This window comes from Corylus avellana, chromosome 2 (assembly GCF_965113065.1).
Source record: "Corylus avellana chromosome 2, dhCorAvel1.hap1.2, whole genome shotgun sequence".
In the NCBI taxonomy this organism is placed as follows: domain Eukaryota; kingdom Viridiplantae; phylum Streptophyta; class Magnoliopsida; order Fagales; family Betulaceae; genus Corylus; species Corylus avellana.
Window position 1 is genome coordinate 31166898 of NC_142491.1, and position 63029 is coordinate 31229926.

Consider the following 63029-nt stretch of genomic DNA (forward strand, 5'->3'; position numbering starts at 1 on the left):
GCTAATCAAGTAGGTCAAGAGTATAATTTTATTTGTGTAGTTTTATTAATTGTAATTGTTTGATGGCTCACATATTAACGTAAGTTGTGTACGTAGGACTATGTTGAGCATACGAGAGACATACGAGCATTGACTAACACAGCACACTGCACCGACTCGAAGAGCTTCGCAAGGGTGTCAAATGAGGAGGTTTGTTTGTCCTTTACCCTACATATATAGATGTCATCAAGATTTTAATATATAAACCAACATATGTTTATGTTGTGAACATTTGCAGGTGCTTACTTCGGGTAGGGATCCTACGCGAGCGAAGGCTTACATCAAGACCCACAAGAAGAAAGATGGTAACTTCCTAAATAAGGAGGTCAATGAGAGAGTTGTATGCTGCTTACACCTTAAAATAGTTTTAATATTTGTGTATTAACTTATTTAGGATTAACACTTAGATAACGATAATCATGTGTAATGTAACATATAGGAAATGATGGAGGAGCTAATGGAAACTGACTCTACAGAACTGATAGATGGGCTCCAAGGGACGGTGCGGTGGGCACCGGACGACGCGTACGCCAAGGCACGCCGCAATAAGGCTGAATATGCGAGTCAGGTTCGAGGGGTTGGCGAAAATATTCTATCTATATGCGGCAGCATCCATTCCTATTATACACCGTCCCAAGCACGGTGTATAATGTTGAGCATACGAGAGACATACGAGCATTGACTAACACAGCACACTGCACAGACTCGAAGAGCTTCGCAAAGGTGTCAAATGAGGAGGTTTGTTTGTCCTTTACCCTACATATATAGATGTCATCAAGATTTTAGTATATAAACCAACATATGTTTATGTTGTGAACATTTGCAGGTACTTGCTTCGGGCAGGGATCCTACGCGAGCGAAGGCTTACATCAAGACCCACAAGAAGAAAGATGGTAACTTCCTAAATAAGGAGGTCAATGAGAGAGCTGTATGCTGCTTACACCTTAAAATAGTTTTAATATTTATGTATTAACTTATTTAGGATTAACACTTAGGCGATGTTTGGGAACGGCCTTGACCCAGACACTGTTCAGTGTCTGGGTCAAACGCCTGCGTTTTGGGGTAAAAAACAGGTCATTTTTCCCATTTTGCCCTTCTCTCTCTTCCAACATTGCAGAGGCCTTATTTTCCTCAGAAAACGCCGAACAACTCAAACAGTCCAGCGTCAAGTGAATTCCCCCTCACACGCGTCATTTGCGATTTCTCTCCCCCCCCCTGCGCTCTGTCTGATTTCTCGCCCCTCTCTCTTCCACACTTGAAACAGCGCCTTCTCCCGTGAGTTTTCCACGCTGAAAAAGGAACAAGCCGTCATCTGAACAATGCAATCCCCCTCACAGGCGTCCAAGCCATTTCTGATTTCTCTCCCCCCCCCCCCCACCCCCTGCGATTTGTCTGAAAAATTTCCCCCCCCTCACACGCGTCTGCAGCTGGGTTAGGAAATCCAGTTCTGATTTGTCGCCCCTCCCACCCCTGCGATTTGTTAACAAAGAAAAATTCCCCCCCCCTACCACGCGTCCGAAGCAGGGCAGGAAACCCAGGGATTTCTCTCGCACCCAGCCCCCCCTGTACTTTGTTTGCAGAATTTCGCCCCCTAAACACGCGTCCAGCCCAAAGAATCAGGTCCCCCCACAATGCGTGGACCTGGTCAGCCGTGTTCTTCGGCTATATTAGACGCTTTGCCCCCCAATAATCCAAAGCACCCATATAGAAACTCATCTGCCCGTGAAGCCAGGCGCCAATCTCGGTGGACAAGAGCTCTAGCCACGGCTCCACGCACACGCTCACAGTCGAAGGTATTGCATGTACAGCTGTTTGTTATGGTTTTGTTGAATGTTATTTTGTTAGTTGAGTTTTGCTTATATTGTGTAGCATTTTATTTTTTGGGTTTTCCTGTCCACTCTGTTTAATTTAATGGAGTACGTAGCTAGACACCATATTCTTCAACATGGAAAATGACCCGTGAGGCCTTGATCAGAATTTTCTTTCTCAATAGCAATGCTTCTGATAATATGGACAAATACATGCAATTAGCCTTTTTTCATGATTTGGTTAATCAAAGTTGACTTCTATAATTGATTGATTACTAATCAAAATTATCAAGCTGTTGATATCTTTACTTTGTATAATTCTCAACATGATTGCACTTAATGACCTTCTATATATGGTTAAACCAAGCACAATTTGAGAGGATTTTAACAAATTGCATAGTTGAACGTATAACGTCTTACGAAGGCATGGGAAGTGGACACTTTGAGAGGGCACATGAATAATGTTTCATGTGTTATGTTCCATGCCAAGCAGGACATAAATGAGGGAAGATTAGCTAACCATAAGCAACAAGGTTATATAGAGCTATCTGAGCAGTACTTAGGACCAAATATGAGCATCTAATGCTAGGGCATTCCATTTAAGAAGCTTTCAAGGAAGGAGCCCAGAGTGTGCTGCCCCTGAGTACCGCCCTAATCCTATTCTAGTTCTCCTAGGGAATTCTCTCCGTGGTTTGGTATTCAATGTCAAGGTGGCAATTGACCATTGATTCAGGTTATCCCTAATGAAGTGGTATAACTTCTAAGGACGGCCTTACTAGAAACTCTTGGAATTTCATGTGGCAATTTTAGTGACTGCCTCCTTTAACAGGGTAACAGACAATAATTGTAATAGAGCTCATTGCGTTGAGATAGGACTTGGCCCCAGAATTCTTTTAGCTGTAGTTGTTAAGTTCTTTCAAAGTTTTGGCTTGTATTTGAGTATTTTTAGGCTCTGTCTTGGGCAATTTAGTTTTTCCCAAGGTTTGCTATAATTTGTAAGTGCTTCCTTTTGATTGGTTAATAAAAGTGCTTATTACCCAAAAAAATAAGTAAACAAAATTGTGATCATCATGTAGACCCAATTTTCATGTAAATCATTAGATTATGGAGTTTGAATGGCAAAGCACCCATTTCTTTACAACCCTTTTCTTGTTTTGACTTCTTATGGTACTCTTACTGGAATTAAACCTCTTCAACCATTAATTTGTTCATTCATGAATGTTTTGTGTGTATGACCAGACCAACTATACTTGACTTTCCTTCACCATGCCCTCTATGGGACATTTCTTTCACTCTTGATAATGCATTTGAGTCTTATTTTATTTTTTCAAACCATTCATTACTCATTAAAAGCAAAAGCATAAAACGAACTAGAAAATGTGTTGCTAGTCATCTTTCTCCTTTGAAAGTACTTACAACTTCACAAATCCCAATCTAACTCAATGGGGCTGCACAAAATTTTCCCCAAAGTTATATTTTCCTCAAGCCTGAAATATAATGCAATTCATGGATGCAACTTAAGTTTTCCTTGCAGCTAACTTTGGTGTAGTCACGCAAGAGTAGTTTCTAGTATTGCTAATAACCACAATGGATATAAAAGAGTTTGATTAGTGAATGAATGCTTAGTAGAAACATCCCGTGGATGCTAATCTGCCCCACCACCTCCCCAAAAGAGAAGAAGAAGAAAAAAAAAGAAAAAAAAAAGAACTTTCCCCGGACTCAAAACAGACAAATATAAAAGTTACAGTTTTTCAATGACTTAAAATCACTATGTGTTTGCTCATTAATCTTTCTATTTTATTATCCTACAAAATGCTATAGCTTGGCTTTTAAACTTTCTATTCTGTGCAAAGTTCTGTTTGTATATTTTGTGATGATTGCCTATCAGAGGAGTGCCTTTAGATATCATTGTTTTAGATTTCCATCAAATACTGAATTCATCCTTTCTATAGTTACAAGTAAAGCAAGGATGAAAGTGAGATTGTACATCTTTTAAGCAATCCTTGGCTAGTTGGCTTATTCTGATTCTGCTTCTAATTTGTTTATAATCCAGTTTGTTTATATATGTATTACAAGAATTCTCGAATCATTTGTTTTTGCATAGAACTAATGTCATCAGAGCAGGGGAAAGATATATTGCTGGGTGTTTGTACAGTGGAGCATAGACATGTTTTAACTTGTTTTTTGAGAGTTGAATAAAACTGCAAATTGATCAGGTTAAAAATTGGCCAAGGGGTATTGGCATTCATATGGTTTTGCTAGTTCACCTTATTGGCCATGAAAAAATTTGCAATAATTATGCTAAATATGTGTATATGTGTGTTGTGTTTGGTAGTAGGGTATTTCATCAATTATGCTTAATATGCCACCACTTTCTGCTTAGTTTGCATTAATGTTGGCCTTGTTTAATTTTCAGTTCGGCGGGTATAACTTGCGCCACCGACAATCAACTTGCTTCAAGGTAGGTTTCTTATTTTATATCAAAGCTTGATTCATTTCCAAATTGTTTGTGCCTAACCTATTTTACTGCTTATTGTAAATATGTCATATCACATTTAACGTACTCGTATATATTAGTTCGAGTGTCTACGTAAAAGCTTAGTTTTGTGCTGACTATGGTTGGTAGATAAGTATCATACATGATTTATGCACGTTCGTTTGTTGTTTTATATACTTATGCGTAGATGTCGTTCTTTACCACTCCCCGTAAGTCCCCTCGAAAGCATGGGATGCAAACCCCGTCCCCATCCCCACCAGAAGTTCCCATCCCACTGGCATATGTGAAATGGGAAGAAAAGCACGACAATATCTTGGTGAATATCCTCTGTAACTGCCAAGATGACGGAGTTCGCCATCCCTTTGGGAAGTATATGCCAAACATCACGAAAAAATTAAACAGGCGGCTGGATGATGGCACCGCCTACACTCAAAAACAGGTGAGCGACCATATTAAGCATCTTAGGGAGCTTTGGGTGCGCTTCTCGGAATTTGTCCGAGATAAGGCCGGCACGGGCTGTGGGTGGGATGATGATTTGGGGACTGTCACGGGAACTCCGGAACAATGGGAACACATTCGACTGGTACGCCACTAATATTAAGTTTAATATTTCCTTAATTATGCGAATTGCCGTACTTACTGACATTTTGTGTTTTATCTTGTGTTTTTTTCGTTTGTTTGCTCTTCCTTCTCAGACAACGAACCTCAAGAAGTACTACAGATTCCGAAATGGCCCCCCGGTGAACTTCAAGTACCTATGCTACATCTTTAAGGGCTCAACATCCACTGGAAAGTTGAGGTATGCCAGCACACAATCACCCCCGGGCAGCGATTGTGAAGAGAATGACATCGATCTCAACAACCCCGCGGCGATCATAGACCTGACGGAGCCCCAATGTGCATCATCTCACAAGGCAAAAGGAAAAGGGAAAGGGAAGTTGAAGAGGGAAGGTTCGCACTTGCAGGGATCGAACTCTAGCAAGCGTTCATCCAGGGGTGAGCAAATTTTCTCCGAGTTGCGAAGCGAGTATGATCTCTTGCGATCCGACTATTTACAGAGGTGCAAGCTTAGCGATGGCACTTCACCCGGCGATTGTGGTTCTTATAAGCCCCCTCCCAACCAGTACCCTGAGGAAGCCATCATGGACCGTATCAATGTGTTGGCAGCTGAAATGTCATTGCCCACGAAAAAATATGTCAAAGCATGCGACAAGGTTGGCGATCTGACTAGGGCAAGGATACTGTTGAAAATGAATGACGACGGTCTACGTCAGTGGCTAAACGATATTGATCCAGACAAAGACAATTGAAGCTGATGTTTTATGTTAATATTTTATGTTGTATTTTTTGTGTTTCCATTAACTAATTTCCATTTTGTAGGGATTAAGTTAGTTTGACTGGAATATTAGAGACTCCTAAGTTATGCTATAGTATGGATGCTTATTACGGAGTAGGATAACAATTTTAACATTAATGATTAATGATATTAACCCTGTTTTACTTTCCAATATTAATTATCCGGTCGCATGTTATTAATATAGACTAAATATAGCCTGACGACGTTTACGCATGTTATGACTAGAATGTGACGTTATTCATCTCATTTAAATGTAGGCCTGTTGACATGTACGCAACCGGCTCGTCTAATGGTAACATTGGTAATGGACGTCATTGGACGGACAGTATCGATGAATTGCCCGACTCAAATGCATCCGACACAGACGACGAGGATGAGCGTAATTTTGAGGGAATACGATTCGAGCTAGAGAATTTGCTGGTGCGCATGGCAATGATCGTGGAAGAATGTTACCATCATTTTATGCACCCCGAGCGTAAGGGTTTGCATTCCACAGCGGACTTCCAAGCTGACTGGCGCAATGTGGGTACACTGGGTGCTTACCAATACGAACCCAACTACATGCTATGAGCAATTTCGTATGTTGCCCAAAACTTTCTTAAAATTGTGCAACACACTGAAACACAATGGTTTTTTACAAAGCAGCCGGTATGTAAAGATCACAGAACAAGTTGCGGCATTTTGCCTAGTGATGGCACAGTGCCACACGCAGCGGACGGTAGCGGATAGGCTACAGCGCTCATTGCACACGGTAAGCGTTTACGTTAATCGGACAGCTAAAACGCTGTGCAGGCTTGGGAAAAATATTATACGTCCAGCTGCGATGGAGTTGCCTCACCCATACGTTGCACGCAATGGCCGCTACTATCCATGGTTCGCGGTACGCCATAGCATAACATATCGCATTACTTCACAAACACCGATGTCATGTATCTATTGTCTTTTGTGTCCTATATCATTTTATGCACGCTTTCGGTAATACTGTTGTAACCAGAAATGCATTGGAGCGATTGACGGAACCCATGTTAAAGCGTGCGTTCAAGGTGAGAACATAGTGCCCTACAGAAGCAGGAAGTCCACAATAACACAGAATGTCATGTGCGTCGTTGACTTCGACCTTTGCTTCACATACGTTTATGCTGGATGGGAGGGCAGCACTCATGACTCGCGGATTTTCCAGGAGTGCATCGAGGATCCCATCGCTCTTTTCCCCATGCCGGTCGAAGGTACTGTACAGAGACATGGCTTTGTGTCAGGTTCTATTGATTTGTAATACGTTTACAGTTCCTTTGCTATGTTGGAACCCTATGTGATATAATGTTGTACCTTATTATGTTCAGATTACTTTTACTTGGTTGACTCGGCCTATGGATGCTACAAGGGATTTTTACCCCCGCATCGCAATGAGCGATACCATTTGGAAGATTTCCGCCGCGGTCGACGTCGTCCGAAGAATGCAGTAGAATTGTTTAATTATAGGCATTCCTCATTACGATCAGCTGTGGAAAGAACGTTTGGAGTTTGGAAAGCCCGATTCCCTATCTTCGACAATATGCATCCATACCCGATTGAGAACCAACGACTATTTGTGGTCGCATGTTGCGCCGTACACAACTTCATTCGCAAAGACTGTGGTGCTGATGATCCACTATTTTGTGATGCCCTAACGACGCATTATGGGCAACATTGGATCGACGTCTCACAATTGCCTACCATGACACCTGTTCCATACGTCGCGCATGGAGCACCACCAGACCGAACCCGCGAAAGCAAGGAAATGATGATTATAATCCGAGAGGCAATGACCTCTCATATGTGGGAAACCGCGAATGAAGAGTAATTAATGTTATCTTGTATGGCTTCTCCATTGTTAATAAAGAAAAAATACAAGTAATGTAAAAATTGCCATATATGACCTTTTTGAAGGAAAGGACTATCTAATCGGAATCTTAACCGATCTCGCTTATTTAATCTAAATCGATAAGCATAGGATCATATGTGTACCTCTGCATCTAAGTAGACAGTGCTATCAAAAATATATGACCTCGAGGAACTCCTATAATCCATTTGCTCTTCGGATTGTAATTCACTTCAACCATTAATGTCAAATAAATAATACAATTTTATGGGATTGAAGGAAAATATCCAAATACATGTTTTATTCTTTCAATAAACTATATTTTATAGAAATGACACCCAATTGTTCTTACCCTGAGTGAAGTGATAAATGACAGATTACAAATACATATATGATCTACATTATCTTCATTATTCCCTATAAAGGACCAGGAATGCATTGTTTACGTATCATTGGATGTGCATTAACAGCTTCTTATACTTATATTTCTTATACTTATATGTAAAAATTAATAATTTATTAATTAAATAAACTATAAATAATCTAAATTAAAATTAAAAAAGTATTTTTGGTTAATAGAGTATATTACTCTGGAAAAAAAGAGTATCTGTCACAGCTCTGCACAAATAAGGTCGATACGTTGTATATCAAGAAAAAGCGGATATAAATTACAATGATTGCGTAAAAGGAGTAGCACAATTAATACAAAACATCAAAAAATATAAGTTACAACGGTCAAGTATCTACAATTTAGTATGAAATAGTTCATTTTAACATCAACTTGCTACCACTAGATGCATTGTAACCGCCAACATAAAGGAACACTAGCAAGACAAGCAAAGCTAAGACTGCTTGATACGTCATTTGTTTAAATTGGAACTTGACTGCTCTAGACTGGTTATTCGCTACCAGAGATTTCCACATCTCATCCCTAGACTGAAACATGTTTTCTAGGTGTGTTCTATACTGTGCTTGTTCGGCAGCCAACAATTTTTCAAGTCTACCAATTTCTGCCCGGGTTTGCTCTTCTATATCCTTCAAGCGTCGCATGATTCTTTTTTCGTAAGTTGTCATCTCGTTGTCAGCCCAAAGAAAGAAGCCACAATCACCAACTTGCTACAACATACAAAATTTGGAAAAAAGTCAATAATATACCCTAAACCAAATAAAACTGGTCAAAAAATGAACTATTTCATGGAAAATAAATGTCATTCAATACCTTATACTTTTTGCACCCATACCACTTTCTGCTATAGTTATCATTTGTCCAGGAATACCTTACGAACGCTACAGCTCCACAGCGACATAATGGACGGCCACTCGATGCATCACTATTTGCAGACATACTCAACCCTGTCATATTGTGAAGAAAACAAAGATGTAACAACAGAAAAAGGATTTGGTGGTGCCAAACCAAATCACTCTGGATGCTCAACAACCTCTTAGTAGAAAACAACCATTCAGAAACAAATTCCACCCCAAGCTAACACCTTCCACAAACCAATACCACAGTCTCACAAAACATCCCCAATCACAACCTTTCGTACAAAATGATGCTGCCAATACATTAAGCTAAATTGGATCATATATGCTGCCAATACATTGCAGTCAAAATTACCAAAATAAGAAACTTAGCAATGCTATCTAACTATACTTTCCCGTTCAATTAGATTCCATATCCAATTATACAGTCATTGCAAGTGTAAAATACGACAAAGATGGGATATAATCCCTCGATTGAGTATGTACATGAAAATGAAAGATATTGGCCTTCAAAGTTTTCTTGGGCACATGTCGCACAATCTTTACAAATTTACAGCATATTTTTAATTCATCAAAATTCACTGATAACATCAATGTACACAAAGAGAAACACATGAAGATGAAGTAGAAGCATGCTAAAACTTGTATAGAAAAAAAATGGAATACAGTCATTTCCCCTTTGCCCAAAAACACATTTGTTGTTGTATTCAGGTAGGTAATCATGATGTTACAGTCATTTCCCCTTTTGCCCAAAAACATATATCCTATTAGGTTGTATTCCATTATGCATGTTATAACACAGTAAAAATGGCAAAAAAGGAGATGAAACTTATGCATCACTGTTCTTTAAAGTCTACCACCAGATTACAGATCACGCAATTTGAGAAACAAGCAAATCATTGCAGAGATAGTCTTATCTTTTTTTTGATAAGTAATATTGTATATATTAAAAAAAGTGCAATGCGCCTCTAAGTGCACAAGAAAGTATATATAGGCAGCCCAACTTAAAACCCAAAGACAAAACCCAAGAAGACCCAACCCAAAAAACCCAACAAGAGAGGTAGTCTTATTAAACTTGTTACACAATCTGAAGTCTTCCATTTAAGAAAAAGCACAAGTTTTCACTTCAGCTATTCAAAGTCAAGCATAAGGCTCCTCATTGAGATGAATTTCTAAGGGATCAGTCCTATGGGAACATCAGCTTGTACTTTTCAAGTCATACAAGTGTTCTGCCAGTTACAACTAAGAATAAAATGTATCGGCAGCAACAGTTGACACCTCAAAACTAATCTTTTTCAAATTTTCCTTTAAAAAGATGTGAACTAGTATGCTGCCAAACGTGCTATTACTTTTTTTCCCAGAAAGCAAAGACTTTCTAATGGCATCATATTATGCCACAGTTTTATCGCTTCTCGGCTCTCATTTATTTCCACTAATAGGACACCTTTCCAGCCCTTACACCATCTCTTTCAACCTCCAATTGAAATCCATACGCACAAAGACCGCCCCCACTTGATCACTATTCTCATACACAACAATCTTTCATTTGTATCCAGATGCAAGTACATTAGATCTTAAAAAAACTATCATTCTCTGACAAGGACACTAGATACGACTGTGTCTAAAACTATGAAACATTATTAAATCAAAATAACAAGAACAGTCAACTATTTTGAATCATGGGGAAGGAAATAGTGTTATTTCAGATTAACAAACTAAACAATGTTGATACCACAGTTCACATCTAGCGAATTAAACAGAACCAAATATTCAGACCCGAAGCACTTACAAAAAAAATCATTAACAGAAATGAAATAAGAGCAGACAAATAGAGAGAAATGTGATAGCAAGATCAGATATTAGCAGTATTTAACTCAAACTAATACTGCAATACACAGACAAATACGCGTTTCAGGAGACAAACAAAAAAAAAATGAAATTCATCGGGGAAAAAAAAAAATTGAGACATACCCAGATGCCGGAATGGACGAGAATCCGAGTTGCTTCGCAGAAATCGCAGGTCTTGGGAAGTTAGCTTCAGCTGCACACTCACAGGACCGAAGCTGGCACCCTAAAAAATAAGCCCTAAAATGTTGGAACACTCATTGCACACCAAACAGCCGCTGACACGCCAGAAAATGGCCCCAAATTCTGAAGAAAAACCAACCAAACCGAAAGGAAATCAACAAAGAACGACACAGGGGGAGAAAAATAAAAGGAACTTGAAGCTCTTACAGCATGGACGCGCGATTTTCCCCCTGCTCGAAACAGAGCATACGTTGAAGCCACGGTGAAAACGGGAACAACTGAGGCTGTACTTTCGGGAGCGGTGGGTGGTGAAACGGCAGCCGGTATTTTGGGAGGGGGATGGGTGATTCACGCTTTCAGGAGAAGCCAAAGAGCTTTGGGAGTGGGCTGAAGGAGTTTGCTCTGCGGAAGCTTCAACCCACGCTGATTTCGGATGGTGTCTGGGTCAACAGCTCAGCAAACGTGTAAAAGCAAGTCAGGGGCAAAAGTGTACATAAAATTTCAGAAAAAGTCAAACACAGTGTCTAGGTCTCTCCCAAAGCCGTTGCCAAACGCTACCTTAGATAACGATAATCATGTGTAATGTAACATATAGGAAATGATGGAGGAGCTAATGGAAACTGACTCTGCAGAACTGATAGATGGGCTCCAAGGGACAGTGAGGTGGGCACCGGACGACGCGTACGCCAAGGCGCGCTGCAATAAGGCTAAATATGCGAGTCAGGTTCGAGGGGTTGGCGAAAATATTCTATCTATATGCGGCAGCATCCATTCTTATTATATACCGTCCTAAGCACGGTGTATAATGTTGAGCATACGAGAGACATACGAGCATTGACTAACACAGCACACTGCACCGACTCAAAGAGCTTCGCAAGGGTGTCAAATGAGGAGGTTTGTTTGTCCTTTACCCTACATATATAGATGTCATCAAGATTTTAATATATAAACCAACATATGTTTATGTTGTGAACATTTGCAGGTACTTACTTCGGGGCAGGGATCCTACGCGAGCGAAGGCTTACATCAAGACCCACAAGAAGAAAGATGGTAACTTCCTAAATAAGGAGGTCAATGAGAGAGCTGTATGCTGCTTACACCTTAAAATAATTTTAATATTTGTGTATTAACTTATTTAGGATTAACACTTAGATAACGATAATCATGTGTAATGTAACATATAGGAAATGATGGATGAGCTAATGGAAACTGACTCTGCAGAATTGATAGATGGGCTCCAAGGGATGGTACGGTAGGCACCGGACGACGCGTACGCCAAGGCGCGCCGCAATAAGGCTGAATATGCGAGCCAGGTTCGAGGGGTTGGCGAAAATATTCTACCTATGCGCGGCAGCATCCATTCCTATTATACACCGTCCCAAGCACGGTCACAAAACCATGGAAGCTCGACGGTCTCGCAAATGATTGAAAGAAGACTTGAAGTTGAAAGGGAGCAACACAAGGCCCAATTGGCTGCACAAAAGGAGCAGATGGATGCGATGTTGGCCCAGCAGAGGGAGCAAAGTACTGCGGCAGTTACTGCGGAGGTTACCCCGTAGATGGCTGCGCAATTGGCAGCGTACGAGGCCGATTTTCGTGTGCTTGAGTGCTCGAGACATGTCAGCTCCGAGCCGGAGGTGACTAATGTTAGGGCTCCGCACGACTGAGGGTCCCTAGCCCGTGGCATTGTTAGATCCTTAGTAGATAGCTAATCAGGTAACACTATATTCTTTTTGTTTCTCTTTTAGTAACACGATCATATTCTGAAATGACTATTATTTTAACGGTTAATAATTTTGTTTGATAATCACACTTTGTGCGTATCTTAATTTCTGCCACATATGGATGTTTATTGTTAGATGTGTAGAGTACGTAAGAATAGAAGTTGAGGACGACGATCACAATGAAAGCCAACAACGGACCCCGGTTAGACAAAATTCTTGTTTATCAAGACATTGTACCCGTGGTTCAACATCCCCGTATGTATATATGTGCACCACTTACATTTGTGTTTGAGTTTTTGTATGGATTATAATTGAAACTTGGTTGGTTTGGTGGTGGCACACACGGGCCGCGATATAGCACACCCGTGTGTGAAGGGCAAGTCAACCGTTGCCAGAGACGAAGGGAGGGGGGGATCAGGGTAGGCCATGGTCCCCCCCAAAATAAGGGAAAAAAAATTATAAATAAAATAATAATAATAATAATAATAAAGTAAAGTTTTAAGTTTAGTTATTTGGCCTCCCTTCAAAAAAAAAAAAAAATTGGCCATATTTTTAAATTTTTTGGCCATATCCAATAAAAACTTTTGGCCATATTCTTAATTTTTTTGGGCCATACCCATTAAGTTTTTTTTTTTAATTTTTGATCATTACTTTCAAATGTCTATTTTTTGGCCATTACGGTAGTCTTTAGTTCATAAAAAACAACCAAAATAATTTTTTTTTTTAATAAAAAATTTCTAAAGAACCAAAAATAAAATTTTGGTTGCCCCCTCCCATAAAATTTTCTGACTCCGTCTCTAGCCGTAGCCCTATTCTGGAAAGTGTCTTCTTTTAGGGTTTTCAAGTCTTGTGCAAACTATGACTAAAAACCTACGAATTTTAGGGTTTCTAGAGTATTCCTAAGTCCTATAAATGGACCCTTAAGCCTTTAGAATAAGACACACAATTCCAAGGAGAAGAATTGGAGCTCTTCAAGTTCAAGTTTCGGGTTTATTCTTTTCCTCTTTATTTTATTTTATGAAGATGTTTAACATCAAACTCATGTGTAACTAAACTACTTAGTAGGGCTAGATTGAAACCCTAATTATGTTTATTTAATATTTCAATATTGGCGCCTTTGTGGTAATCATATTGTGATGCTTAACTTGATTAATTCCTGTTTTATTGAATTTTTCATATGTGTTTGCTTGATCAACATATGCATGTGGTATGGATTAATTAATTAAATCAATTCAGATGATCGAGCCCTAGGTTTAATAGAGTAACAAAAGAATTCCTCATGGGTTCTTGGGTTAATCAACATGGAAAACTGAGAGTATACACACATGCCCTAGATTCCGTGTATTTGTTGATTTCCATAAATTCATGCTTTCTTAAAGAACAACTTAGTATACACCCATGCTAAATCTTTTAAGAAAAAAAAGAGTTAGAGTATACATTCATATCTAACTCGTTGCTTAGGGAAATCTATAGCTTAAGGAGTATACACCCATACCCTTAGGTTGGCAAACATTAGATGTTCATAATACGATTAAAGCATTGGCATATTGTTATATTATTTAAGCATGATTAGTGGTGGATATCAAAGTCCTACCTTTATCTTTATTAACTCGAAAAATCAATCTTTGTTTCGTTTTAGCTATGGAATTTATTTTAAGCAAAATTTACAGCAATCCTCATGGGAATGATTTCGTACTTGCACCCTATACTACTATATTGATCTTGTGCATTTGCGAGTTAAACGTACATTTATTTACTTATTAATTTAGGTGGATATTTGCACAACAAGTTTATGGCACCATTGCCGGGGATTGCGTCAAATTTTGTTTAGAATTATTTTCCTGCAATTTAGTTATTTTAATTTTTAATTTTAATTCTGTTTTTATCAAAAATCAAAAATATTTTTCATTTTTATTTCTCTATTTTCTGTTCTGTTTCAGCTCTGCGGCATCCTACATTCTATTACTGCGATCGAGCGGAGACCGAGTGCGATCGAGCTTAGTAACCTGCGATCGAGCGCAGTTCCAAGGAGTATCCAAACAACAGCTCTGAAGCTGCTATAACCGTAGAGACAAATCTTCTTATGCAAGGTCGTTGATCTCAAGCCTTAACCATCTTTCTACTCGACCTAGAAATTGAGCGGACCATTCGACAAAGGCCCAGAGACAACTCCGACACGGAAGAAGAAGAAGTTGAGGAAACAATGGAAGATTTGCTAGAAAACCCGTCACCAGTGCAAAGGCCCATAAAACATTCTTTCATCTCGAAAAACCTCAACAGCCATCATGCATCGCCTATCAACTGAAGGTGGAAGGCAATTACTATATATCTCTGCAAATACTCAATGCTTTGACTCACTTCAGAGGCACAATTGGTAGACATGCAAAAAAGCCACACGTCACTATTCTAATTTCTAGTCTACCAGATTGAAGTCTATTTTCTACACGTCACTAATGGAAGGTCACTACTCCATTAGTGACATTTTTTTGCCAAAAAACGTCACCTTTGGGAAGTCACAAAAGCCCAATATTTTTGTAGTGTGGGGTATCACAGAAACAAAAGTGTTATTGCCTCTATCATTAGCTCAGGTAGTCCCCATTTTTAGTACGATAATTGTTTCCCTCTTGAATAATAGGAAATGGTCTAGTCCCATAAGATACTCATTCCTTTGTCATTGGGGCTTGGCTGTTACTTCTTGTGTAAAGCTAGAAGTGATCGGCGGAACCATGTATAAATGGTGGTGATCATGCCCTATGGCATCGCTGGTTATGTTGATCACCCTCGATCGAACTCGATTAAACGTCTAGTGGTGGTTGACTATTGTACCTCACCGGGGCACCAGTGTTATACCATATCTCTCTCGAGACGCGCAAACCTCACCATAAGAGAATAAAGGGCACAAATTGACCATATGGAGGAGTAGCTATATGGTATATAAATATATATATTTTTTATTATTATATTACATTAGCATAATTTTCTGCCTTGTTATTCTATAAGAACTCTCTTACATGATGATGTGTAAGGTTTATGTTACCTTCATAAAATAAAATAATAATAAAAAAGCCCGTCAAACTAAGAGCCATTTACAATATAGTCTTATAATGTTTAAAAAGTACTAAAGTAGCCCATCAAATATCAATGTGTGCCAAAAAGGCCACTTTGTTAGTCAGCCCCGTCAATTTAGATGGAAAACCGATCACGTGACCATTTTTCTGCGATTATTCCTAAAATGCCATTTTCTCTTAAAAAAAAAATTAAAATTCACCAAAGGGGTGGCCGAACCACCCAAAGAGGTTTAGGGGTGGCCCTCGAGCCACCACCCATAGCCTTGGGGGGTGGCTCGCGAACTATGGGGGTGGTTTGGCCACCCCCAAAATAGACATTTGGGGTGGCACATTGGGGGTGGTTTGGACACCCCTTTTTGTGTGTGTGTGTGTGTGTTTTTTTTTTTTAATTATTTTTAGTTAGTTTTTTATTATTTTTAAATAAAAGGGCATTTTAGGAAGAATCGTAGAAAAATAGTCACGTGCCCAGCACATGCTCGGTTTTCCATCCAAATTGACAGGGTTTACTAACAAAGTGGTCATTTTGGCACATGTTGGTACTTTGATGTACTATTTTAGTACATTTTGAACATTGTGAGGTTATATTGCAAAGATGTTAGTTTGAGAGGCTTATTTATATTTTTCCCTAAAAAAACATATAAAGTTCACTACATAAAATGACATGTTTCCCCCTATGCTAACTCATTAAGTCGTAGATTTATATTTTATCATTTACGCATTTAAAACATCTTCATTTTATAGTTGGTTGTACTTTAGAAGATGGTGCACGGAGGCCCAAACATGAGGATGTCATTGGATAACCTTGCTATGTTGATTTTTGAGATTGCCCCTATGTTGAAGGCCAATGGTGCAGAGTTGGGTAGGACACCCTTAGGGTTCTTATATAGGTGGTACCATTTGTTTTATTGTCCTGGAGGATTTCTTTTGGTGGACTCCATACCTTTTGTATTTGATAGTTATTGACGACAGTTTGAAGAGTCATTGATATGTAAAAAAATAAAAGTAAGAGCTGTTGGGGTATGCTGGCGGAGAATAGCTCTAATGCCTAAGTCAATAGGTGACTTGAGAGGAGAGCAAGTGAACAAGAATAGTGTTGTCAGACTACTCATACTTGATATGTACTTATTTTGAAAAGTGATATATTATTTTCCTTACATTACGGGTTCATGTAATTCTTCAACTTATTTTCTTAATAAATAAGCTCGGGAGGTTACAGTGACGCTTCTAGTTAATTACTCTTTACTTAATTTCGAGGACATTAGACCTTATAAGAGAAAACTAGCATCGAAAAAGGCCTATTTCTAACAAGAGAGAAATTTAGTAGTAGCGCCTCGGATTAATTATAAAATGCATACTTTACAATATGCAATTGAATAGTAATCATTGTGGAATTACAATGTGGAGTTCATCTTGTTAAAGCATTCTATATATTGAAAAGTTGAAGTTAATAGGTATAGAGATCCAACAAGTATATATATTCTTAATTAAACACACGTAATAATATTGGGTATCTTAATACACTTATTTTAATTTCATATTGAAAAAAATACCCTAATATCTAAAAACAATAATAAAAAATACATATACACACATGTAAGAGTCGATTAGTATCTATGGTTGATGAGAATAGTTTAAAGAAAGGCATGCAACTTTTCAGTAAATGGTAAAAGAAGTAACAATGAGATAAAAGTAATGCAAAACTTATATGGAATGTTATATATATATATATATTTTGGTTGGATCGGATTAGATATGGGTCAAGTCCGGGTTGGATCGGGCTCCATTAGACTAGATAGGCCGGCCGGGTCTTTCCCTCTTATATTCTGTTCCCCACCCCCAACACACGAGAAAGACGCACAGAACTCGCTCTCGCACCACCACAAAGCCCCAAAACCCCTCACTGATCTCACACGAGAAAGACCCACTCCGAATCTCCTCTCTCTCGCACCGAGCTCAGTCCCACTCACTCCGAATCTCCTCGCTCACAGATTCGGTAAGCTCCATTTCTTTCATACATTTGTTTATTTTATCAAAAGTGGGGAAAACAATCTGAAGAATCCTATAATTAGGCTTTTTTCTTTGTTGTGCGTAAAAATTTTCTACACCTTCTTGTAGATTCATTGAGAGAGATAAGTTCTTGGATTGATTTTCAAGAAGCACTCAGATTGGTTCTTTGTGTCAATTGGAATAGTGGGCTGTGATATATGTTCACTTTTTTGGGGTGGGTTTTTATGATCTGAGTTTCTTTAATCGATGAATTCTGAGATGGGTTTCACATTCTTTTGATGGATTACTAAGGTTTTAAAACCCCTTTATTTTGGGGGCCTTGAAGAAGCTGCTTACCATGTTTGATTATTCTTGTGGGGATTTAGTTTGAAACATTCTGGATATAGAAGAGAGAAAGTAAAAGGGGGTGTTAGAGATGGGGAAGCCTTTGTTCTATGAGATTTTGGAAAAGCCGGCCACAAGTTGTATTATAGGAATATGTTGTGCAATATGGTTTTACATACAGAAGAAAAGCATTGGGTATTCACATGTGGGTTTGAGTTATGAAACCGCCATTGAAGGGCACCATTGGAGGATAATAACTTCGGCTTTCTCCCATATAAGTATTCTTCATCTTGTTTTTAATATGAGTGCACTTTGGAGTCTGGGGGTAGTGGAACAGTTGGGGCATGTTGGCCTTGGTGTGGAATATTATCTTCAGTACACGTTGGTCTTGGTTATATTATCAGGTGTGTTAGTTTTGGGAATGTACCATATACTAATTCAAAGATTTAAGATTGAGTATTTTCGGAGAGTGACAGCTGTTGGATATTCTTGTGTTGTTTTTGGGTGGATGACAATTCTATCTATGAAGCAACCTTCTTCAAAGTTGGAACTTTTTGGATTTCTATCACTTCCGATTAGCTTCGCGCCATTTGAGTCTCTTATTTTTACTTCAATTATTGTTCCACAAGCAAGTTTTCTTGGACACTTATCAGGAATCATTGTTGGGTATGCTATTGCTTGGGGTTTAATCCATGGAATGAACAATTACTGGGCGGTTTCCATGTTGGGCTGGATTGTGCTTGTGTTTGTGTTTAGTTTGAAGCGATCCAGTGCATATGATTTCAACTTTCTTGAGATTGAATCTGTTACAGATCCTTCCTTGCCTTCTGTGCGGTTTCTTGCATCAGGTAATGGTAGAACCTTGCAGATGAGTGCTTTACCAGTTGGAGATGTGGAACTTGTGTAATTTCCAGTCAAGATTTTTTCATATAGTTGGATGTGGGCTCGACTCACTTTGGAGTTTTGTTTTTGTATGATTTTGATTTTCCAAACTAGATGATTACATGTAAAACTGTTATAAAGTTACGAGTGGTAATGCAAGTTTTTAGGTGCAACTCTTCAACTCATTTGAGTGGCATGTGCTTGCTGGTGCTATTCAATGCATTATAGAAGTTTTTTGGTTGTGGTTAGTTAGCAAAATACGTTATTGTCAATTGGATTTGTAGCTCTGCTTAGTTGAATAGCTTCTGCAGAATGTTACCATTGCTTTGTCTAAGAAATGAAAGTGAATTTGTTTATTATGATTTTGAATGTGCATCTCTGAGTTTGTTTTCTATAATAATCAACATGCCTGAAGGCCGAAACCGAGCCTTTTCTGTTCAACCGGATTATGCTTATACGTTTAGTCTAGCCTGACAAGTGATATTATATGGAGTTCTCCGGATGAATTACAACTGCAAACTGTTTACAATTAAAGCCATGTTAAATTTCCACCTCTTCTGTGGTGGGATGGCTTGTTGCTTTGACAGCCATTATAAGCTTCTAAGTTATGGCATGTTTGACTCAAATCTTTCACAGGTGCACAACCTAGGCAAGCAATTACATACAATTGACACAATTTAGGCTTTTCTTCCTTTTTGCTTTTTATTTGTTTTAGAGTGCATGCAAAGCAATTTTCGCTTCCAAGAATGTGAGAAGTGGACATGGAAGGGGTGCCTCTGCTGGTGCAGTAAACGATATTGACTGTTTTTGCTATAACTTAAAACACAAGATTCATTGGAAAAAAGGATTGTGCAAGGATAATGTGATGTTTTATAAGTTGATTTTAATGTTAAATGTAAAACTAGAACAAACATAACATAAGATAAAGCTCTTTTGAGCCGTTGCATTCATGACAAAAAGGCCAAAATTTTCTTAGCTTTCTTAGCTGTTTTCTGAGCTACTTCTGCTAACTTATGACCAATATTTCTTGGCAAGGCTCAAAGTGAACATCTACCTGAATCCTATCAAACTCTATAACCACCTTAAGCTGCCAACTTTATACATGTTATGTTATATCGAATAGAATGTAATGCATCCATCACACCCACAATAATTGATAAAAAATAGCGCTAGGTGAATGTTATTGACAAGCATAAGCGTAGACAAAATGGAGTACTCATCCCTGACCATGATAATTGATAATCTATCTATCTTCTTCTTCATTTTTTATTTTTATTTTTTTGATGAGCATGATAATCCATCTAAAGTGCATCATTTTAGGCCTATCAATTTGTACAATTTCACTTGTGATTTCAAAGATCATGGCTGACTAACTTTTTTTTTTTTTTTTACTTCGTCTTTTTGTAAGCTGTAAGAATAGTAGGAGAGTTCTAAGCTGAAAACGTAACTTACATTCATCCATAACTTTTATACAATTTATGTTCATTTGTCCCACGCTATACACATCATCAAAAATGGCTCTAAGCCAACTTGACCCAAAATGAAAATCTCCAAGTTGTGTCCTCATCCTGGGTCTTCAAAAGTTATGACTCCAAAACCCTAGGAGTCATATTGCACATACCCCTCAAAGCTCATTTGCATCCGGTGCTGCTATAGTTTTAACGCTACCAAAATTAATTAATTATGATAATTAACTCAAAGTGGTACTCATAACTAGGGGTGCAAAGGCGGTTACGGTTAGTAGTTAGTGACAATAACCGCTAACCGTAACCGCCTTAACGATTAGTTGATTTTACTAACCGCAACCGCTACCGCCTAGTGGTTAACGGTTAGCGGTTAACCGCAGGTTAGCGGTTAGCGAAATAGATAACCGCCCGCTAACCGCTTTTTTAAAATTGGGCTTTTTTTTACCCTCACTTTTTTTTCTTATATTTTTAATATCTTATAATATAAAAATATTATATTATAAGATATTTGAAAAATCAAAAATATATTATATTATATTATATTAGCCCATATTGAAAAATCAAAAATATTTGACCCAAAATTTACATTTACTTGTACTTTAAAAAAATTTCCTTAAATATTAAATCATAACCGGTTAATTATTTAAATTCTTATCATATTTACTTATAATCTTTTTTCTTTGAATTGAACTTAATATCTAATGGTAAATGGTAATGTTCAAACTCCTAAATCTTAAATTCCTAAAGTATCTAATAATGCTTTAATAAATTGTAGACTTGTAGTTATAAGTAATATATTGTTTAATTCAATTGAATCAATTGTGATTATCATTGTACATGAATCATATGATTAACTTGTAGACTTATGACTTATGAGTTATGTCATATTATATATGTATTATTTATTATTATATAATCATATGATTTAATGATCAAATCATCATGTCATATAATCATATCAATTATAGTGATAATATATAAATTACTAAAATTATAATGATAATACATTAATACTTAAATTGTGTTTATAAGTAACACATTGGTCATTGTTTAATTCAATGTCAATTACTTAATTTGATATTATATGAATCATATCATCATTATACATTAATAATATGATTCACTTGAAGTCTTGAATAAAATATTTGAATTGTCATTGAATCATATGATTAAGTATTGATATTATACATTTATATTATTCATATACATATGTAGACTTATATAGACTTATAACATATATAGACTTATAAGTTTATAACATACATTGGAAATAAGTCTCTAGATATTTAATTGTTGTATTAGTATGAATTGGTATACTTATGAGTTATGTCATATTATATATGTATAATTTGTTATTATATAATCAAATGATTTAATGATCAATCTCATATGATATAATCATATAAATTATAGTGATAATATATTAATATTCAAATTGTGATTTAATTATTTTTTTTAAAAATTGTGATTTAATGATCAAGTGATTATGTTATATCTATAAATATTTTTATAATTATAATTATAAAAATATATTATATAAAAAGGCGATTAGCGGTTAGTGGTTACGGTTAGTAGACCCAATAACCGCTAACCGCTAACCGCTAGGCGGTTATAACGGTTAGGCGGTTAGCGGTTAATGTGGTTAGACAGTTAGGCAGTTAGGCGGTTGGCAGTTATAGCGGTTAGCGGTTAGAAACCGCCCGCCTTTGCACCCCTACTCATAACGCTCCCAATAAACTAGCATGCTTAAAACCGCCCGCCTTTGCACCCCTACTCATAACGCTCCCAATAAACTAGCATGCTTACTTTGCAATTGTGAGAGAGAGAGAGAGAGCCTCAGAGACAAAAGACTCCACCTCTAGGAAGTACGCATTTCACTTATAAGCCTACTACAAAATGATTTAGAACCTTCAATGCAATCACTACAGAAAAATTCACTCACATTTTCCAAAAGGAACCCTTAAAAGAAAAAAAGAAAAAAGAAAAAAGAAAAAGTTAATTTAAGCATGCATAGCTGACAGAATTTTTTGTGCACATTAATTGACGTGCAACTATAACTAATTGAGAATAACTTTTTATAAGGTCATAGCACAAATAAAATTATTTGTGCCCTCCAATGAGAGATTGACACTTAAGCCTATAACAAAAAAAAAAAAAAAAAAATACAAATGTTACCAAGGTCCAAAACATCAAATCTCACCTCTTTTATCACTATCTACAAAACAGAAAAAAAAAAAAAAAAAAAAAATCCCATTTGCCTAATCTCTCACCATCTACCGAACGCCGCCCAGGCCAAACGATTGAGGTACTCGTGAGAATGCAATGCAGGTCTTGAGGATCATTTAGCCATGGCCATGACCTTGAGGGAGTGAATGGGTCAAGGGAAAATGGTTGAGAGAAAAATCAATGAAGAGTGGGAGAGACTAGTCTTTTGAGCATCGAATTTGGGAGATGCAAAGAATTAGACGAGGTTTTAGTATAAAAGAGGAGTTTGTTGGTCCAGGAGCGTTATTACTAAGAGTTCAATGCTCACATTAATGCATGTAACAATAGCTTGAAAAGTTTTTTTCAATGAGACTATGACACAATATATTAATTCATCAATTTAGGGCCCGTTTGGGAGTGTGATTTCAATAAGTGTGATTTTAAAATTGCGTTTTTAAAAATTATGTTTTTAAAATCGCACAGGCGTTTGGTAAAACATACTGAAAAGTACCATTTTTTTTTTTATCAATTGAGTGTTTAGATAATATTAGCATATAATTGCAATTTCATGACCAAATTACCAATAAGGATGAACAAGACAGAGAGGATGAAGAAAAAAAAAAAAAAAGAGAAAAGAAGGGTTTTAATATATTTTAGGTGAGTATTCTTGGTATTTTTTTCATTCCCGTTCTAAAAAAGGTAACTATTGAGCCAAATATCTTTTTAATAGAAATCATGATTTTGTTTTAAATTCGCACTTTTTCAAATAAGCACCCTCTAATCAGCTTATGAAAATCGCATATTTTTTTACGATTTTAAAATTTGCATTTTTAAAATTGCAATCCCAAACACCCTAAAATTGCGATTTGGTTTAAAATCGCAGATTATTTTTTTAAAAACGCACTCCCAAATGCACTCTTAATCTAGAAGTTTAAACTAATGACCTTAAGCTCGAATATGTTATATTAATCATTTATACTTATAATATATTTTCAATGTAGGATTTAATTATTTTTCACTCACACAAGGTTTTTCATAAGAAAAATAAATTGGATTAATGAAATAATTTTGTTTTACATGTTAAATTAAACCTACCCAAACAACACCATTCAACCTATTAAATTAATAAACATGGGTATGAAAGTCATTTCATTCATTTTCCGTTTGATTTCACCTCAAATCCTAATGGAAGAGGTGACATTGCAAACCTTTTAAAGTTTGATATACTAAATTGAGAATTTTTAAGCTTTAAGAATGCGATTGCAAAAGTAAAATTTTTCCAAAAAGAAATTATGACATCAATTAGCATGCTTTAAATTGGGAAAAGATTGAAGGGTACATCAATTTAAGGGGGTTAGAGAAGTCATAAAAATAAGAAGGGTACATCACTTCGCATTACAATAGAACTCTAAGTTAAGCTTCAATTTCATTAGTGAACCAGAATAACTAAACTGAATTAGAGAAGATATAAACAACCCAGAATTCTAAAGGCAAATTTAATGGATAAAAATCAATAGAGTTTACTAATAAGAATATGGTTCATTACAAAAGAACATCCTACTGCCCTTCATATGTACTTTCTTAACTATAAACAGACAGCAATTACTATCCTTAAACAACAAAAGAGGTAATTACTATCCTGAACAAAGAAAAAAAAAACAATTGCTATAGCATTTAACTTAACCCAATAAATCTAAAATCCTGCTAATGAATAAGACGCCTCAATGACTCGCCTTTAAGAGATACAGATGGCATGGCTAGGAGTGGAGCAATTGATGCTGTGAATAATAGGACCAGGAACACAAATTTTGTAAGAAATTAAGCTTCAACTGCAAAGCATACGAGGTTATGACTTTCACCTGGTTTATCTGCCAACATGATGAATATTATGTCATTTTTTCCATAAATGTAAATATCAAAACGAGAAGATAAACACATTGGAAAACATTTAAATGGCCAGTTTTGTATCGGTGAGTTCAAAAACTATCAAGACAAAGAAAAAAGGATTATTATAATGCCCATCAATGCAAATGTTAAGACATAACATAAGATCCCTTAAAGTTTCACCTACAAAAACGAAACTGAGAAAGCTCTGTTAATGCTGCCGGTTGCGTCTAGAAAAAGGAAACTGAGCTTTTCTAATGCTGGAACCAACTACCGATCCTCTGATTTGATACAAATTAACCTAGCCTCTGCTGCAGAGGATATATCATATTATGACTATTTGCAAAATAGTCCTAGTAAATCTGGACAAGCAATGTCTGTATATCTTTATTGCAAATTCCATAAAAAGATCACTAAAGGGAATAAATCTGACCATAAAGTATTGTGCACATCTACTTGGCAGGGAAGAACCAGTTCAAATTTTACGATGGGAATACCATTTGGACTAAAAGGGTCTTTTTCACAGGTAGAAAATCAGGGAATGAATGAGCAGTGAGTGACAATCACTATTGGCAAGATTCCAGGAGATATCAGCAAAGAAAGTCGAGGCTGAAGTCTGAGGGGAATAAATTGAATGTGTAAAAAAAAAAAAGCACTAACGAAGAAGTTGCAGATTAATAGGCCAGTTTATTTCTAAGAAGATGACTGCCTAATTCTCTTCACTACCAAAAATGTAAAGAGAGACTCATGCACAGATAAAAAAATAAAAAAATAAGTTTTTTAAAAGCATCTACTAGAGCTTGCTTTTCCATAAAATCAAATAATAACCTTTAAATGATAAAAATTGAAGAATTCTCAATGTCCTAATCATTTGTACCACTTACCAGTTCTTTATGTCTTTGATACTGTCTTCATGATCAACAGTGCCATTACCATGTACTGAGCCAGAGCGGGAGCTACTTTCTTGAGCACCAGGATGAAGAATGTGAGTAAAACCCTGGCCAATTGACTTCCAAAATCGTGTAGACAGAGAAGACTGCAAACTAGCAGCAGTTCCAGCAGATGATGGTTCAATTGGCTGAGCCGAAGCGGGGTTCAGCTCGGAGAATCTTACAGCACCTAATATTCTTTCTGGAAGCTCTGATTGTGTTTGGCTTTCAATGACAAAGGCCAGGTCGACTGTAAGTGTGGTGATGTAACCAAATGCCAGATGAACTATGGCACTCGCAACCATGGAGGATCCAATATCCACATCAACTTCAAAGAAATTGTCTGCTAAACAGTACTTACAGGAAAGAGTACGCCCAATTACACATATGGCCTGCTCCCCAACTGCTTTTCTCACAATCCAAGGGCCCTTGACAATGTTAGCTATCAATTTAAGCCTTGAATTCCTAAATCCATCATCACCCTTCAAGAATTGGTCCATCAAAGACCCCTCTGGAATAGAGTCTGTTGCAGCAAAATATGCCACGGCACTGTAATTTTCCTTGCTCGGGACCTGTAAATTGAAAGCCCAAACAAAAGGCTTATTTCCTTTTGGATACTCCTCCTCAATAACTTTCCTAACTCGGCTGTTTGGATTGTTCATGATCTCCCCAATCTTTGTTGAACTTTTAATCCAATCAAAGCCAATAGGCTTTAGAAGATATTCGCCACCAGGAATTTTAACCCTGGTTGACAAGTACTCTGGACCTCTGACCATGAACTTATCTCCAGGTGGGGAAGCCCAACCATTCAGACAGTTATCTGGCTCAAGAAATGGAACAGCTCCCTCTGATTTCACTCTCTCTACCCATTCAAGCTCACTCTTGTGACCAGCACCAGCCATATGATATGATATCTTATTTGGCAGCAATCTATCAGATAAATAAAAAAATGGGCACGAACAAATGTAAGAAATGTTTTACTGCCTCAATAATTATTATACTTCTGTTGTGTTTAACAAAGAAGACAGATATACAGTAGACACATATGCTTAGCAATGAAAGAAGTCCAAATGCTGCATAAACGTCCTATTCAAAGAATAAAAGTCTTTAGAAAGTTATGGAATTCCCAGAGAATGGGATAACATCTATGATCTATTAAACGTGAACACTGAACAGTGAGACTTGTTATACTAAACGTGAGAGATCATTTGTTAAATTATTATCTTATACAGATATCACCCTGTATCAAGATATAGGAGCTTGAAGAGAAACCCATGATCCAGCTACTAACCTTGTGCCTCACTCCTAAGGAGGCAATTTAAAAGAACAGAATTTTCCTAAAAAAACCCTGTCTACTTAATTTCTGGCATTAAGCACAAAAGGTGCAAGAATATTATTGAGCATCGCAAACCAAAACTCGCAGCAAGCCCAAAAGAAACTTGCCTTAATCGAAAAGCAACCTCGGGAATACTTCTTTTTTTTAAAAAAAAAAAAAAAAAAAATTCTTCGGCATATCTTTCCAAACCCAACTCACATGAGATTTCCTCTTGTCTACATGATTGGCTTGGAATAACATATCTCGCTAAACCTTGAAATATGCTTCCAGAATTCAAGAAAAGCATTAATAAACATGCAAACCAACAAGCCCATATACTAGTTTGAAAATTTGCAGATATATCAAACAATTACACATATTTCATGCACAAAATTTGTCATTTTCAGCTGAATTAGAACAAAAAAACAAAAATGCACAAGCTAATACATATGTAGCACGTGTGTCTGTGTACGCACGCATAAGCGAAATCAAAGAGAAATCAGGAAGCCCTAACCTTGGTTGTTGAGAAATTGTCTCTGGAAACCTTAATTACAGAGACGCTGAGATTTGGGAAATTTAGGGTTCTATTCTGTGTGATTTATTTGGAAGAAGATTCAGCTAGAGCCTCCCTCTAAAGCTCTTTTCTTTTCAAATTTCTTTTTTAATTATTTTTTATTCGCTTTTCGATAAATTGTGTTATTCGGTTCAACTGGCAACCGACCAAGACAAAGGAAGATTCAAAAGCGGGGAGTGTCCGCGTGTCTAGGAGCCGGAATTGCTAAACTGGTTGCAGGTGACAGACCTACTGTGTTGAGTCTGTTGACCAATCATGTAGCTTGCACGTTTCTTGGAGACATCTTTGTTATTTTTATTTTTATTTTTATTTTTTGAAAAATTATATTTAGTTTTTAAGTTTTTATCTAATATAGATTTAGTAGTTGGGTTTTCAATTTCAAGACTTTTTCTCATAATTTTTTTAGAAAACAATATCTATATAGAATGAGAAAAACATCCGGAGAAATTGTAGTATTTCTTTTTCAAGAATAAGGTCATTATGTTTTGCTCAAATTTTAAATTCTAACAGTTTTCTATTCATTAGGTATGTCTTATTTACCACGCCGGATCCATCTCCAGTGTCAAAGTCAACAGATTTTCTTCCTAACGCTACAAATCTATCAGATTAGGATAACGGAGAACATGGTTTTCGTTTCTAGAGTTGGGGAAGATTACTTAGATTAGGATGATGAAGAACATGAATTTTTGTTTTTAGAGTTGAGTGTTTTTTTTTTTTTTTTAATTATTATTATTTTTTATTTATATTTATATGGATGACTTAGCGGTTAAGGATGTCATTGATATTATAGTTCTGAGATGAATCCTTGTTGTGTGTCAATTGAAACACACGTGACATATAATAAACTATTCATTTTGACGGAAAAGTAATAAAGAGATCTATTTAAAATATGGGCAAAACCTAATAGCAATATTCTTGAAATTAGAAACTCAATGACTAATCTCAAATCCAATAAAAAGTTGAGGATTAAAAATAATTTATCTTTAAAAGCAAAAAATAGAGCTCCTCGACTCAATTACATTTTTAGCCCTCAGTTAGGATTCACATTACACCTTTTACATTTATTTAATTACACCCTTTTTAGTGTTTTGATTTTTATTGAATGTGATTTTTATTTTTAATAAATAATAATAAAAAAGAGGTCATAGATCCAGAAGTTGAGGCCCTTGAGGGTGTCTAAAGAGAATAATTTTTCAGAAGCTGCGTATTTAGCAAGAAGATGAGAACAACCGCCTACATTGTAGAAGGATATCTCTCCTCCAAGGGGCAATGTTTAAAAATAATAATAAAAACAAAATGGAAAATTCAAAGGTTCAAGAATTACTCCGCGTTTTGAGAAGATTCCTTTAAATTTAAAAAATTCTCAATTTTTACCTCTCGAACTTTCAATTTGATGCAATTTACCCAATTCGTTAATTTTTGCTGTTAAAATTTTTAAAAAGACAAAATTACTCTTTAATTTTCTTTTTTTTAAAAAAAAATAAATTGAAAAATGAAAAAAAAAAAAATGGTCACGCCCCACGGTGGGTCACCTTGTGATTTATTTATTTATTTTTTATAATAATTTTTTTAAAAAAAAAAGAAAATTACATCGGTTTAACCCCCTCATATGCTAGGAAGAGCTCCTCCGGATGTCCCCGCCCAACTAACCATTTACCAAACTTCCTTTTTTTTTTTTTTTTCCTTCTCCTTTCTCTCTCTCTCTAGGCGCAACTTGTTTTGACATAAAATATTTTATGAAAAATATATTTTCATTTTCTGATATTTGGTAGGAGCTAGCAAAATTTTTTTAATTTCTGTAAAATTATTTCCTTTTTTTTAAAAAAATTATAAAATTATTTTTCGATTTTAAGCTTTTCCTTCTTGTACACTCTCTCGCACTTCATTCTCCGCCGCTGTCGAAGTTCACCCAAAGCTGTCGCCAACCTTCAAAGTTCATCGACAACCGCCACTGCCCACTGGAGTTCTCTAGAATCCTCCACTATCTATAGCTACCACATCGAAGTTTGCTAAAATCTGCCGTTAAAGGTCGCCGGCCATTTTCTATTGTTGCTGATTTTCAAACGCCCAAAGAAATTTCAGTAACAAAATCTAAGAATTTGACTTGTGCATTATAAATGACCCAAAAACCCATGTCTCCTTTTCAACACGTCACTCACAATTATAGGAGTGAAAATGCAGTTACGGTTAGTGGTTATTGGCTATAATCGCTAACCGTAACCACTTAGGCGGTTAGTAAAATCCACTAACCGCCTCTGCTAACCCTAGCGGTTAACCGGCAGTTAGTGGTTAATAACTTTTATAACCACTAAAAGAAAAAAATTTAAAAAGTTACAATTAAAAAAAAAAAAAAAACGATTTCTTTTATAACCGCTAAAAGAAAAAAAATTTTAAAAAAATTTTAAAAGTTACGATTAAAAAAAAACGATTTTATATATATATAACAACCAAACTAGCTTATAACCAAAGAAACAAGGACCAGAATCTAAACGCAAACAAACAAACTATCACTTCGTTGGGGTTGTAAACGACTTAAAAATTGTTTTTAACCTCCATTGTTATAGGTAAACGACGTCTTTATTGAATTTTTATTAGCGTCCTTTAGGTGCAATTGACGTTAGAAGAAATTTAATTGATGTAACGTCGATTATAGGAAAAAAAACATAAAGTTTAAGTTTTAATGTCGTTTGTTACTAGGTGTTTACGTCATTTGTAAGTAAAGGACCTTTAAATTTATTGTCGTTTTTGTTTTTGTTTTTTTATTTTTTCTATTTATTGTCGTTTATATTAAACAACGTCAACTCCATAAATTGATGTCGTTTAAACCAATGACGCCAAAACAAACGACATTAAATGCCGTTTTTTATTTATTTATTTATTTATTTTTATGTTTTTTAGTTTTTTTTTGTAGTGATTCCAACGACATATAAGACCTGCCAATTAGCATGACACTTTTCATGAAGGAACCAAATGCAGTTAGTTGTATAAAACTTTACAAAGTTTTCTTGTTCGCAAATGTAAATCAAAATGGTTAGGTTTCATGCTCATTTATCAAGAATTTGCTTAGATGATACTGAAGGCCAAAACTCTACATCCTTTTTCCTAATGAAATGTTTGTTTCACAAAAATAAGAAAGAACACCAATAACATGACCAACAAAAGACAACCTACTCCCTACCACAAAGCTGTCACACAAATAATGTGTGCTCTACTCTTCTTACCATATGAAATCCTACCGAGCTAGCTAGATAGTTCATCACCATAAGACCCGATCTCTCTTTCTTCAACAAGTATGGGGAAGAAAACCCCACTCAAAGATGAAGCTTTGTTACTGCAACATCCAATCCTTCTTGTTCTTGTTCTGGCCATGGGTTTTGTTATAATGGACCCATTTCACATGGGTCCTGTAGGAGGCCATGATTTTAGGCCTGTGAAGCATACAATTGCTCCTTACAAGCAAGTCATGGAGAACTGGCCAAGAGACAATCAAAGCCGGTTAGGACTTGGAAAGCTGGAGTTTGAAGATGAAGTCTTCGGCCCTGAGTCATTGGAGTTTGATAATTTGGGGCATGGCCCTTACACAGGGTTAGCCGACGGACGCATTGTTAGATGGATGGGTGAAAATGTGGGGTGGGAGACCTTTGCACTTGTTACAACCAATTGGTGAGTCTCTTTAGTGCAATATATATAGTCTAGTCCATATGTGAGCATAGGAAATTTTTTTGCTAGCTATATATATATAAATATATATATGTGGGGCAATTTGTGTTCGTGTGTTGGGTTCGAGTTTTGTCGAAGCATGAGTATAAGGCTATATAGGTCAACTCAAACCTGACCTATTTAATTAAACAGGTGAAACTTCTAATCAATAATAACACGCTAATTTTGTGTTGAGTTAGTGACGAGTTTGCGGGTCGTGTTAAAAATTGTTATCTTTAGTGTCACTTGTTAGGTTTGAGTTGTGTCGAAGCAAGGCCGGTATAAGACTATATATACATAGATCATACGTAACTCAATTGATTTAATTAAACGGATAAGACACATCGACTCTAAACGGTTAATTTTGTGTTGGGTCCTATCAAGTTTACGGGCCGTGTCAAAAATTGCTAGCCCTATGATTTGGCGGATCTAGTTATGAAAACTTAATTCATATATACACGCATGTAAAGTATATTCAATTATCCTTAACACATGCTAATTACATTGGGCTCTTGAAAGGTCAGAGAAGCTCTGTGCTAAAGGAGTCGACTCAACCACACATAAGCAATGGAAGCATGAGAAAAAGTGTGGCCGTCCCCTTGGCTTAAGGTTCGACAAAGAGACTGGAGATTTGTACATAGCTGATGCTTATCATGGCCTTCTGGTTGTTGGGCCTGAAGGAGGATTTGCAAGACCTCTGGCAACCCATGTAGAAGGGAAGCCTATACTCTTTGCTAATGATCTTGACATTCATAATAATGGATCCATCTTTTTCACAGACACAAGCAAAAGATATGAAAGAGTGTAAGTTTAGCATTTCTTTTTTGTTATTATATGATTTCCCACTTAATTTGTGTTATGCGTGTAGGTACAAAGTAATGAAAATTTCTCTTTGCAGAGACCATTTCTTTATATTGTTGGAAGGAGAAGCCACTGGTAGGCTTCTCAGATATGATCCTCGTACTAAAACAACTCTTGTTATCTTGGAGGGCTTGGCTTTTCCAAATGGAGTACAATTATCGAGGGACCAAAGCTTCATCCTCTTCACTGAAACTACAAACTGCAGGTAATTTCAGCAATTGATTGTCTTGATTATATTACAAAACAAAGTAATGATATCATTAATTCATGGCACTGTACAAGACAGGCTAATGAAGTATTGGTTGGAAGGACCAAGATCCGGAACCACAGAGGTTGTAGCTGACCTTCCAGGTTTCCCAGACAACGTAAGAATAAATGAGAAAGGCCAATTCTGGGTTGCAATTGATTGTTGCCGGACCGCCGTACAAGAGGTTTTGGCACGCAATCCATGGATGCGAAGTGCCTACTTCCGATTGCCGATCCGAATGAACTTATTAGCTCGCTTGATGGGGATGCGGATGTACACAGTAATCACACTCTTCAATGAGAAAGGAGAGATTTTGGAAGTCCTCGAGGACAGGAAGGGTGTGGTGATGAAGCTAGTGAGTGAAGTTAGAGAAGTAAATGGGAAGCTATGGATTGGTACTGTGGCTCATAACCAAATTGCCACCCTCCCTTACCCCTTAGCTAGTTGAGGCCTTAACTTCATTTTCTTATTGGTCTTTGCATTTGTTATTATAATGCATTAGATGGGTGACTTGATTTATGATTTGTGTATCAATATTTGGTAGTTAAATGACTTGGGGCACTTATATTTATTTATAGCTTTTTGGCCTTGTGATAATCAAAAGTGAACCCCTAACATCTTGTACTAAATGTTTTTGGGGAACTGTTATTTATGAACATTACTGACCAATGGCCAATCAAATAGGTCATAGCTTGAAAAATGATTATATTAAATTATTCTACAAAAGGAACAGTGACATGACAGTTGCAATGGATTCTAGATAGGCCTCCTGGCCAATTAACACAAAGATAACTGCATTTTGGGAATGCACCCGCTAAGATTGGTCCGAGTTTATGGCTTCGTTTGTTATAATTCTTGTTTTTCTGGTCTTTTGTTCTCTTCTCAAAATAAGAACATTGTCAAACTCACAACAAAATGCCTTTCAAATAATTTAAAAAGAATCTATCTTTATCATTTATTTATTTATTTTAAACGACGACCTTCAAACGATCGAAGTTTCCAATAAACATTCAAAATGTCCATAAACTTTTTTTGTTTAAAAGGGATGTCAATTTTTAAAACCCTAGCAGAGTGGATTGTCCTATTTAAAGGCCAAGATGCAACCCTATACCCATTTTGCCCTTATTTCAGAAACCCTAGACCTAGAAAGAGATGGAAGAGAGAGAAAGGAGGCTACTCTTGGTCTCTCTAAACTTGGAAGACTCCTATCTAAGGGTAACCAATCTCTAACATCTTTGTTTTTATGCATGTTTTATTGTTTAAATCATACCTAAAGCGTGTTTAATTGGTTGTTTTTTTTTTTAAGAAAACATGTAATTTATTAAATGGGTCGCTTTTGTGAAAACTGAATCTTGCATGAAAACTTGAGGATTGTATATATTGGGCTTTGTGTTCTAGATTAAACATTGGTTAAGTACTACTTAATAATATAACTTTTTTCATCGCTCATGCTTAATGTTTTAATGATGGGTTTAATAAATGTATATTATCACTTTTGTGTTTTCTAAGTGACATACGGAAATAAGTCCGATGGATCTATGCATGTATGATGTATTTTAATATTCTAGGATTTTGTGATGTGTATGAGCTAAGATTATTGCATGGAAATAGGGTTTAAGGTTGATTTTAGTTCCTGATCCAAAGGAACGAACATTTGACCCTCACGAACGATTAATTATACCAGAGAATCAATAATTAGGGTTTTTAATAAAGAATTAAGGTTTCAACCGTATGATTAGGTTTTTAAGTGTGTATATTAGTATTGAGTAATGCTATGTTGAAGCGTTTTGTGCGCACCTTGTCCGCACAAAGGGTGGTTAACTCAACTTGGGTTAACCACCCTTTTAATAAAATATTTAACAAAAAAAAAAAAAAAAAAAAAAAAACCCAGAAACCCATGCCTTTAGTTTTAGGTTTCCTTCATTTCCCCCGTCTCTCCCAAATGCTCCTGCCCCCTCTCTCCCAAATTCCCCTGCCAGGCTGCCACCTCCCACACCGATTTCTGCCGCCCACCACGAAGCAGCAGTGCCGGCCACCACCAAGCAGAAGCAGCTTCAACAATCCAAAAACTGACAGGCCGAACACTACCCTAACCTGACATTTGAGGTATAGGTTTTGTTGGGCTGAAATCTTGACGGGTTTTCTTGTTAGGACCGATTATAGTAAGAATTGGTATTTTTTTTGTTTGATTTATGTTAATGACAGTTTCCGAGTGGTGACGTGGCACAATCCTAGCTGAATGTCACGATGTTCGAGGAGTCGTTGGGCTGCAAAATAAGAAATAATAGGATCAAAGCTACAGGTGGTGCTCCGGCGGGAAAGCTCCAATGCCTAAGTTAGTATTTGAGTGAAGAGAGTAAATGCAATTAAAAGCCTAAGAGCAGGAATTGCGATTACCAAAAAGATGAGTTTTAGTTTCCCTTTTATAGGCATGAGATAGTTTTTATCACCCCGTGACGATTCCCATATCCCTGAATGTCTACAGATTCAATTATTGGCAAAGGATGTGGGTTGTTGACTATTCCGTGATCTCAGAAGCCTGAGATCGTGGAATAGGCAGTTTTGCCCTATTAGCACCCGACGCGGATACCTGAGTAATACTCCAGTATGTGTGTATTAATTGGACGTTAACAGCTGGTCCACGCTCTGTTGAATGTGGGTGGTTGTTTGGATACTGGATAAATTCTCACATTTATCTAGGAATCGTGGATCTTCTTTAGGTGGAATGATCGATCTACCCTCGGTGGGCTGACTATGCATTGGGCTAAGCTGACCGAGTCTTGGCCTGGACTTGGTCTTCACAAGTTTGTACCGTGAGTTGGGCTTAGAGGCCTGTTAGGCCTTATGTGGCCGATCCATGACCCAACAATTACGGTAATTACCCCCAAATTTCCTGGTCTATATGACTATGGAAATTTCATGTTCCTCAGAATGGGTCGGCCTTTGGAAGTCCGACCTCTCCTCGGTGAGAGGATTTTCTGGAATTGAAACTTAGAAAATTTGAATATTTGAAATTCAAATTTTTGGTGGGAATTTTTACTTTTAATGAATTGTCGAGGCGGTTGACATTCTCGAGGAATGGTCAGCTTGTTTGTTGATCCGTGTTTTCGAGTACCGCACCACGTGTCTCTGCTAGCGTGGTTGTACTCTCGGTGGCCACGCGTCAACACCTGCAGGTTTGGTGAGGTGTGCCTTTAGTGATGTATTTAATGCTCGCGCATGGTTCCAAGGCGAGGTCTAAGGTTTTGCACAGTGCCGCCAACCCTTCGTTTTTACTGCCCTGAGATCGTGGAATAGGCGGTTTTGCCCCGTTGGAGCCCTACGCGGATACCAAAGTAGTACTTGGGTACACGTTAAATCTGGCACTTGTTAAAATTTGGAATGATATTGCAACTCTTGTTAAAATTGGTTATTCTTGGTTGGTTTGGTGGTGGCTGCGAGTTGGAGCTTTGCATATTTAATCTTACCATATTTTTTGAAGTTGGTAGGGTTGGAAATCATTTTGTTTTTATTCAATCCATTGAATGAATATATATATATATATATATATATATATATATATATATATATATATATATATATATGTTGGTAATGTCGATAGGTTGAAGTTGTTGTTTGGGCGCCGTTTTTAGTGTTTGGCAACGTGAGAAATTATTTATTTGTTTGTGATAACTATCGCAATGTAGCCTGAAATGGACCAAATGGTCCTTGTGGAATAGGACGTCCATTTGCTTTGATCATCAATACATGTTGGAGGTGTAGAATAAATATGCAAAGAGCAAAATAAATTATAGATATAAACCTGAATTTGTTAACCCAAACGATTACCTTCGCATACATTGACGTTGCTCAATGCTATAATGTTTCATGTTTGATAAGATTCTATCATGTTTGTTCATTGTTTGTTTTATCATTTGCAGTTAGTGTGGAGAAGTCGGGTGGTCATGATGGTGTTGACACGGATTAAGCAAGTGTTTGGCTCTTGTATTAGTGAATTTGTATATTTTATATGTTTTGTTGACGTGTAGTTGGATCTATTTGTGATAATAGAGATAGTTTGAATGTTTGTTGAAACATGTTTTTTTGTCTTGGATTGTTTGTGATAGTTGATGGAAGATTGATAGTTCTTTTGATGGATCGATGGATAACTAGTATATTAGATGTGTAACTCGTATATTAGGTGTGGCAACTCTAAAATTTGGGTACAACGCCCCGAGAAATTCAAAAAATAAATATCGGAAGCGAAAAAAAAAAAATTTAATAACATATTTTAGTGATGTGTTATCTCACGTGACACGTCACTTTTTTAGTAACGTGCCAAGTTTGCCATGTCACCAACTTGGTGAAGTGTCTTGTTTGGAAGCTCCTGCCTGTCTGCTATGATGGGTGAAGAACGTCACCAAAAAAGGTGACATGTCACGTGGGGGTGACATGTCGCTAATTAGTGACATGTCAAAATCTGACACGTTACCAATTTAGTGACGTGCGTGATTTCACACGTCACCAATTGGTGACGTGGGGTAAATTAACACGTCACTAAAGTCTCATTAGTGACACCCTTATTTTTGACATGCCACACACGTCACTACTCACACGTCATTAAATTTTAGTGATTTTTTTTGGCCTTAACACGTTACTAATGAGTAGTCAGCAAAAAATAAGTTTTTTGTAGTATAGGTTGTAGAGTGAGAAAGTTGATGGGATGAAGATGCCGAAAGAATGGCTCCTATTGTCACTTTTGCTTAGATAGATGTTTGTTATTAACATTATAGAAATGTTTGTTTGGAAGCTCTGAGTCTATATTGATGATACATAATGTTATTTAAGGTAACATGTTTATCTATCTATGATAATTTATTTCCTTTTTTTGCTACTGTTATTTTTTTTGTTGGCTAAATTCGGTTACCAAAATGTCAACTCATGTTCAAAAACAAAGACAGTGTGGACTGTTCGAATGTGGAGCTTCCAGTACTAAATCCAGAGAGCTCCGTTTGCAAGCCGTTCGAATTTGAAGCACTCCAGTACTAAAACCTGAGAGCTCCATTCACAAGTTGTTTGCAGGCTGTTCGAACAGAGATGGCCGGAGCTGATTTGCTAAGTGTTCTACACTTATACACTGACTACTAGGGTTTTCACGTGTCAATAGGACATTTAACCTAGCCGCGTTCGAATGGTAGTTGCGTAGTGGACAACTCATGTTCCCACCTAACCGGAACCCATAAATGCTTGCAGGAAACACGAGGTTGTTGCCCATTATGTCTGCCACATTCGAACGGAGACATTTACCATTCGAAGGGTAGTTGGGTAGTGGACAACTGAAGGAGTAAATGCTTGCAGGAATCTAGGGAGAGTGGCTAGCCTTTTCCCCACTTCCAGCACGTAGGACAGCAGCCATTCAAATGCCCATAGTCACCGTTTGAATAGCCAATCAGCAAGCTCATCTAACTCAGCTGAAACCTTGTCTCCAAGATGCCTATATATATGAGACTTGGGTTATTCAGGCTCTGTTTGCCAACGGAACGGGCCAGCACTGTAGTTGGAACGGCACTGTTCCAGCTACAGTGCCAGCACCGTGTAATCAGGAATTCAGTCAAAAAAATATACACACATTTCAAAAATAATACTTATCTTATTCACTTGCCAACCAACCGATAATTACAACAGAATTTTTTTTTTATATAAAAAAAAAAAAAAGAAAAATATTAAAAAAAAAAAAAAATTAGGAGAAACATCGGGGTGGTTCCAGCCACCCCTTGGCCAAAGTGGGGTGGCCGGACCACCCCATTTTTGGCCACGGGGGTGGCTCCAGCCACCCCCTGGCCGATCTGGGGGTGGTCGAACCACCCCCATGGCCAAGGGGGTGGCCGGCCCAAAAACAAAAAAAAAAAGAAAAAGTGATTGGGTGCATTTGGGGGTGGCCGGACCACCCCCAAGGGGCTGGGGGTGGTTTCGACCACCCCATACGGCCGGTGTGGGGTGGCCGAAACCACCCCAGCCCCTTGGGGGTGGTCCGGCCACCCCCAAATGCACACGGTCCCCTTTTTTTTTTTTTGGCCAAGTGGGTGGCCGGACCACCCCCTTGGCCATGGGGGTGGCTGGAGCCTCCCCCGTGGCCAAAAATGGGGTGGTCCAGCCACCCCACTTTGGCCAAGGGGTGGCTGGAACCACCCCGATGTTTCTCATTTTTTTTTTTTTTAATATTTGCTTTAAAAAATATAAAAATTAAAAAAAATAATAATAATTTTAATGTGCAGTATCATTGTCCTTGCAGCAAAAGTCTACGCTGCAGTCATACTTTACACACCCCAAGCCTCTCTACTGTCTTTCAACAAAAAAGAAAAAAATTAACTTCTCTGCTGCAAAGAACTCTTCTCCCACATTCTTTCAGCAAAATTTCTTCTTCCTCTCCTTTGTACGCCAACAGTTCATCTCTTCATCATATTTTCTTTCTCAAACCTCTTTCATTTTCCATTTTGTCACACACTCACAAAGCATTTCTCTTTTCTCCTCTGCGAGTGGATATCAGTGCAGTGCAAATTTTTTCATCCACCGTTTTCAAGGTTAGCCAATGCCCATTTCTCTCATCAAACTCTGTTATTGTTCATTCATTATACTGTATTTGGCTATTTTTGTTCCTGAATTTGCCAATTTGAACAATTCTAAAACAATCTTATTTAAGCCTTATTCATAATAGTGTAATTAGTATTGTTTGGCGTGCTATCATTTCTACAAAAGAAAGCTCTTTTTACAAGTATAACTATTGGAGTATAATTAATAAAACAATTAAGTAAAAATTTTAATTAATTAGTAATTGACTTATTAATTATATATTGTTAATTGTTTTATTAATAATGAACTATATATATATATAAATTGTGGTATAAATTATACTACTCCGAATAATTTTATTCGATTAAAAAAAAAAATCTTATTAGTGCTACTTAAGCCCTTGAATCTCTATACGTCTATTATTTGATTGAATGAATTAAATCTAAGATTTACCGTAACTTCATATTATATATTTTTTGTCATCAATGTCAAGATCCAATTATCTGCAACGCCCTCCTGCATCGGCGTGGTCCCTGGGTTTCTTTTAAGAACCTTTGTACCGTCGGTGAGTTTTCATCTTACAAAACATTATGTGTATTCTTCTTGATTACAGTTAGCCCATCCACGATTAAAATTTATTCTTCCTCTCATACCATCTCAATAGCACTACCTCATTTTTTGTAGTATGTGACTAGGGGGCTCGACAGAACCGTGCAGACCACCCCCGCGGACCAGATCATCAACCAAGGTTATAGCTTAATTGAATTGAATTACATACATAAAATCACTTTGGTCTTGATTCTCATGGAAGTCCTGTAATATATATGCATCTATATGTTAAGGGGTGGAGCTCCATTGATTAGTATTGGTATTCTTAGTTTCTCATACGTTAATGTTAATTGCCATTTTTTTACTTTCTTGTTCGTTAATGTGAATTGGTATTTTGAAGTTTTTTGTTTGTTAACGTACGGTATCGTCCTGGTTTTTGTCATGTTGTAGCATGTAGGGTATTTCCTTCGATTATTGGTGAAGGACAAATCGGCTACCTCTATACCAACTGAATTGACTGTGTTACGACAACAAAAAGTAATCTCAAAGGTATGATTTTTAATAGTCCATTAGATACATTACTTATACATTGCATTATCATGACACTTCTTGCGTTTGCTGAGGTACATGTTATTGTATTCTGTTATGAATAATTAGTATCACTACAGTAACGTATAGTGTCATATCATGTACTGTCTACAATATATTTACACCTATCACACTATCCCATAGATGTCCATGCATGGGACGCCTCGCCAATCACCCCGTAAGCACCCAGCCCCATGCAATTAGCACGCACCAAAAGAGGTTGCCAAATGGTTTCCTGCCCACAAACATCAATTGCTATATATTCTACTGGACAAGGCAAACAATGGCGTAAAATCCCCATACCCCTCAACATTGGTCAATGAGATCACAAGCATGCTGAATGGCCTTATTCATCCACACGAATTCACATCCGAGCAAGTGAAGAATAAAATTAAAAAGTTTAAAACTAATTACACGGATTTCTCAACACTCTTGAAAGGGGATTTTATCACGGGTTTTGGCTGGGATCCAGTGACCAACGTGGTATCTGCATCGGATGCACAGTGGGAACGGCTAAAATATGTATGCCTCTCATCTCCTTTCTCACATTCCATTACAAATTTTTAAAATCTCAACAACTTATTTGCAGCTGACCATCGACATAAAATTTTGCAGGAACACCATGAAAAGTACTGGCGTTTTAAAGGTGGTGGACCACCATACTATGATCTCCTTTGCAGTATATTTGTTAAACCAACTGCTACTGGGGAGTATGGCCATGCAAGTATAGTCACCGCACTTGATTCAGAAGAGGGGGATACCGGGTTCGACCTTAATACCCCAGTGCCAGTCATTGACCTGTCAGATGGTGGCGGTGCATCGGCACCAAAGGGTTCGTCCAAGTCTAAAGGAAAGCGAAAAGTATCACGTAGTGGGTCACGTGACTCACATGCCAGTAAGCGTGCGTCCATAGGGGACAAAGAAGTTGAGGGTTTCAAACTCCGGCTGGATGATATGTTGGACGAGGTTCATAGTATCAGGGAAGGCGTATCGAGAAGGTCATGTGCATCTAGCGCAAAGGAGGAGGACCCTGTTGAGGCTGCGATGGACATACTTAATAGGATGTGCACAAAAATAGACGTATCAGATGAAAAATATTTCCGTGCTACAGACTATATAACTGACCCAAACAAAGCAAAGGTGGTTATTAAAATGAATGATGCATTTAGGAAGAAGTGGCTACTTTACCATATTTGATAGTTAAGTATGGGATGGTTTGGTAGGGGGTGTAGGACTAGTTAGCTTTTAACTATATTTGAGACAATTTGCTAGCTTTTAATTTGACATGTATGCACTCCTATGTTTAATTTGACGTGTGCTTTTAATTTGACATTTATGCACATCTATGTGTAAGTTGACGTGTGCTTTTAATTTGACATGTATGCACACCTATGTTTAATTTGACCTGTATGAACTCTTATGTTTAATTTGACCTATATGCACTCCTATGTTATGTATACATGCAATTAAGCCTACTCTTTATTAGCTCATCTTTTAGATGTTATTTACATTAACCTTAATTATTTGTATATTCTTTTCATGATACTTCACTTAATGTGTGATTTGAACGGAAACCAATTAGTAATATGACCAAACAAAACTAATTCACTTGATTTGAATGTCGTAGGAGACGTAGACATGAGTGAGGATTCCATGAATGACATAGACATGTATGACATAGACGATGATGACAATTGGGTGGATGACATAGACATGGGTGAGTGGGGACCTGACAATCCAAATTACATTTACCAACATTGGTACGATACACTGGAATAGTCTTATGATCTTACCATCAATCCAGATGCCGATGTGGGTGACGTAAGCGATGATGATGACATGGATGGTGATGGCACGACTGATGTAATGATTGATTTGGCCCTTTATGAGATGGAGCTAAAAATCATGGGATTACAACTAGAATTGCATGAATTGAAATCTAGATTAAAAGGTAAGTAAATGAGAGGTGTACCTCAAAGGACTTCTCGTCTCACAGGAGCGATGTGGGTACATTGGGTGTTGCACAATCCTAACCAGAATACATGCTATGAGCGATTTAGAATGTGGCCAGCCACTTACATTGCTCTTTGTAACACATTAGAACAAAATGGGCTTTTACGCAACACCCGAGCTGTTCAGGTAACAGAGCAACTGGCTGCATTTTGTTTGGTCATGTCACAATGTTGGTCGGCACGATCCGTGGCTGACAGGTTACAACGATCAACATACTTCATAAGCGTTTATGTTAGAAAATCGGCAAGAGCACTTTGTCAATTGGGGAAATCAATTTTACAACCCAATCCTGTTCCGCTACCACATCCCAATGTCGCCAATAACGCTATGTACTACCCATGGTTTGCGGTAAGATATCAAAATATTGTATTTTACATTTTACCAAAATGATAAATAGATGCTTTCATGATGTTACTGTTTGGTCCTGCGAAATTATATGTTGTATGTTTCAACTATGTTATTACTGTTAACACCACTCCTACTAGCAGGATTGTATTGGAACAATTGATGGAACACAAATAGATGCACGTGTATCAAGTAAAAAGCATATTCACTACCGAGGTAGGAAGTGCATCACAACTCAAAATGTCATGTGCGTTGTGGATCTGGATCTTTGTTTCACATATGTTTATGCTGGATGGGAAGGGAGCACGCATGACGCACGTATTTTCACAATGTGTGTTAACGATTCGAGGTTAAAATTTCCGACTCCAGTACGAGGTATCGTACCATATTAGCTTCCCTAAAATTACAAAGAAATTTGTTCTCATGGGCAACAATTTGAACAAGTTAACGAATGATTAATTACATATTATACTTTATTTGTAGATGCCTACGACTTGGTGGACTCGGGTTACGGTTTATATCGAGGATTCCTAACACCTTTTAGAAGGGAACGCTACCATCTTCAAGAGTGGCCAGACGGGGGTTTACTAATTAATCAAAGGGAGGTATTTAATCGTAGACACGCGTCGCTGAGGTCAGTTGTGGAACGCGCATTCGGAGTGTTGAAGAACCATTTTCCTATCATGAGGAAAATGCCTCCATACCCAATCCGGTATTAGCGATTGTTTGTAATCGCTTGTTGTACAATCCACAACTTTATTCGAAAGCATTCTAGAGTGGAAGACAAATTATTTAAGGAAGCTCTAAAGGGTTTGAACCCGTGGGTTGATGTTATCGTGCTGCAGCCAGGGGCAGTAGTCCCATATATATCAAGTGGGTTACGGCCAAATCAATCAAGCGACAGCACGCGATATATGGGAAAAATTCGAGATGTACTAGCCCCTCATATGTGGGAACATGGCACTTTCGATAGTAGTGGGCATGGACAATGGAATTGATGCCATTTTGGTGGTTTGTATGGTGCCGTCTTTTCTGCTATGATGGTTATTTAGGCTATTTTTAACTTTGTTAGATTTGGTAATTGTTTTGTAACGTAACTGATGGTGCATTTTGGTAATCCGTATTTTGGATAACTGGTAGTATGTGTGAAAGTGACACTTTCATTTATTACATTTGAAATGTAGTGGACTTGTATACGACGTTTGATATCACGCATATTGTTTGTAGGAGAAACTTCACTAAGCCCCCCTGAACTTCCGGCCGATTTTGCGGACCCCCCTGAACTTTCAAATCTCTCATTTTGAACACCTGAACTTCCATTTGCTCTCACTTTAGACCATTCTTTCAGTTTTCAACGTTAGATTAAACGGTTTGACTTTTTTATACCCATTATACCCCCACGTTAAATCTACACCGTTTTGGACTTCAAACCTACAACACTCACCGTTTTGGGCATTAAATTTTTTATTTTATTTTATTTTTTAAAGCAAAAATAAAAAATAAAAAAATAAAAATAATAGGAGAAACATCGGGGTGGTTCCAGCCACCCCTTGGCCAAAATGGGGTGGCCGGACCACCCCATTTTTGGCCAAGGGGGTGGCCGGACCACCGCCTTGGCCATGGGGGTGGTTCGACCACCCCCAGATCGGCCAGGGGGTGGCTGGAGCCACCCCCGTGGCCAAAAATGGGGTGGTCCGGCCACCCCACTTTGGCCAAGGGGTGGTTGGAACCACCCCGATGTTTCTCCTATTCTTTTTTTTTTTTTTTTTTTAATATTTTTCATTTTTTTTTTAAATTAAAAAAAAAAAAATTCAGTTGTAATTATCGGTTGGTTGGCAAGTGAATAAGATAAGTATTATTTTTGAAATGTGTGTATATTTTTTTGACTGAATTCCTGATTACACGGTGCTGGCACTGTAGCTGGAATAGTGTCGTTCCAGCTACAGTGCTGGCCCATTCCGTTGGCAAACAGAGCCTCAGTTTTTTAAGGATTTGGGAGGGCTGAAGCACGAAATTGAGAGAACATCCTAAGGTGCTTGTGTGTTGATCCTTGTGTGCTAAGAGAGTGTTTTTGTTGTATAAGCTTGTATGCTTTTCTCTCTTAGAGTGTTTATGTATTGAGAAATTGTATTGTGCAATCAACGTTAGAGAAGTCTATTGGGAGGGTCCGGTAAAGGAGAATCACTTCAAGAAGATTGTGAGCTAGGAGACAAGCTGGAGGCTTGTTGATCATCTTATAGAGCCTAGGAGTTACAAAGATTTGTAAGTGTCCTATTATCTGTAATCTCTGGAATATTTTCGTATGAGATTTTTCTTAAAATTCATAGACATTTGGTCTATCATCAAATCTGGATGGAACGCTCCAAATAAGTCGACTGTCAAATGGTCTACTTTTGAAAAACAAACTCGTATGGCAAATGACAAAGCTATGAATGTCATATGCTTGGCAGTTTCACAAAGTGATATTTCTAGAATTTCACATTGTGATAGTGCCAAAGATGCATGGGAGATCCTAGAAACTACATATGATGGTACACATCTTGTTATTTTATTTTTTTATTTTTTTCTAATCAAAGCAGGAGAGGGGGAAAAGGGGAATATCCTCTGTTTTCAAACCAAAGACAAGTCATAATGTAAGTTTCACATGATATGATATTCATTTTTTCGAGCTTTATTTGATCGAATTCAGAGCTGGGGACCGACTTTTTAATCCAGGCAAGAAAATTGGCAAGTTGACTTGACTACATCGTATCTGTTAAGGAAATAAATTCTTTGTGATAAATGTTGATTTTGTATTCCCTAAAGTAAGGGATTTAGATGATATTTGTTAACCTAAATATTTAAGAAATGTGTTTATATTTGAGATATTTCAGATCACATGGAAAGCTAGCTCTATAAATAGAATCGTGTACTCAATTTAATAATCAAATAAAGATGTAGCCTATAATTGCTTTAACGTGTATGTAGGTCATTAGCCAAACCACCTTAATCTCTATCTCTATCTTTCATATCTTATTATAGTTATTCCGCTTTATATTTAGTATATTATGTCTTTTTATAGTATCCACATTGCCAAATTATATACATTGAGGCAGTATTAATAGAAGAGCTACTGAGATTATTTAGATATAATTGCTAAGGATTCTTAACTCGTCCACGATGGTTTCCCCAATTTCACTAGTTTCTCTTGTATTTGTTGTTGCTATTGCATCGGTAGATTGCAACATTGAAGGTTTGGAAATTGAGTTCATACGTTTTTAATGTGTTTTGACTTGATAACAGAAAACAAAAAGACAGTTGCATGTGGCAAATGGGAAAACCATGTTGTTTAATAATGTCTCTCAACCTGAGTTAATTTTTTTTTTTTTTGCTAAAACAGTGGATGCTCTTTATGCCTGGAAAACCAACTTGGTAGACCCTAACGGTGTCCTTGACAACTGGGATCCAACTTTTGTGAATCCATGCGATTGGTATCACGTTACTTGCGACGTTGATGATGATAGCGTCACAAGGGTGTAAGCATTCTTCTTCTTCTTCTTCTTCTTCTTCTTCTTTAAACCACCTTGTCATCTTCTTATTCATCAAGAAGCCAATTTCTTGATTAGCTAGATTTCATGAATTGAAGGGACCTCGGCAATGCTGGACTTTCGGGAATTCTTGTCCCTCAGCTTGGAGCCTTGTCTAATCTTCAACATTTGTAAGATCATAGTTTTCTGCATGGGAAATCTCTCTCTCAGAAAAAGGGAAAATATCAAAATATATATTAATATAATCGTGGTAATTTATTTAATTGCTGGCAGTGGGGTATATGGAAATAGCATAAGTGGAGTCATACCAACGGGTATTGGTAACCTAACCTCCCTGATTAGCTTGAACCTGTACCAGAATCAACTTTCTGGGACCATCCCATCATCTCTTGGAAACTTGGTTTCCTTAAGGTTTTTGTAAGTATCTCTCTCCAATTTTCTTTCAAGTTTGATAAAAGAAATTATGAGGAATTTATTTAGTCTTCAAGGGTGATTTTATATGTATTGTCTGCAGGAGATTGAACAGTAACAAGCTTACTGGAGTAGTACCAGCAGAGGTCCTTCAACTTGTTAAATCGGGGAATTTGATTGTTTAGTGAGTTAACTCATTCTCTTTTGAGTTCAAGCCATATTGTGCTTAGTATAATTTTTATTTATTTTTAGTTTCTAGAAAGAATTTACAATTTAGATTTTTTTTTTTTTGGATAAATTATTAGATGAACATTTTTACCAATTATTTACCATCATCCTTCATATTTTTCTAATTGCAATTGCCATACTATTATTTATTAGTAATGTATCAGACAATCAGCTGGTAGGGAGTGTCCACCGCACAAACACAGCAGGTAAACATACTACTTTGCCATTACCTATTTCTACATATATTCCCACCTTTGACAACTTGCTCCAACACCTTTTTTTTTTTTTTTTTTTCAAGAGCTCGGAAGTAAATGACCATGGCCAACATAACACCTGCAAGCTACCATACAGCTTTGGAATAAATTTGTAATTTTTGAAGCCCATTGTTGGTGGCAGTAAATTAAACCTCTCTGCATACTGGTTTGTAGCTCTTATATAGTTACATGGCTATGATATATATATGGGTTTTATATGGGTTTTTTTCCTACCAAAATACATTTCCTCCCCCTAATTTCTTTTTAGGCTTTGTTTACTTCGACGTAAAATAGTTTCAGTCGGAAAATATTTTCAGGAAAGTCATTTTATTGAAAGTGTTTTCCACCGAAAACATTTTACGGTGTTTACCGCGCACACGGAAAATCAATTTTTTTAAAAAATATTTTCATTTAATTATATTAACCTATAAAATATAATTTTTATTTAAAATATAAAAATATTAATATAAAATAATTTATGTTTGATTGTTAAAATTCGACAAAAACAATCAACCTATCTGTGAATATTTTCGGATTTTCTATTTTTTCAAAAAAAAAAGAAAAAGAAAAAGAAAAAGTATTTTGAAAGTATGGTATCTAAAAATGTTCGTGCATCAATATTATGAATATTCCACATCTAGGAAGATTGATATATATGAAAGGGCAAGTAAGTTACTTTCATCTGGCTTGAAAAAAAAAAAATTACCATGAATTCTAAATTTAACCACAAATATTACAATATTTTGGCCAAAGAACTACCATCCAAGTTCATTAGTATCTTACTACATATCGATAATACACAAATTCTAATTTCCATGGTTTTTAAGGAAGTTGTCCAGCCAAAATAATCTTGTCTGCTTATTTGGTCAATACAATCTTGTCTGCTTCCATAAAGAATACTATCCATATAAATCCTTTTTTCATACTCTCGATTAACATGAGGTTTCCTACGTAATACTCTCCTAGATCTAATATTTTTTAAGATTACAAGTCTAACAGCAAGAACAGATGCAACTGTGGTCATAACTGTCCAAAGAATTGTTTCATCCATCTACAAACAACATAAAAATAAGCAATAAGCAATAAATCATATATGCATTGTTTCTCTGTGACAAATGATTAATAAATTCCAAAAAATTTAAGTCTCACATGGTGCAATAAGCAATGCAATAATATGATATGTGGAAAAATGATAGAAGTTCAGCAACCAAGTGCAATAAGCAGTGCTTGATACTAGAAAAGTCTTTTGATGTATTTTTTAGATCCAACTAAAAAAATGTATGTCCTGTAATTATGACGATTTTCAACTTTAACAAATAAAAGAAACTTTAGCTTGATATTTCTTTTAATCTAGGCACACAAAAGACTTTCAGTACAGTTGGATAGCAAAAATTATTCCATCTCAAATAGTTACAATCAATCAAAACACTAGATTATCAATACTATGAACAAACTTAACCAAAAGCTTACAAACAAACTAACCAAAAAGCAGAAACGTGGCTATAGAAACTAACAAGCAACTGTTAGCATATATATTAAGGGATTTGATTTCAGATATTTGATTGTATTAAAATCTGATATTGATTGTATTCAAATCCCCTAATATATGCTAACAGCAACAACTACAACTTTACAGTATATAGCAGCAGCAACTTGATTTCTCTACTCAAAAACAGAGTAAAAGAAACCTCAGCAACCAAGTAGAAAAGACTCAAAAACTGCTTAAACACCCCAGCAAACCACTCCACAACAACCAGAATCAACCCCAAAGAACCTATATATGTAGGAGATCCCACATGGAAGAATGAATGAACCTATGTAGTAAAACGAAAAATCCAACCAAGACCTCACATAGCAAAACACCAAGCAAAGAGCCAAGAGCCACCGAAAATCCCCCCAATCTGCCATCACACAACCAGAGAATCAAAAGGAAACAAAAACTCATTCGGTTGAGGTTCACCTCAAAGTCAGAACTTCCAAGAATCAACAATCAAAACAGCCCATAACAACAAAGATCGTAGAAGTTCTCATTTTCCAAAATCCACACCCTAGACCCAAAACCAAAATCGCAAATCTGATACATTAATAGGGAGAGAAACCAAAATCAAAATCGCTCCATGATTTCTAGTTGTCCAACAAAGAAAGAAACCAAAATCAAACGAAAATTACCAAGAGAAATTTGTAGATTTGAATCGCTCCATACATATGGTTCAACAAAGAAAGAGAAAGATGAGAGTACCTGCGTCGGGTTTGAAGAGTGAAGCTCGGCCGAGAGAGAGATGAGTTGTGCAGGTGAAGGAGAAGCTGTAGCTGCAGCTGTGCGTGAAGGTGAAGGTGAAGGTGAAGCTGTGCGTGAAGGTGCGGAGTCGAGGTTTTTGGGTTTTTTTTTTCTAATCAGAGGAGTGTCGGGTTTTTTTTTGGGTTGAGCAAGGAAAATGGTGCACAAAATTAAAAAGTGTAAACTATTTTCCCTAGAAATGTAATGGTTTTTTGGTCAAACCGAAATCATTTTCGGTTTGATCACTATTTTACGTCGTAGTAAACACCGTAAAATGCAGAAAATATTTTTAAGAAATCATTTTACGTCGAAGTAAACAGAGCCTTAGTTTTAGAAATTCATATAATTGGCATGGACTGACCTTTTTTAGTAACTTTTTATCGGGGAAAATTAGGCTAAGCCCAAAACTTATGGTTCGGATGTTGGTTACTGCTCTGAAAAGCCTTATTCATACTTAATAGGTCACAACATAGCAAAACCTGCTATGATTGTTAAAACACAAAACACCAACTTACAAAAAAAAAAAAAAACGTCATGGTTATATGATATGTTACATGCTATGATCTCAAATGTCTAACAGGGCTTAAGTACAATCTTAACTATCTGTATATAAGTTCTTGGGCACTCTCTCCTTACAAACTGATTTTTCATGATGAGTTATACCTAATGTTTGTATCATTTGATATCAGAAACAACTACTACGTCGAGTAGTAAATCATAGAGGGAGCGACCTATTGGGTCGATTAAAATGTCTTGGTACTGTGTATAGACATAGCATTAAGTCATTGAATATTAATATATGAGTGAAGTCTCTAAAAGAGAAAAGACTATTATCGGGTTAGTGTTGATAGAATGGTCTGCCGTAGTCGTTGACGTTGGTTGCAAAGTGTCTTGGTATATATGTTAGAATTTTAAGTGTTGCACATGGCTTAAATACAATCTTAACCATTTGTATATAAGCTTTGGACACTCTCATCCTACCAGCTGATTTTTAATGGTGAATTTTAAACAAAATTTGTATCGTTATATCAAAATACTTTCTTTAAAATAAAATAAAAAAAATCAAACAAATTGACAAACATACTTGATTCCTTATCCGATTCCCATGATGGTGGTTCCCGTGCATATGGATCTTTTAAAAGTCAGTAGGAGGGAAAAGGAGTGGGAAGATGTTTGCCTTTCAGTTTGAGGGAATTAGGATGTTAGAGGATTAGACATTCAATGAGTTTTATGGAAAACTTAGTGAAATTCGAAATTCCATGATTAATTTAGGAAAGAAAGTTTCTGACACTAAGTTAATTAAAAAGATCATGAGATCTCTCCCTGAAAGATTTAGAATCAAAGTGACTGATATTGAAGAGAGTAAAGATCTTGAAACCATGAGAATAGAGGAACTTGTTGGTTCTCTTCAAACTTATGAGATTTCTTTGCCTCAACCTATAAGAAAAACAAGACCCTTGCTCTTAAAACTCTTAGGAGAAATTTTGATGATTTGTCTGATGAGGAATCACCAGATGAAGAGGAGCTTGCCTTGATAGCCAGAAAGTATTTCAAATATGAAAGTAGAATTTCCAAGAAATATGGAAAACAAAAAGAGGCTGCACATGAGAGAAAAGTAAGAGACCCACGTGCTCCAAAATGTTTTGAGTGATCTGGCTATGGTCATGTTCGCAAGGACTGTGCCAATCTCAAGAATAATAAGCCAAAAGCCTTTAATGTTACTCTAAGTGATTCCGATAAGGATGATCTTGAAGAAATTGCTAATTATTTAGCTTTTGGTGGTTCTTATGATTTTGATGATTCTAGACTCTCTGATATACAGTCTACCTCTAATAATGAATCTAAAAGGGAGAATGATCTTCAAAACTCCTTCAAAATTTTGGTTGAAAAATTTTCTATGTTTAGAAATGTGAACTTGAAAATTTTGAAGGATGTTAAGGATCTTGAGCTTGAAAGGGATAAATTGCTTAAATCTTTGAGTGATTCACATGCTGTTTGCAATGCTCTTAAATCCAAAATCCATGTGTTAATTGATAAGGTTAAATCTCTATAGAATGATCTGAATGAATCTAGAAATCACTTGGGAAAATTCTCTAGTGAAAAGTTTGATAAACTGTTGCATGTTCAGAAGCATCATGGTGACAAATCTAGGGTAGGATTTGATAAAATTGTTGTTGTATCTTCCAATGTTGCTTCTACTTCAAAGACAATTTTTGTTAAACTAGGGAAAGTATAAGAATCTTCAATTGAAGGAAACCAAGCAGCTGCTCCGACTTCACAGGGTAAGAAATGTAAGAAAAATCATGTTGAGCCTCATGCATCTTACCCTAAGCCTAGAGTTGTTCATCATTCTAGGAAATTACCTTCTCAAATGTTTGTTCCCACCTGTCATCATTGTGAAAAAGTTAGTCATATTCGATGTAATTGTTTTAAATTGAAACACCACGTGCATAAAAGTGAGATTTCCTATTCTAGGAAAGATTGTGAGAGGCTGTTCATGATGATGAAAGAAGTGTTGTCTAGGTTGAATGAGTTTGACAAGAGTTACAAATTTGAACCTAAGATTACTCAAGTGTGGGTTCGGAAGGATAATACTATTCACCTATTGAGGGGAGTGGTAGTGATCTCACCTAAAGTTAGGTGAGTCAATAACATACATAGGATTGGTTGTCTTGCATAATTTTGCATATCCTAGAGCATGTTGTTTTTTTTTTTTAATTGCATTTTTTTTTTATATATATATGCATTGCATTTTTCTTTTTGCGTGCCTTTTTATTTTGAAAAACATGGGAAAAGAGATTATAAACACGCTCAAGACGTGAGCCAAAACCGAGCAAACCCGCTTTAATACCAATTGAAAGAATACGATGATCGTATTCTATCTCTAATCACCAAAAATCAATATGGAAGTAAGCCATTGAGTAAAATAAAACATGCACAGCAAAATTAAAAACCATCACAAACACAATACAAAGTTTGTTTACGAAGTGGAAAACTCTTTGAACTAATCAAAGGTAAAAACCACTCCGGGGTAGCCAAACTCGGGAAATCACTATATGAAGATTCAATTTACAAACTAGACGATACTCATAACCATGGAGGACCTCTAGACTTAGTAAGAACAATAAAGCTCCTAGCTTTTCTCTAGCCTAACCATCTTCAAGGAGTGCATCTTCTCACCAACCCTTTGGTAGCTTCTTTCATCAAGTAACCAAACAAGAATCTTTGTGTAGTGGAACGAACAAACAATAACAAATCAAGAGCAAAGGACAACCCAAAGCTTTATCACATCCTTTCTTGTACAAACAACTCCTGAGACACAGAACTCGAAGAGAACATTTGGGATTTGCATAGAGAAAATTCTCCTAAAAAGTATGCAGTGAATAGTGATAGGACAATTCTATTATAGGGAAGACATTTTACTCTTCACGTCCTAACGGGACTCATTTCACGTTAAGACGGGATGAACAAAACTTCTCAAGTTTTCAGGTCTGGAAAATTCACGTCTTAACAGGAAAAGAGTGTCGTCATGATGGGAAGAACAAAAGACTCATCCCCATCATGTGTCCCGTCCTGACGCTCCATCTGACGAGAAAACAAGGAGTCCAACATTGGTTCTATTACTTGCTCGTCCTGACAAGGCTCCTGACAAGGAAACAGTAGCTTCAGCTTCAATCCCTTTACATGTCTGTCTTGACGCGACTCCTGAAGAGAAAATAGTAGCGTCATCTTTAGTCTCGTTACATGCCCGTCCTGACGGGGTTCGTGACGGGAAACTAGAGAGTACTTTATCAAGTGCCATTATGAGCCCATCCTGACAAGACTTTTGGCAGGAAAATAGGGAACACTTCCCAACCCCTTGAAATCCTAAGTGCTACTACCCAAAGTTTTAAACAACAAAAGAATTACAAGATATTTCATTGAATTAGGCCAAACTAAAACCTAACAATCCCCCCCTTTGGCCATTCAATAACAAAACCCAAAACCCAATGTTTAAAACTAACACACAAAGAAATTTCCCATATAGACACAATGCAAACCTTCTCAACCAAAGTGCTAGCTAGGTTATCTATCACTTCACCAATTATCATTGTTGCACCCAAACCAAGAAAACAAAACCACACACACTGTCTTGATTCTGTAACATTTCACACAAGAAGCATTAACTGCATCATATTCAATAACAATTAATAAGGAGAGCCAAGAAGTAAAACCATCCATCATAACCAATCCAAACCAAACCATTGAAAGTTTTTAAAACAACAACTCTCCCCCTTTTTGTCATAAGGGGCAATGGGTAATAAAACAAACTATTCATGAATCAACATATTCTCACATGAGAATCACAAGCCACAACCGTAGGAATAAAGTAAGAAAAGACATCAACATTTTTTTAAAAAAAAAAAAAATCAAGAGTGAATCTGACTTGAAAACAGCTCATACTCGTATTGTGATAACAAGACAACCCGAAACACCATATCAAGATAACACATGTTCAAGGAAACCAAAAAAAAAAAAAAAAAGAGGCTTTTAGAGACAAGGATATTGTTAGCAGCTTAGGACAAGACATATCTTCAAACAAAATCTGGTTTCACAAAAGTCAAACCCCTTTATTAATCAATGGAAGGTCACACACCCATTCCTCCTCAATTTTCCAAGAGTTAAAAAGAAAGCACAATCCCTTGAGTGTTTCACATTTTACTATAGTACATAGACACCAGCTTTTTCTATAAAGATGAGAAAGCACGTCAACATTAGGACTCTTTAAATAGGAGCACTGATCTTTGATCAAAAAGAAAATCTTGTCATTGAGAGAGATGATGCCATGAACACTTTTAGAGACAAGTGAAACTTGTGGGGTCAATTTTTCAAAAACACAAAAAGACATTTAAAGGAAAGATGAAGTCGACAGAACATGTACCACATCCTCATTCTTAGACACACAAGGTTACACTGAACATGCTTTATAAAGATTCAGGCCAAGGAATCTTGTCATTACAAACTAGTTTATAGTAAAGAAAACAAGAGAAGAATCACTTAGATTCAAAAAGACAAAGTGTTAAGACTGTTCAGGCATTACGATCAAACCATGGAGTCTAACTTGTGAGCAAGGAAATTGCATCAATAAGAAAATACATCAAACATACCACCTCAAGTTAAAACACAAGTAGAAGAACCTGAAAGATTACTAGGATCGAGTTCTACCTCTAATTGCCAAATAAACAAAATATGGGACTAAGCCATACAACAAACATAAAACATGCATAGCGGAATTAAAGCAACATCACAACCATAACACAAAGTTTGTTTACGAAGTGGAAAACTCTTTTAACACATCAAGGTAAAAACCACTCCAGGGAAGCCAAACCTGGAAAATCACTATATGAAGATTTAGAGTTACAAACTAGACGACACTCACTATCTTGAGGACCTCTAGAATTAGTAAGAACAACAAGATTCCCGGCTTGTCTCCATCCTAACCATCTTCACGAAGTGCATTTCCTCACCGACTGTTCGGTAGACTTCTTTCTTTAAGTAACCAAACCCATAATCTTTTGTAGATGAATGAACAAGGCAACATGCCAAAATCAAGAGCAAAGGATAGCCCCAAGCTTTAATATGTCCTCTTTTGAACAAGCAACTCTCGAGATATAGCGCTCGTAGAGAACTATTGAGATTTCAGTGAATAGTGCACAGAGAAAATATTTTTCAAAAGTATACTATGAATAGTGACAGAAAAATTCATTTATAGGAGAAGTATTTTATTCTTCACGTCCTAACGGGACACTTTCTCGTTATGATGAGAAGAACAAATTCGTAGATTTGAGAATTACACGTCCTAACAAGAGAGCAGATCCGTTATGATGGGAAGAACAAATGTCTCATCTTCTTCATATGTCCTGTCTTAACGCACCTTATGACGAGAAAATATGGAGCCGAACATTGGTCCCGCTACATGCCCCGTCCTGACAAGGTTCCTGAAGAGAAAATAGTAGCTTCAACTTTGCTCCCGTTACATCTCTGTCCTGAGACAACTCTTGACGAGGAAACACTAACTTTTCGTTACTTGTTCTGTCCTGATACAATTCATGACGAGAAAACAGTAACTCCCCGTTACATGTCTCGTCTTGACATCACTATTGACGGCTCTCCTGACAAGGAAAAAGAAACTCCTTATTACATGTCTCGTTCTGACGGAAAAACAGGGAACACTACAAGAACCCTTGAAAACCTAAGAGCAACTCTCCAAAGTTTTAACAACAAAATATTATAAGAAATATCATTGAATAAGGCTAACTAAAACCTAACAATCTCCCTTTTTGGCCATTTAATGACAAAACCCTAAACAAGATTTAAAACTTTACACAAACAACCAAAACAACTAAAAAGAAAGAACACAGCAAGTGTAACCCTTCCATACCAAAGTGTTAGGTCATGGAACACTTCACCAATGACCATCGTTGCACTAATCCAAAACAATCAAGATCATACATTGTCCTGATTCTGAAACATTTCACACAAAAGGCATTACTGCACCATATTCAATAATAATAAAGTAGACATTTAGAATAGCACAAGTTTAAACCAAATTCAAACAACCACATTGTCACAAGATAAAAAAAAAAACACACACACACACACACACACACACACACACAAATACATCAAAGACCAAACTAAAAGAAATATTGTTTGAGAAGTCTAACCCATTCTCCCCCCTTTTTTCACAATGAGTAATGGCGAAGAAAAACAAGAAAGGATTACTCAGAATCCTCAGAGTCTTCATCAGCAGGTTGCATAGGATCAATTGGAACAACCAGAGCAATAGAACGAGTTGGGGCCGTGGCATCAACTGTGACTTCAACAGGGGCCTGAAAGGGGTTCTGATCATAATTGAAAATGTTAGTGAAGAAAGGATCATTCCCTGGATCCACGACCTCAATGCCAAAATTCCCAAAAGAAACAGGTTTCTCAGCTGGTTTTGTCTCCTAAGCCTCTACACCATCATCCTCTTCCTCCAAGTCTTGGTCACCAACCTGTGCCTCAGGCTCATCTCTTGGTTGGCTTTTGCCTTGTGTTCTATTAAGAAGAGATGTCAAAGCTATCTCTAGGTTGACTATCCTTAGGTTGAAACACATGTTGAAAAGGCAATTATTATTAGCAAATAGTAGGTGATAAGTGTCAAATGTTGCACATTCAAGCCCCTTAACTCGCATATATTAATTCCTTAGCATTGTTGTTTATTTGATTTTGTTTTGTTTTAGTGTTTTCAGGTTTCGAAGGAAAAATACAATTAATTTCATTAATTTTGGACTTAAAGCACACTTTGAGAAGGCCTAGAAGATGTGGTTAAGCTTAACTAATCATAATAGATGACCTATTTGATGTGGCTAAGTTTAATCAATTCAAGGAAATGATTAAATTGAAATTTCTCTAATTGGAGTTAAAATCGGATTAGATTAAATTTCAGATTCTACACACGTCTTAGTATTTTGATCATAACATTTAACTCAAGTATCAGATTAAGGTGAAACCAGCGGCATTCGAAATCTAACTCAAAATGATACAAAGCATTGTGAAATAATATTTTCCTAATTAGGATGCCAAAATTGTCCCGCAATATAAGAATGCAAATCTAGACAAATCCTATTCCGGTTTGTACTAGGATTGCTTCCTAATTTGACTAGGAGATTGAAGTACAATTTTTCTAGGACTTCTAGGTGTTCTAGCGTTTGTTTTACATCCTAGAACTAGGCCTCTAAGCCTTGAAGAGAGGTGTGCTTAGCTTTAGACATAAATTATCTTCTTAGAGGCTTGACAAGTTGAAGATGAGAGGATCATGGCAGGAGGCCATTCCAGCAACACGATGAACAACTAACTTTGTAATAGGGTGAGATGTAGCCCTTTTCCAAGTAACAATAGTTTAATTATATTTTAATTAGGGTTTTTCTATATACATTGTATAACTGTGAGAATTGATCTTAATGTTTATATTCAATCATTATGAATTATTCTCTTGTCTTAGAAAGTCTTTATATTAATTGAACTCAATTCTTCATATTTTCTGTGATTATATGAATGATTGTTATACAGTAGTTTTAATTGATATATGATTAAGAGGGTTAGGTAGGCCATGCCTTAGGAAGATGGATTGTCCTACACCCTAGTTTAGTGTAATTTAGGTCGACAACTCATATCAACTGAAGATGAGTTATACTATTCTCTTGATTGTGTGTAACCCATTAAGGAATTAGATAGTCCATACCTAGGGAAGATCGATCGTACCGCATCTTAGTGGTTAGTTGGATGGTTTGTGCCAACCTAAGATGGATTATACTTATTTCTTAAATGATGGTATTTTCTTGACAACTCAAGTAATACAGCCCTATATCATGCTTAGTATGAATTTCTCTTATTAATTTATGATTGACCATTATTATGCGGTTAATGGTGAAATCAACTCCCTATTCTATCTCTCATCACTTTTTATGTTTACTCTTATGCATTTAGTTATAATCAAAATCAAATCAAACATCTTTTAAATTGAGTTATATTTAATTTTGAAAAGCTTGATAATAACACCCACACAGTCCTTGAGGTTCGACACTCTCAATATAGCCCTATCCTGCAAGGATTCGTTCTATGGCAAGTAGTTAATTATTATTGATATTTTTGTGCGTAAAAAGATCGCATCAATTTTTGGCGCCATTGCTAGGGACTGCTTAACGGTTACGTTGTTAATTTTTAAAGATTAAATTTAACTTAATTATTTTATGTTTTTATTTTATTTTTTTGTGAGGCCTCGTCAACTCCAAATTTGTCCAATGATAAGGAAGTGAGCACTGAAGCTCATTCCTTCATCACAATCCCTCTTGAGACACTTCATGAATCCCAAGCTTCAATTCTTTAATGTCTCAAAAAGCCATTTGATGCTAAACTTCTCAAGGATCTATGCACATAAGGTCACAAATCTAGGAACCGTCTTCCTAAGAAAATCCATCTAAGCAAGAAAGTTGGCTACCTAAGATGGCGAAACATCCTTCCAAAGGGCTATCAAATTCTAAAGAAGAAAGGGTGGAAGGGATTAGTTGGACATCCTAATGATCGGGGAAAGTGCGATAATCTTCCTTTTTTTATTTTTCGCTCTTCATTTTTGAGTTCTTTTTCTTTTGTCATTTTATTTCTTTATTTCTGACAACGATTAATCTTTTGATGTTTGTTTATGGAGTAATGCTACAAGTTCTTGTGTCCCTCTTGAGTCCCTCCAAGAATGATGTGGCTATTAAAATCACCATTGAACTTGAGATTGATCATTATTGTATTTTGATCAAATTTTGATTTTAATAGCCACATCATTCTTGGGAGGACTCAAGAGGGACTTCTAGAATTACTCTTGTTTCTGTGAGAAAATATTGCTGTTAGATTTGTTGATAGGTGTTTTGGTGTTCAAGTTTGGGAGACACCTGTTGTAACAAATACCCACTTAAATTAATAGGCGAATATTCACTACGTTTTACTCGCAAGTGCACAAGATCAAACGAAAGTATATCAGGCAAATATGAGATCATTCCTACGAGGATTGGACATTGCTTCTAGGAAGGTCTCAAATAACCATACAAAAGATTCTATTGTTTCATCATACAACAGTGTAGCTCCAAATACGACAGTCTCTCTATGATGATTGAGTCCCAAAAATACACCAAGTGGCCTTGCATCTATATTTGTGCTATACGTTGTATCAAATGTTATTGCATCATCAAAGTGGCTATAGTCAATTATCATTCTTACATCAGCCTAAAATTTATTAGTAATCAATTCTTCAGCATCCAATTGAAAATCATAATAATATAAAGGATTTTCTTTAAGTATGACGGAAATATCTTTCCAAACTAGCAGCTTCCCCAAACTTCAAGACTCTTTGTCACTTATTGCGTAGATAATTCTTATGATCTTGCTTGGTAAAACCAAGGTTATCACTTCCACTAACTTGCTTACTCATAAACTAATAAGAATCTCTTAGTCTTATTTCTTATTCATATGCCAAATCAATCTCAGCAGATTGAGTTGTAGACATTTTCTGTTGTGATGGCATCATGTGTACAGTTGTTGAGAGATGAAGATTGTGATTATACTCAGCAATGAAGTCAGTCACCACGTATTTTACACTATCTCGATTATATAAGATAACTATACTTTCATTGCACCCACATCTTGTTTATGCTAGAGCTTTCCTTGTTTTATTATCTCGCTTGTCTATACCCCGAATTCCCTCTTTCTCGCACACGAATCTTCTTGAAGTAACAATTCCAATCTTTTTACACTTATTCAAATACTCTTTTTTGATACTTAAACCTGCCATTCTCCCATACTCGATATAAAAATTATATGCAATATTATCTGATTCAAACTGCATGCCTTTTTATGGTGTTAGTTCTATAGGCAAATTTTTGGAGACACAAAAACTTTCATTGGGACATCCATTGTTATCTCTAAAAAAAATTACAATACATAACAAACACATTAACTCATAAAAAACAATCTGTATGACAGAGAAATGTATCACTTATAGCACATTTACAAGCATCAATGGAGCTACTACATATATGTCAAACATCAAGTTGACTCTTTCATATTTTTAAGCATTTAACCAACCAAAATTAGTTTAACAAGAAAAAAGCACCTTGGGCCAATTAAGTTTATTTATTTTGCCATTCAGTCCTTATCTAAGTGCTTTCAACCTTAGAATGGACACTACTTATTTACAAAAAAAAACACTAAAGTGGGCGTTATCACATAAACTAGTCCAATAAGCAACAAATAGATGCCCTGCAAACTAGAATTAGAATGAGGGGATTGAAGAGTGGTAGAACCAGAATTTGCTATGGTAAGAGTTGTGCCATTCCCCACAGCAACAGTGTCATGTTGTTGAAATGGTTCTTGAATATTAAAGTTCTCAAAGTCTTGAGTAATATGTGTGTTGGCTGCACTGTTAGCAAACCATTGAGGGTCTTCAAAGGCATTGTTGGATTGAGCCATCATTGCTGCCAATTGAGGAGGAGGGTGTCTTCCTTGATAGGAGTAATCCATCCTATAGTAGCAATCTAATGCTTGGTGATTGACTCTTCCACATATTTGACATGGCATGCGGGATGGTTGACTAGTGCCAGTAGTTGGCAACAAAGCAGGTGCATTATTGTACCCTTGAGTAGGAGCATAAGTAGAAGTGTTGTACCTTAGAGCAGGGGAATAAGGAGGCCTTGGACTAGGAGGCTTGCTGTACCTTAGGGCTGTGGTGAATGCAGGGGCAACAATAGAGAATTTTGCAGTAGGTGGTCTAGAACTAAAATTTCTGGGAGGATACCCACCACGGTTCTTAGATGATTTCTGACCTTGTTTCTGTGTAAACAAGGCAAAGGTTGAAGTATCAACTGTTGAGGCTTGCTGTTGATTGATCAATGTTTCATGATTGATGAGTTCTTCTTGGAAATCATCAAGAGAGAGTTGTTTCTCTCGGGTTAGGAGGGATACAATGGTGACAAAGCTATTGAAGGAGGGATTGAGGCCATTGAGAAGGAATGAGATTAGGTCCTCATCAGAGATAGGTTTTCCCACAGCAGCTAGTTGATCAGACCATACTTTGGCTAATTGAATGTAGTCTGAGCAGGTCAAGGAGCCTTAGTGAAGACTCAATAATTGTCTTTTGAGATTGGCAATTAGAGATCTAGAATCATTAGCAAACCTGGTTGCTAGGGCTGACCAGACTTGTTTGGAAGTATCAAGTCCATAAACTGTGGACAATACTTTCTCAGATAATGTGACATTGATCTAACTTAGGATGCATTGATCCTTTTCTATTCCAGATGACGAATTCTGAATTGAGGGTTTCTTTACCACTGTCATTAGTGATAAATTAAGCAGAGCATGGTTCGGTTCCATCCACGATGCCTAATAATTCATGGGTGTGCAGGATAGGCATGAATTGAGTTTTCCAACCAAGATAGTTTAGGCCTTCAAGCTTTCCATTGAATTGAGAAAGGGTAGGTGGGGAAAAAGAAGGAGCAGAAAAGGAGGTATTGATTGCCATAGAAGAGCAGTGTGTGTGATGCAGGAGAAGAAGAGAAAATAAAAGAAAGCAGCTTAAGAAAGAAGAGCTATGGGGCGTATGCCTATAATAGCTTTGATACCATAAAAGAGTTCTTAGAGAACGTGATTTTGTGGAATGAATTGTGCTGCTTTTACATTAAGATTAAATAGAACAGAAAATACAATTATAATCCATCACCAACTTTGATAAGTTGATGTGAATTCAAAAACTAATAACATAATCCTAACATATGACTTAATACTAATATGAAAGTAATAACAAGAGAACAAGAGAAGTAGAATGCAAACAGATGACTTAAAGAGTTATCTGTTTGCATTAGAAGAAAGAGATGCAGTAAGACTAGAAGACTTCAGATGCTTTGGTAGTGCAATCGATCGCACTACTAGAGACTTTTGCCTTGTAGTGACGCTCGATTGTACTACCAGAGGCTTCAGGATTAGTATCAGTTACATGTGCGCTTGATCGCTTAGAGGAACTGCGATCGATCGGAGTAACAGAAACTTCAGGGACTTCTTTAGTAGTATGTTTAACAAAACACAGGTACCACGCCATATGTCGCATTGAAACCACAGGTACCAGTCCACGTGTAAGGGGTACGTGGCGCTCCGTAAAAAAAACTAACAGAATCATGAAGGAAATACTAAGTGGGTTTATTTGCTTACCATATGTACTATTTGTGACATTTTTGAGAACCGATGTGGCTATTTGACTCCGGAGCAAAGCACAGGTATTAGAAAGGCATTTAATCCTAAAATTAATTGTAATTTAAGGTAGTCTTGTAATTTCATAAAATTTACTAGGGTATAATTGTTACTTCATCATTTGGCCGTCTAATTTAACCTCAAACCTTAACGGGAGGGTGGGATTGTAAATTTTTTGAAGTTTGATAGAAGGGAGATTACAAAAATAAAATAAAATCAAGGGGATTAAGTGAAGTTTTCTAAAAAAAAAAAACCTCCATAACTTCCACATGTTTTGAAATTACCTCTCTAAATTTAAAAAACTCTCAATTTCAGGTATCGAACTTTCAATTTTTTACAATGTACTCATTCGTTAGGATTTTCCACTAAGTCCTATCAAAATTCTCAAAAAACCTATATTTTTTATTATAAAAATAAAAAATTGCAAAGATTCAGGAGTTGGTCAAGATTTAACGGAATTTGCAAAATAGGCATGTTACACAACCATCTTTTAACCTTTTTTTTTTTTTTTGAGTTAAATACTTTTTTGCTCCTTATGGTTTAACAACTTTATTGTTTGTCCCATTAGTTTCATTTTGTATCACAAATGGTACCTCGATAATGGCTAAAAATAGAGATGGTATCTTCGTCTAACTTCCGTCCAAAATTTGACAGAAATCTACGTTAGCACTCTTAAAAAATCGACACGTATCCATATACCTTCTTAAAAATAAAAAAAAAATAACTAAAATGATTAAAAAGTATTTTTTTTTAAAAAAAAAGGCCACCCCCATTTTGCCCTAAAGGGTGGCCGGCCACCCCCATTTGGCCTGGGGTGGTTTCGGCCACCCCAAACCGGCCAATCTAGGTGGGCTAACCACCTCACCCCCAAAATGCCAATAAAAAAAAAATAAATAAAAAAATTTAGGGTTGGCCCTTGGAGGTGGCCAAACCACCCCCAAGGGCCATGTCAGTGGCTGAAACCACCATAGGTTAAACGAAGGTGGCTGAACCACCCCTAACAGCTTTGAGGATGGTTTCGACCACACCCATTTTGCAAGTTGGGGGTGGCCGAACCAGCACTAAGGCCCTTCCCAAACCGGTAGGGGTGGCGGCCACTCCTTTTCTTTTTTATTTTATTTTTTAAATTTAATTTTAATACTTTTTTTATCATTTTAGTTATTTTTAAAAATTATTAATTAGGTATATGGACACGTATCGATTTTTTAGGGGTGCGAACGTGGATTTCCGTCAAATTTTAGAAGGAAGTTAGACGGAGGTATTATCTCTCCGTTTTTAGCTATCATCGAGGTATCATATGTGATACAAAATGAAACTCATGGGACAAAAAATAAAGTTGTTAAACCACATGGGAAAAAAAAAAGTATTTAATCATATTTTTTCACAAATTCAATTGATCAACCATTATATTTGTATACTCACGTGGACTCCACACAAATCAAATG

General features: G+C 36.6%; 6 protein-coding genes across 9 annotated transcripts; 4 read left to right on the top strand and 2 right to left on the bottom strand.

Annotated features, from left to right (window-relative positions):
- Positions 1 to 8222: 8222 nt before the first annotated feature.
- Positions 8223 to 11317, bottom strand: LOC132176628 (uncharacterized). Its single transcript, XM_088513933.1, has 4 exons — positions 11058 to 11317; positions 10794 to 10973; positions 8779 to 8912; positions 8223 to 8675 (listed from the first exon to the last, which is right to left on the bottom strand). The coding sequence occupies exons 3-4, from the start codon at positions 8902 to 8904 to the stop codon at positions 8325 to 8327; spliced, it is 477 nt and encodes a 158-aa protein (XP_088370059.1). The 5' UTR covers positions 8905 to 8912; positions 10794 to 10973; positions 11058 to 11317; the 3' UTR covers positions 8223 to 8324.
- Positions 11318 to 17478: 6161 nt separating this feature from the next.
- Positions 17479 to 19217, top strand: RBL13 (RHOMBOID-like protein 13). The gene is made up of 2 exons (XM_059602427.2): positions 17479 to 17635; positions 17758 to 19217. Exon 2 carries the CDS (start codon positions 18065 to 18067, stop codon positions 18878 to 18880), a length of 816 nt encoding a protein of 271 aa, XP_059458410.1. The 5' UTR covers positions 17479 to 17635; positions 17758 to 18064; the 3' UTR covers positions 18881 to 19217.
- A 4791-nt stretch (positions 19218 to 24008) lies between these two features.
- On the bottom strand, positions 24009 to 27295 carry LOC132184166 (ENHANCED DISEASE RESISTANCE-like protein (DUF1336)). Of its 4 annotated transcripts, XM_059597694.2 has the most exons (3): positions 27169 to 27295; positions 25295 to 26269; positions 24009 to 24394 (listed from the first exon to the last, which is right to left on the bottom strand). In XM_059597694.2, coding segments are annotated over exons 2-3 (948 nt in total). In that variant the 5' UTR covers positions 26242 to 26269; positions 27169 to 27295; the 3' UTR covers positions 24009 to 24393. The 4 variants fall into 4 exon arrangements, 3 of the variants coding, with proteins under 3 accessions (XP_059453677.2, XP_088369667.1, XP_088369668.1); XM_088513541.1 differs by lacking the exon at positions 24009 to 24394 and having other exon boundaries at positions 25291 to 26269; XM_088513542.1 differs by lacking the exons at positions 24009 to 24394; positions 27169 to 27295 and adding an exon at positions 26783 to 26811 and having other exon boundaries at positions 25291 to 26269.
- A 3225-nt stretch (positions 27296 to 30520) lies between these two features.
- Positions 30521 to 32483, top strand: LAP3 (Calcium-dependent phosphotriesterase superfamily protein). Its single transcript, XM_059578916.2, has 4 exons — positions 30521 to 30891; positions 31447 to 31731; positions 31826 to 31993; positions 32075 to 32483. Exons 1-4 carry the CDS (start codon positions 30521 to 30523, stop codon positions 32481 to 32483), a joined length of 1233 nt encoding a protein of 410 aa, XP_059434899.2.
- Positions 32484 to 41359: 8876 nt separating this feature from the next.
- Positions 41360 to 42798, top strand: LOC132166408 (uncharacterized). Its single transcript, XM_059577252.2, has 5 exons — positions 41360 to 41438; positions 41526 to 41672; positions 41793 to 42082; positions 42223 to 42454; positions 42563 to 42798. The coding sequence occupies exons 1-5, from the start codon at positions 41360 to 41362 to the stop codon at positions 42796 to 42798; spliced, it is 984 nt and encodes a 327-aa protein (XP_059433235.2).
- Positions 42799 to 45238: 2440 nt separating this feature from the next.
- Positions 45239 to 50830, top strand: LOC132168160 (uncharacterized). Its single transcript, XM_088512725.1, has 8 exons — positions 45239 to 45311; positions 45459 to 45594; positions 45705 to 45776; positions 45880 to 46023; positions 46121 to 46201; positions 46399 to 46451; positions 50199 to 50392; positions 50453 to 50830. The coding sequence occupies exons 1-8, from the start codon at positions 45239 to 45241 to the stop codon at positions 50828 to 50830; spliced, it is 1131 nt and encodes a 376-aa protein (XP_088368851.1).
- The last annotated feature ends 12199 nt before the right edge of the window (positions 50831 to 63029 follow it).

What these genes read in the sequence shown, in the direction of transcription:
- LAP3 (XM_059578916.2), top strand. Translation starts at nt 30,521, where the DNA reads ATGGGGAAGAAAACCCCACTCAAAGATGAAGCTTTGTTACTGCAACAT. An exon ending in GCACTTGTTACAACCAATTG is followed by an intron (nt 30,892 to 31,446) that starts GTGAGTCTCTTT and finishes GGCTCTTGAAAG; the next exon opens with GTCAGAGAAGCTCTGTGCTA. An exon ending in ACTGAAACTACAAACTGCAG is followed by an intron (nt 31,994 to 32,074) that starts GTAATTTCAGCA and finishes TGTACAAGACAG; the next exon opens with GCTAATGAAGTATTGGTTGG.
- LOC132168160 (XM_088512725.1), top strand. Translation starts at nt 45,239, where the DNA reads ATGGTTTCCCCAATTTCACTAGTTTCTCTTGTATTTGTTGTTGCTATT. An exon ending in GATGATAGCGTCACAAGGGT is followed by an intron (nt 45,595 to 45,704) that starts GTAAGCATTCTT and finishes CATGAATTGAAG; the next exon opens with GGACCTCGGCAATGCTGGAC. An exon ending in CCACCGCACAAACACAGCAG is followed by an intron (nt 46,452 to 50,198) that starts GTAAACATACTA and finishes CAAACTTATGAG; the next exon opens with ATTTCTTTGCCTCAACCTAT.
- LOC132176628 (XM_088513933.1), bottom strand. Translation starts at nt 8,904, where the DNA reads ATGTCTGCAAATAGTGATGCATCGAGTGGCCGTCCATTATGTCGCTGT. An exon ending in ATGGGTGCAAAAAGTATAAG is followed by an intron (nt 8,676 to 8,778) that starts GTATTGAATGAC and finishes TGTATGTTGTAG; the next exon opens with CAAGTTGGTGATTGTGGCTT.
- LOC132166408 (XM_059577252.2), top strand. Translation starts at nt 41,360, where the DNA reads ATGAGTGAGGATTCCATGAATGACATAGACATGTATGACATAGACGAT. An exon ending in GGTGGATGACATAGACATGG is followed by an intron (nt 41,439 to 41,525) that starts GTGAGTGGGGAC and finishes CCATCAATCCAG; the next exon opens with ATGCCGATGTGGGTGACGTA. An exon ending in TGTACTACCCATGGTTTGCG is followed by an intron (nt 42,083 to 42,222) that starts GTAAGATATCAA and finishes TCCTACTAGCAG; the next exon opens with GATTGTATTGGAACAATTGA.
- RBL13 (XM_059602427.2), top strand. Translation starts at nt 18,065, where the DNA reads ATGGGGAAGCCTTTGTTCTATGAGATTTTGGAAAAGCCGGCCACAAGT.
- LOC132184166 (XM_088513541.1), bottom strand. Translation starts at nt 26,241, where the DNA reads ATGGCTGGTGCTGGTCACAAGAGTGAGCTTGAATGGGTAGAGAGAGTG.